The sequence below is a fragment of the Boleophthalmus pectinirostris genome, unplaced genomic scaffold (genome assembly GCF_026225935.1).
Source record: "Boleophthalmus pectinirostris isolate CB_2022bp ecotype Guang Dong unplaced genomic scaffold, ASM2622593v1 HiC_scaffold_1, whole genome shotgun sequence".
In the NCBI taxonomy this organism is placed as follows: domain Eukaryota; kingdom Metazoa; phylum Chordata; class Actinopteri; order Gobiiformes; family Gobiidae; genus Boleophthalmus; species Boleophthalmus pectinirostris.
Genome location: NW_026570970.1, coordinates 39,224,270 through 39,295,164, shown reverse-complemented (window position 1 = coordinate 39,295,164; position 70,895 = coordinate 39,224,270). Strand labels below are relative to the sequence as shown.

General features: G+C 42.7%; 4 protein-coding genes across 7 annotated transcripts in view; 2 read left to right on the top strand and 2 right to left on the bottom strand.

Annotated features, from left to right (window-relative positions):
• Positions 1-2,893, bottom strand: part of dnajc10 (DnaJ (Hsp40) homolog, subfamily C, member 10) — a 25,184-nt gene extending 22,291 nt beyond the window's left edge. Inside the window, exon 1 of the mRNA XM_020929065.2 lies at positions 2,628-2,893. The gene's annotated coding sequence lies outside the window, so the exon portion shown is untranslated. The remainder of the gene's footprint in view (positions 1-2,627) is intronic.
• Positions 2,894-6,965: 4,072 nt separating this feature from the next.
• LOC110164049 (ras-related protein M-Ras) lies at positions 6,966-16,426 on the bottom strand. Of its 2 annotated transcripts, XR_008633276.1 has the most exons (7): positions 16,187-16,426; positions 14,593-14,880; positions 14,210-14,363; positions 13,317-13,416; positions 12,112-12,191; positions 9,748-10,937; positions 6,966-8,357 (listed from the first exon to the last, which is right to left on the bottom strand). XR_008633276.1 is itself a non-coding variant. In XM_020929059.2 (6 exons), exons 2-6 carry the CDS (start codon positions 14,783-14,785, stop codon positions 10,832-10,834), a joined length of 633 nt encoding a protein of 210 aa, XP_020784718.1. In that variant the 5' UTR covers positions 14,786-14,880; positions 16,187-16,426; the 3' UTR covers positions 6,966-10,831. The 2 variants fall into 2 exon arrangements, 1 of the variants encoding a protein (XP_020784718.1); XM_020929059.2 differs by having other exon boundaries at positions 6,966-10,937.
• Positions 16,427-16,520: 94 nt separating this feature from the next.
• tmem177 (transmembrane protein 177) lies at positions 16,521-19,764 on the top strand. 3 transcript variants are annotated; one of them, XM_020929070.2, is made up of 4 exons: positions 16,521-17,081; positions 17,220-17,575; positions 18,500-18,717; positions 18,841-19,764. In XM_020929070.2, exons 2-4 carry the CDS (start codon positions 17,320-17,322, stop codon positions 19,570-19,572), a joined length of 1,206 nt encoding a protein of 401 aa, XP_020784729.1. In that variant the 5' UTR covers positions 16,521-17,081; positions 17,220-17,319; the 3' UTR covers positions 19,573-19,764. The 3 variants fall into 3 exon arrangements, with proteins under 3 accessions (XP_020784729.1, XP_055017900.1, XP_055017948.1); XM_055161925.1 differs by having other exon boundaries at positions 16,521-17,560; XM_055161973.1 differs by lacking the exon at positions 16,521-17,081 and having other exon boundaries at positions 17,433-17,571.
• A 1,636-nt stretch (positions 19,765-21,400) lies between these two features.
• ptpn4a (protein tyrosine phosphatase non-receptor type 4a) lies at positions 21,401-67,740 on the top strand. The gene is made up of 26 exons (XM_020929072.2): positions 21,401-21,799; positions 30,744-30,898; positions 36,473-36,580; positions 37,080-37,122; positions 37,474-37,552; positions 38,597-38,641; positions 38,728-38,780; positions 40,935-41,058; positions 41,981-42,157; positions 47,207-47,270; positions 47,556-47,728; positions 48,033-48,101; positions 49,157-49,285; positions 49,445-49,606; positions 50,907-51,060; positions 51,898-51,981; positions 52,218-52,274; positions 53,535-53,691; positions 55,068-55,228; positions 55,666-55,756; positions 56,659-56,720; positions 57,550-57,696; positions 57,894-58,022; positions 59,074-59,222; positions 60,507-60,642; positions 62,744-67,740. Exons 2-26 carry the CDS (start codon positions 30,761-30,763, stop codon positions 63,506-63,508), a joined length of 3,456 nt encoding a protein of 1,151 aa, XP_020784731.2. The 5' UTR covers positions 21,401-21,799; positions 30,744-30,760; the 3' UTR covers positions 63,509-67,740.
• The last annotated feature ends 3,155 nt before the right edge of the window (positions 67,741-70,895 follow it).

Genomic DNA, 70,895 nt, shown 5'->3' with positions numbered 1-70,895 from the left:
ACTTCAAGAATATGTATTGTGTTTGTGCCCGCTGTATAGTCATCATCTGAGACAATGTGGAGCATTGTGATAGTTTGCACAAAAAGACTTAATAAAAGAAACAAGTCCGCAGACTTGTTTCCATGATGCCATACTGTGGAAAATTCCTAGAACTTACATCTCCATGGAGACAGACAGGACAGAATCCCTCCATAACAAAAGTTACACAGTGCACCTTTAACACGACCTAATACCTAGATCAGTGTTGGTTTGTAACTGACCAGAGGGATTACGTAACGTAAAGACTTGAGATGCACTGACCTGATACTGGCAGAGGTGGGACCAAGCCGATGTTTTGTAAGTCTCAACTAAGTCTCAAGTCTTTGACTTCGAGTCTGAGTCAAGTCCCAAGTCAAATGCAGGCAAGTCAAAGTAGAGGTCTGCACGGGACAGAATTTTCAGTCCCACTCCTGCCCGCTCCTGCACTGTGCAGTCCCGCTCCCGCCCGCTCCCGCAAAGAATTGTAATTTTCAGTCCCACTCCCACCCACATCTGCAATATTTTGTCCCGCTCCCACCCGCAAGTTCCGCAGGATGGGAACCTTTGCTTTCTCTGGCAAACACGGAGAAGCGAAAGGAACTGGGCTGCGTATCGGGGGAGGGGTGGTCCGGCAGCATGGATAAATCCTGGCTAAAACCTGTTTTACTCCTGTTTCAGTTCTGGATTTAGACCTGTTTTTAGACCTGTTTTTTTTAGACCTGTTTTATAGACCTGTTTTTTAGACCTGTTTTTTAGACCTGGTTTAGTGGCACAGCCCACGTGACATACATGAGGAGGGACAGTCTGCGCTGCGTAAGGGACGGGGGACGGTCTGCTACTTAAAATGATTTTATTAATGCCAAATAAAATATCCAGCACAAATGATGCATGATATGTTTATATTCATCATTTGTATGTTTTACTTTACACTCATATTTAGTTTGTGGGAGTTTATCATCCCACTCGCCCGCTCCCGTATTGTATAATCCCGCTCCCTCCTGCGCCCGCAGTGAGCTTTCAAAATGTGTCCCGCGACGCACTGTTTTGGGTCGGGTCCCGCGGGATTGCAGGGCTCCAAGTCAAAGTCGAGTCTCAAGTCACTGGCCCATAAATTCAAATCAAGTCCAAGTCATTTGCTTTGAGCTTCAAGTCATTTCAAGTCTTTAAACCAAAATCCCAAATACAGCTTAGATTTTGGGAATTTATATGAATTTTAAGATAAATTCTACTTAAATGTCTTGACACGATCTTTGTGTGAATCACTATGGTCAGAACAGAAAGAATTCAGATTGAATTCTTTAACAGTTAATTTGTCAGATAGTCTGTACTGAAATGGAAGAGTTCTGTTCTTTGTAGTTCTTTCTGTTTTACTGTATTGTACTGTACTGTATATTACTGTATATTACTACATTACATTACATACACTACATTAGTACATTTGAAGATACTATCTCACAGTACGTCAGTTACAACCAAATCAACAAACAGAAGTGGGAGGGGCATGATCCAGTTTGTTCCTGTAAAATTAAGCACCACATTTATCAGCTGTAAAGAGAAAAGTATTTTCTAAAAACATATATTTTTTAGGAGAAGCATCAAGACTTCTCAAGTCACAGGCCTCAAGTCCCAAGTCACTGACCTTCAAGTCGAGTGCCAAGTCTTAGTCCATTTTGTCAAGTCAAGTCTCAAGTCCAGTCCATGTCACTATTTGCCAAGTTCCCATCTCTGGATACTGGTACTGGAAATCTGTGCTGATACTGACACATTTCCTAGATCGGATATTGGCTTCCAAATATCGGTTGAGGCGGTATCCTCTTTGAACATGCACACTGATGTAATAAGACTATTTATTGGTCATATTTGGCCCAGAAAGTCTCATAATGTTTGATTTTGATTTAGACAAAACTGTTCTGTCATTACTTGAGAGAGAAATAAACACATTTAGATATGTTTTGTCTTATTTGATTTTTGTTTTAAGGAAATAAATGCAGGTTTCAGTCTCTGGACGGTATCTGTTGATATCGGTACTGGAACTGAAAAAGCTGGATGGGTGCATCCCTTGTAAAGACCAGCACAGGTCACATCAAGAGCTGCACTTGTAGGCTGATCCCTCAGCCTTATGTTCCCTCATTACTAACTTTCTCTTTTTTTTTCCAAAATTAGGCCCTATGTTCCCACATTTCCTTAACATCAATTTGGATCAGATTTATCCCCATTTCTCCTAGTTTGGTAGTTACACCCGACCTATTATCCAGCAGTTGACTACAGATGTAATGTAGAGGTCATGGTGCAAAAAGACCCGAGGGTGAAATGACTCTGAATCGTCCCTTTAAATTACTTGACTTAGAGTTTCATTTTGAGAAAAATCTTAGAAAAAAAATCTTAGAAATGAGGGAACATAGGGCTGACCCCGCTGATCTTCTGCTACAAGTACACGTACACGCCACTGTCCCTTCCTATGGGCCTAATGAAATCCTAGAGGAGTTCTGGAGGAGTTCTGGAGGGCGTGCGTCTGTGTGAACAAAGTAGGTCAGAAGTAGGGCAAGGCAAGCCCAGGCAAAGGGACGCCAGAACCGCACAATCATGGCGCTTACAAAAGCCATTCTCACCTCACAGGTCAGGAGACTGTCGTGGGAAAGTGATGCGTTCCCTTAGGAGAAATCCGAGCGCGATACACCGGGTTTAGCGTCTGTTCTCCGGGGCATGAGCGCAGGAACAGCCCGCAGAGAGATCCGTCCGCTGCGCGTGTGGACGGGCAGAAGCAGAGTGCAGAGATGTCGGTGCTTTTCGGGTCTGGAGTGGCGCAAACAGCGGTGTTTTAGTGCGCGGCGCAGACAAACACCGGCAAAACGTCCATCACTGAAGTAATGCCAGTTCTTCCGCTGTGGCCAGAGCGCACGGTGCACGCATGCGCAGCTCCCCGCAGTGTGAAAGCGTGGCGCCCTCTGCTGGACCGGAACATGAAGTACAAGTTGAGATTTAAAAGAACATAAAACTGAGCCTTATATGGAAGATAAGTTGTTCCATCAGAATTAGAATTTTAAACGGCTCTGAATTTGTCTTTGTGAATTATTTTACTCTGAAAAAGAGCATCTGAATTTACACAGACACACACATCCACTGTTCTCATTCTCAGCACACTATATGCAGTCATGGGAAGAATTCTCTGAAAATGTAAGCCTATTTAGTGAATACTTTAAAGTATATTTGGTAACATTCTGATTCTGACACATAATCTAATCAGAGTACAGTTAGGATAAATAACTAGGCTTAGGTGGTGTAGAACTACTGCTATGATGTAACTGATGTGCTGCTGTACAGTTATTGATGTGCTGCTATATTTCATTATTGTACTATTAGAATTCACTATACAATGACCCAGAAAACAGGGACTAGATTACAGCTGAGGGATGCAGAGATAGGTTCAGTTCATGTACAAGATATTCTATTTCTATCTATATGTCTAATCAATTAACTAAACAGGGCAAGGACTTATTGATAGGGATATACTGACTCATGACTCATCACCCTGATCAGACCAGCGAGACTCCCGTGAGGGGAGTGAGATGAAGCCGGGGGATCCTTGTCACAATCAGATGAGACTGTGCAACGTGCCAAGAGGCCTGGCTGGTCTGTGCACCAACGAAGAGGCACTAAGTCTAAACCATGGTCGCCTCCCACTATAGTTTGCATATAAATGTCATTGTATAGGCGTAAATATTCAGTCTCTGCATGGGAATGTCAGCACAGACTCCTTGTACAAGTATGACTTTTCTAATATTGGAATAAGTCAATGATCTGGACTTTATTTCTGTTTCAAGTGTAATTTTTTGTCTAAGCAGAAACTAATGAACACACGAGGAAAGGGTTATTTTCCTCAACAGTGCTGTTTCTGAATACTTTTACATTGAGTTGAATTAAATTATAGTGTAAAAACTTACACTTTGACACACTTTATTGATCCACAAGGGAAATTATTTGGACATTTTCTGTCACTGCACTCACCACCAGCGCAGTGGTTTCACTGTTTTCACTAATATGGTGCAGTTTGAGTGCCTGACAGTGCCTTCCTAATTGCTAAATATCAATGCAGTGGAAGTCTGAGGGAGAAATCAGCCTGGGAAAAACTTTTTCCTGTTTAGGAAAGCTTCTTAAGAACTCTAAGCAATAGAACAACTTCCACCACAGAAAAATGGTCTAGTTTAGATTTTAGGTACACTAACAAATCAGTAGGTACACTAAGGAAATCTGCTCTCTGCATTTGACCCATTCTTCAGTACCACTGGGGCATTTCCAAGGCTTGGTCAGGGCTTCTTAGCTAAAGTAATACTGACCATGGATTTCACCTGGTGCATGTTTTGGAGAGAAACAGGAGTGCCCAGAGGAAACCCATCCAGACTCCAGGAGAAACATTCAGTCTCCACACAGAAAGGTCTAGGAGTTGAACCCAGAACCTTCTGGCTGTGCAGCATGAGTGTTAGTCACTCAGCCACCCACTGTGCCCCTCCTTTCTGGATACTTAGCATGTTAATGTTTGTGTTGGGATGCAGTCACAACTTGCACACACCATATCAAACCTGGGACTGAGTTAAGATAGCTAAGCTCCACCAGGACTAAACCAGGGCCAAACCAAGTCTCCATCTGGGCTGTGACTAAAAGTGAGCAGTGATACTGGAACAAAATAAACATTCATGTATCACTGACTAGTATTTATATGGAAACAAATATTTTCTTTAGTTTATTTCTTTTGTAAACTAAATGCTGCCTCTTCCTCGTGTGTTTGATCATGGTGATGACAGCTCACTGCTCTGGACAAAGCCGTTAAGAAAGCTGGAAAATGAATTGTTATTGTTAAAATTGTCATTGCTCATTGTCTTCTTGAAATAACATGACAAAATTACTTTTTAAAATGAATAAAATGTACACAATAATCTGAATTTAAATATATCTTTGAAAATAATCCACAATAAAGTCATATTTATGTAATGGTTTATCAAAATAAGGATTTGGGCCTAAATGCATTCAATGGTTCTGATCAACAACAATCCCTGTGCCTCTGTCAAGACTACAGGACAAATATCAACTCCTGTCAGGCTCTTTAGGTCCACAAGCCGAAGATTTCCCACCTCCCCAGGTCGATAGACCCTTGCAGTAGAACCTCTGTTCTGATTGGTCCTGACTGCATCAACCCAAGTTATGTGGAAACTCCAAGGCATGAGATATTTATCAATTAATATAAAATCAGTCATAGACAATACTGTCGTAATTACAGAAGACTTGAAATGGTGGTCAGATTTACCAGTATTATTATGGGAGATAGGAGCAATATTGAAGATGAATATGTTAACAAGACTGTCTTTTCTTTTTCAGTTCCATTCAATCCAAAATATTTATTGTCAATTTTCATATGAAACATATAAAGACTGAAAATATGTTCCTCACTCCCAATCTTCTAAATGAAAAAGTTGGAGATGGCTGTAAGAAGAAAGCCTCCCTCTGGTACAGCCCAGCCATTTCAGCCGGGATAAACCCCTCACAAATCACTCTGCTGTGGGAAGAATATTACTCGTTTGGGCCAAATTGTAAAGTATGGAAAGTGAATACAATTTCAGGGATTAAAATGTCCCACTTTCTTTGAATGCAGCAGACTGACTCTAGAGCAGATCCAAATACAAAACAAACAACAGACCAGTGGGCTGTTATACTTACATATAACTAAATAACTCCTCCAAATGTGTAAGATACAAAATGATTCAGTTTAAAATTCTGCATAGATTTGATATTACAGCTCACAAATGAAAGAAAATGCATTCTACACTCTTCTGTTGTCATGGACGTGGTATGCCTGGCTCCCTCTTACATCTGTTATGGTTTTGTTGAGAAGATTTGTATGTTGATGAAGTGACCTAGGGAACAAAATAGAAGATGTGAAATCAAAGGAATGACAATATTTGTTTCCTCTCGGGTTTCTCTGTATGAAGTGTCTTATTTGAATGAACTGGAAAGTCAAAAGGCCAAACAGACAACTAGGTATGGAATATATTATATGGACTTCATTTTAATGCAGCATGCTGCAGCTTTTAAATGTGATGTAGCGTACAAACCCACAGACTTTATGGACTTGATCAGATCAGCATTTACTGAATACGTCTGAAGTACATTTGCTTTAAATATGTGAGAAATGTAAAGCACACAGACATGCAGGCACTGGACTAGTGCTGCATGTCTGTGTGCAAACAGATAAATGATCATATCGTCTTAATCACGTGTACAGTTACAAGTGTGAAATTATTAGCCCTAGAGATGTGATACTTTCTGTGTCGTACAGGAAAACACCATATTTTCTATAATTCCTATAAGAAACTATTTAATTATACTTTTGACACACAATGATTTTAGATGTTATTGGTCAAACACTGCTGGCCTTGATTGCTCTGACTGCGCACTACTGCTTTATATCAATATCTGATGGGCTTCACATGGCAGAAAACAAAATACTTATCAGCTTTTGGGTTAACCTAATCCAAAGTGTGCAGGTCACGATATCACTGAAGCTCAGAAAAAAAATAATATACACACCAGTTTATTTATGGAACTTTTCAGAAATAACTGATAGCCCTTGTCACTTTGAGTGAAACCCACATTTTGTCTAACAGACAAAATCCATAGATTAGAGCAGCCCAGCCCAGTGTCTTTGTCATCTGTCCAGGTGAGAAGGTTGATGGAGAATGTTCATAAACAAGTCCCCTGGATCAGATCAAGTCCACCCCCGCGCTGTAGAGCTGACAGACCCGCTCCTCACAATCCTTTCCCAGCTACAGTCTGTTATAAAATGCTATGGGACATTTTGAGCCTTACCTGGTGGCGATTTTCTTCAAATGCAGATGCAAGCACGATGAGCTGATTTAAGGAAGAACATTCAAAAATAAATGACAAATTCAAAGGAGCATTTTAATGAGATTTATTTTAACCAAAGAGATAGAGACTAGATCTGAACCAGGACTAAACCAGGTCTGCACCAGGACTGTGCCTGGACTGACCAGAAGAGTAAAACATACAATAATAAATTACATTTTAAAAACACTTAAAGACTGAGAATAATTCCATAGAAAAGTATAAAGAGACGTGACATTCAGGGTAAGAGCACTTGTGCCGCGGCTCCATGTTCACCATAGACTCTATGTACAAGTCTATACACACACGCACACACACACACACACACACACACACACCCCCCCACACCCACACACACACACAGACTAGGGCTGTAGGCTTTTAGTCATTTAGTCGATTAATCAGCTGACGGAGTCTGAGTCGACCAAATGTGTATTAATCGATCGTCAGGGCGTCTAGAGGACACAGCAGAAAGGAGAAGAGAGTGAGTGAGCTGCAGATTTTGTATTTTTGGTATTTCTTTGTAAAAAGTCAGATTAAACTCATGATTTACAAGTTGAATCTGCATAAATAATAGTTTTTGCATGAACTCCCCCTGTAGGTGTCGTCTTGTGAGCAGAGGCGGAGCTACCTTTAGGCAAAAGTAGGCGGCTGCCTTGGGCCCTCAAACCTGGAGGGGCCCCCAACCAATTGCCCTCAGTGCCACTAATGGTTGAGGCCTCAGAGCAATTAGATTTTCTCTCAATATGACATTAAATGAGAGTAGTTTTACTTTTAAACAATAATCATAAGAAAAAAATAAAACTACTTTCAGCACTGGTTTTCTAGCCCGAACTAATAAGACAAGTTTCCAATCCACCATAATTCAAATAAACAGAGATGTGCATGTCTCAAGAACAATGGGGAGAAACAGACAATAAATATATTAAAAAACAAAACAAAAAAGGGTGCATATAAGTGAGGGCCCTAAACTCAAGTTTGCCTAGAGCCTCCAAATAGCAAACTCCACCACTGCCTGTGAGTGCAGTGGGTCAGATACAGAGAGATACAGTATGTCTTTAGTTAATTACAATCCTAACACATACACACACACATGCACACACACACGCACATGCACGCACACGCATGCACACACACATATAGAGTCTATGGTGCTGACAAACACTGGACATTTTCATTCTCACAATTGGACTAAAATGACTCCTTTGGTTTTGGAGCATTTTGAGTTTAAAGCCACGTCACCACATTCACCACCATGTTTCGAAAAAAGTGCACACCGCTGCCAGCGAGATGCAGGAGCAGGACTGTGGGGGCGCTGTGCACAGTAACAGTCTGAGCCGTGTATCCCTGTGAGTCAGATGCCCTCCCATCCTCCTGTATCCCTGTAGTGTTAGCTTGAAATGGGGACAGGTCAAATGTGTCTATCTGCAGATGTTCTGATGTATCTGATGAAAATCAAAGAGAAAGTGTCAGAACCACATTGAAGTGTCTAAAAACTCTAAATGATCATTGCTGCTTCCACAGAATTTAAAGTGCATTTTACAGATTCATATCATTTTCTAATACTGACTTTAGTTAAGTGGGAGTGTACCTGTGATCACTACTGATCATAGTTTTACATCAGTCATGTGACAGTGAGTTGAAAATACAGGAAGTAGCTCTGAGCTGTGAAACAGAATCCCTCTGCTGATGTCATCAACACTCCATCCAAAGTACAGAGACAATTTACACACAAGAAAGGACTTTTTCTGACACTTTAAACCTTCTTTTTACTAAATCAAGATGTTGACATGTATATTTATTAGTCTAATTAGATCTACAGTAGAAATTAGACTTTTTAGGTTTTGGCCCTTGTTTACAATGTGGTTGCTAGGTAACATATCACTACATACTGTATGTCATATCTGCTGCCCGTGTCCAACCACCAAGTCAGAAGTGGATAGTGACACCAAAATGACAAAACAGCTTTTCTTTTGTAAAATCTTAAATCTCTTCATGTTAAGTGTGTTTCAGAGAGTTGTCTGACCTGTCATATGCACCTGTCATATGCACTTTAAACATCATTCAGAGTCTTGTCACACACAGAACAGAAGAGGCCCGGATCAGCTCCTCACCCACTGCACATTACACACATACACTTTTAAAGAGGGGTTATTAAGTGTAACAGAACAGATTTAGATCACCATGTTAACTTTTGTAATTTAGAAAATACAATAAGTGGGAGGGAGTTAGCATTACCCATGCTAAGTCACTCCCCCTTCAGAGCGCTATCACAACACAATCACGTGCATCCTGCAAATGAAACTACTGCACTTCGCATCAGGTTTGTAAAGTTGTTCTGTAGAGTTTTGTATCATGTTTTTGTATATTTATGGGAAATTGTGACGTAGGCTTGTGGGCGGAGTCTTGTACAGGCTTGTACTGCTGCCCAGAAGAAGGGTTTGAACAGGGCTAAATTACTCAAGCATGCATGGATGATATCTAAAACCTCTTGAGGCATGTTTTTGATGAGGCAACAAAGTTAAAACAAAATATTAAATATTATTTTTGCGTGATATCCCCTCTTTAAAAAATTGTTACCTGCCTTCAGTTACATGTGTCTGATCTTTCTGTCTAATCAGAATCATTTCAGTTAGAATGAGTGAATAGTTTAATTGCACAGTGCAGAGTTACTGTGGAATAAACTTGACTTTAAATAATCCTCAGTTTCACAATTTAGCACTTTGTCAAAATCTCGATTATTAAAACCACCATTTGATTGGCCCCACTGTTTTACATTGATTTTAATAGCGTGTTTTTATTGGTAGAATACTACACTGACAAACAAATTCTTACTGTGAGCCGGGTCACCTCGCCTGCTTTTCTCCAAGGAGGGTTAGAAGTTAAATGCCATACTGTGGAATATTCCTGGCAAAAAATGACATCTCCATGGAGACCAGAAAAAAGGTAGACAGTGCAGCTTTAACATTTGAGCTTCAGGGTTGAACAGTGAACATGGATGACTCCTGTGGTTTACTGTTGTGCTGTTTCTTTATGAAGTGGTTCAAACCTCACAGACATGTTCTGAAATACATGGGATTCTAGGATGAGTTCAGATTTCAGTCTCTCATGTGAATGCTCTGGGTGGGTTTATGACACAGGTGAACAGGAGATCTTTCTAATCCAAAATCATGGCCCTGATCTCTGAGGATCTCAGAGTTTGAACCGTCTGCATGAACTTAAACCTGCTCCTCCCTTCTGCTTCACTGCATCTTTCTTTCACACTTTCATGTCCCTCTGTAAAAATTGTCTTTAAATAAAAGAAAATGAGATTTTCCTGAAAATTGTGATTGACAAAAAAGACAGTAGCACCACTGCATGAAATTCCTCCACGTGAACATCCTTTTGTGCTCTTAAACCTGTCTGTCAGCCAATCAGAGACTCTGAAAGAGGCGAGTCAGCCAGTCAGAGGCTATAACAGACGTCTCAGCCAATCAGAGGCTCTGATAGATATCTTAGCCAATCAGAGGCTCCGATAGACATCTCAGTCGATCACAGACATGATCTGTTCCTTGATGAAGAATCAGAAACACTGAGAGAGGCGTGGCATCCATTCACAGGAGAATTATTCCCTCTTGTCCAATCAGAATAAAGTCAGACCGAGCCCCTGCCCATTTCACCCAGTCAGAGCAAAGAATATCCCATCGACCAATCACAGAACATCACGGACATGTATCCAAGAGAAGAGAAGAGTGCAGCTCACTGTGGTCCACTCAAGGCGTCCGTCAAAGGACAAGCGTCCAATCAGAGTGCAGATCAATCAGACCACTCAGACCAATGAGAGCGCTGGGTCTGTGCTCCTGTAGTGTGCTGGGGACACTAGGGGACGCTGCTGACTGTGTGGGTGCAGGTGAGTGTGTGGGTGCAGTTCTATCTGTGGTCACAGGAGGGCGCAGGTGAGTCTTCTGTGGCGGTGGGCTGCGCTTCTCTCTGCTCGCCACTTCATCTTCTTTTTCTTCTTCAAGTGTCGCTCTGGGACCTGCTGCCTGTTAAAAAACAAGCAAACATAAAACATCAAATATTAATTTAAAGCTCATGTGACAGGTTAGATTCACTTCACGAAAGTATCTTTATTCACCTCATTAGACTTTAAATCAGATCTATTATTCACATTGGAACATGTTCTAGTGGTTTCTTCTCAATGATCCTCTCAATTTGTATTTGGAATGATTCATGCATGTCTGAGTCATCTATATTCTCCTTTGTTCAGGGCACCACTGCTCCAATCTACCTCCTTCTCCACTTTGACTTTCTTTAATCTGTGATACATGTAGGACTCAACAGCATTGTGTGGTCATTTTGTACAAAAGCCACAAACGCCACAGTTTTCTAATGCAAGTCAATTGTTTTACATCAATATTGTGATTTTAAATGTTCAAATTAAAAGTACTTTAGTCCTGTTTTATAGTTCTGGTTTATAGACCTGCTTTAGTCCTAGATTAGTCCTGATACAGTCCCGGTTTAGTCCCATTTGTTGTAGGTTGTTGTATGTAAATGTTATTCATCTGTTCTCATGCCTTGTGCTTCATGCACTTGTCCAGATTGCTGGTGCATTCTACAGTTTGACCACAGGAGGGTGCTCTTTGTCCTCTTCAGTGCATACAGCTGCAGTGTGACTCCTGTGCTCCTCATAACAGCATTATAACTGCATTATAACTGTGTTATAGAGGGGGTTTTCACTGTGGGGTATTGAGTGTAACACAGAATATATTTAGTTCACCATGTAAACTTTTATTGTTTTGAAAATGCTATATAAGTTGAAAACAATGTATTAACATGTTTCTTTAAGTTTCACTTTAATTTTTGATGCTCTAAGTTTCCCCTCTATTTGCTCTCGCCACTACGTCACTCCCCCTTCAGAGCGCTATCACAATACAGTCACTGTGCATCCCACTAATGAAACTCCTGCACAAAGCATCAGGTTTGTCAAGTTGTCATGTACAGTTTTTGTCATGTTTTTGTGTATTTATGGAGGATTGTCGTGTGGGAGCGTGGGCGATGTAGACTTGTGGGCGGAGCCTTGTACAGGCTTTTATAGCTAACCATAAGGAGGGTTTGAATACATGCACGACATAGACATGGATGACATGTAAAACGTCTTCAGGCGTGTTTGGGATGAAGGAACATGAACGTGATGGATGTGGTTGTAGTGTGATGTACCTGATGACCCTGACGAGCTCGTGAAACGCCTTGTCCACGTTCATGGGCGGGTCTTTGGCACTGGTCTCTATGTAAGTGATCTGCAACAGGAACAAACATACAAACGGAACAATACTTAAACTTGTGAAGATAAAAATCTTCCTTTGAGTCTTGCCCTCTGCCATCCCTAATGTGATAAAATGTTCCGCAGTGACGCTTTAACCCTGTTCTAAATGTCGTCTTATGTCCTCCTCAGAAATATCCCTGGAGTTCAGTACTAAAAGTATAAAATTAAAGCCACACTTCAGAACATTCTCCATGGAGATAAATCAGTTTAATGTCATACTGTGGAACATGTCGATGCAAACAAGCAGGAAGAGGCCCTCTGAAAGGCTAAACAAGAGTCAGGTTTGTGGAAATGCAAGCCCGCTGACAGTAAGGACATATTTTGTTTTGTTTGTCTATTTTTTGGCTAAAAACTGTGGCTTTAAGTATTTGTTTTTCAGACATAATTCAAATGAAAACAACAAAATGCAGCAGAATCAGGAGTTTAACGCATTCATTCATACATTTAAGAGAGAAACAGATCTTTTATTAGGCGAGACAGCCTAAGAAAATATCTAAATATAATTTTAAAACTAAAACTGTAGTTTACTCACATAAATGTAAGACAAAAATATACATATACGTTTTTCATCATGTAATGTTTTTATACAAAATAAGGCACTTATTGTGTGACACAATTGAGCATTTTGGGACATTTAAACCAGAGAAATGGAAAGAGCAAAGTTTAAATTCCTTGCTTATTTTTGTTGACATATTAGATACAGATAAATTTGAATAGATAAATTATACAAAGAGGGTTTTGGATGTCTTATTTAGTATTTGAGTAAACTAGATCTGACTGAAAATTTGCCTAAAAATTCTAAATTTGCCTAAGTTTGAAATTAAAACGTGAATAAATCAGACTTGAATAAAACATCCTTCTGTACTTTTTGTCAAAATCCAAACGTTTTGTGCGTGCAGGTGCTGCTTTAAGGGCTGATCCTGATGTCGCTGTAGGAGAAATGCATTTTGAGAAAACAACCTTTGAAGTTACAGTGTAATAATGTAAAATAGAACTCTATGGATGTGAGGTGATTAAATGAAATAAGCTTCTATGTTAAGAGACCAAGAGCAGCGCCAGCAATGTGTGGCCTTAAATAAAAGTGTAAAGTAAGACTGACGCTGTGCTTTGCTGCCATCTCCTGGCCCTGCTCAGAAGACACTTTCCTCAGATGAACCAGGTCCACTTTGTTTGCCACCAACACCATGGGGAACGCCTCCCTGAGAAACAGAGAGAGGTGGGGGAGGGAGGATGAGGAAGAGAGAGGAGGGAGGGAAAAGTAGAGGAAAGGATGGAGAGAAAAGAGAGGAGGTAGAGAGGGAGTACAGAGAGGGGGCAGAGGAGAAAAAGAGGAGAGAGAAAGGAGAGAATGGGGAAGGAAAGGCATGATGAGACAAAGAGAAAGGACAGGTGAGACAGACACATCTTAACCTGATTTTCTATTTTATGCATGGACTTGTTTATGTAACTACAACTTGTGCACAAATATTTTTTTCCACAGTTTTAGTGAATGAAATCATGTCAGATGTTTGTTTCATGTGAACAGACCCAAGAATTACAGATATTAAAAGTCCTATGACTTTTTTTTTTTTTTGGTTTAAAAGGTGCATTGTGTAAAGGACCCTCCACCAGGAAAGTTACACAATGCATCTTTAAAAAAAATGGTTGGAAATCGTGACATCACACTAAGGAATTCCAAAACTGTTACTTAGCAACCATATTGTACTCTGAGCTAAAACTCCTCTAATGTCCACAAAGATTATCTGACAAATAAACGTAAAACAAAACACTTTTATTTTGTTGAAATCATGTGTCTGAAAAATGTTTTTTTGTGTGTGTGTAAATTGTGCTGAACCTTTGGATAGAATTCTCCCTAGTGTGAGTTTTAGAACTTTGCAACATCCTGCCGTTTTCAACTAATTTTTCTACTTTTCATTCCAGTTTGCTTTGTGTTGTTGTAAAACTTTCGGCAAATGTCATATGCACTTGAATCAGGTCAAACATCTGCCTCACCTGTCCTTCACTCGTAGGATAAGCTGGTGAAATCTGTCCACATGCTCGAAACTGGCTTTGTCTGTGACGGAGAAAACGATGAGGAACCCATCCCCTGTCCTCATGTACTGCTCCCTCATCGCACTGAACTCCTCCTGACCAGCCGTGTCCAGGACTGCAACCAACAGACGTGTGTGAGGAGCCAGAGGAGCAGAGACAGAGGAGCAGAGACAGAGGAGCAGAGGAGCAGAGGAGCAGAGACAGAGGAGCAGAGGAGCAGAGACAGAGGAGCAGAGGAGCAGAGACAGAGGAGCAGAGACAGAGGAGCAGAGACAGAGGAGCAGAGGAGCAGAGACAGAGGAGCAGAGGAGCAGACACAGAGGAGCAGACAGGAGCACAGTTACCATCTAAAATGGCCCACTGCCCGTCGATCTCGGTGTGCTTGAGGTAGGAGTCTTCGATGGTCGGGTCGTAATCCGGGACAAAGATCTTCTGGAAGAACTGGATGGTGAGAGCGCTCTTCCCCACGCCCCCATCACCCACCACCACCAGCTTGTACGTGGGCAAGTCCTCACTGGGCACCGCGCTGGACGCCATGGCAGGGGGCAGAGGGGCGAGGGGCAAAGGGCAGGGAATCAGAGGAGCAGCGGGGGGAGGGGCAGAGGGCAGAGGGCAGGGGGCAGGGGGCCGTCCTGGGGGGTCAAGGTTATCAGCTTCATCAATAACTGTGATTATTCAGGGCACAATACAATCATAGCAGGTACAAAAAATCATCTAGGCACATCTGACACACAGAGGCACAGGAGGAGGGGAGGGCATCTGACACACAGAGACACAGGAGGACGGGAGGGCATCTGACACACAGAGACACAGGAGGACGGGAGGGCATCTGACACACAGAGACACAGGAGGACGGGAGGGCATCTGACACACAGAGACACAGGAGGACGGGAGGGCATCTGACACACAGGAGGAGGCTCTCGGGCCTCACCCTTGGAAACAATGGGGGGAAGAGGATGTTTCCTTCCTCTGACTCTGCTCTGATCCAAACACCCAGACTATAGCACAAGGTGGTCCTGCTTTAGTCCTGGTTCAGTCCTGGTTCTATTCTTTGCTCCGTTTTGGTTCTTTTCTCTTTAATCTCCATATGGTCATAGCATGACAGAATAATGAGTAACTAAATTAATAAGGCTATTATACAAAACACTGACTGAACCAGGACTAAACTTGGACTACACCAGGACTACACCAGGACTACACCAGGACTACACCCAGTCTAAACCGTGATTAAACCAGGACTAAACCACGACTAAAACGGGACTAAACAAGGACTTAAACGTGACAGAATAATGAGTAACTAAATTACAATAAGGCTATTATACAAAACACTGACTGAACCAGGACTGAACCAGGACCAAAACGGGACTAAAACGGGACTGAACCAGGACTAAAACAGGACTACACCCATTCTAAACCCAGATTAAACCGGGATTAAACCCGATCTAAACCCGATCTAAACGGACTCGGGTCACAGAGCCGCCGGTACCGTGAGCCGTTTCGCCGTTCCTGGAGTCAGTTTGCGCAGGAGGCGCGTGTGTCCGTGTCTCCCGTTATTCCCGGTCTCTTAAACGGGCCTCATATTCCCATTATAACGGTACAAGCACACACAGTCCCGTCCCCGGAGCTTCTGCTGCCGCGCCGGTGACAGCACAGCCCAGATCTCCCAAACCGAGGCCCGACCGTGGGTTCCGCCGCCAGTGTCCGCCCCTTTTTCATCTCCAGCCTCAAAAATGGATTTCCGCAAACGCTTCGGCTCCTCACGCGACTAAAACGGCTCTTTTCTCTGTTATGTGGCTCTGCTCCGGCTCTGAGCGGATCCGCTGCGCTGTCATCGCGTTTTGGGGCCAGAAAAGACTCAAACGGGTCTGATTCTGGTGTAGCCAGTGCACAGACGGTTCCGTTAGAGCCGCTCCGTGTAGATTTAAGAGAAATACTCACCCTATAGTCAGACGAAGGCGGGGGACTGGCCTCACATCTCACCGCTGCTCCGCTTCACATCTGTCCGAAAACAAGGCGCGCTGCTCGGCTCTGGCTGCCGCGGAGGACCGGAGAGGAGCGGGCTAACAGCGCGCCACCGGGGGGCTTCACGCGCTTTCAGAGCGGTTTAGGAGCGGTGTGCTGAGGGATCTGACGGAAGGGACGGTCCACTGTTGGACTGGACGCGGCCACTGCGGAACGGAACGCAGCAGAGACGCGGCTGCTGCGCTTCTGCTTTGCGCGGAATGGACGCTCCCATTACGCTGCGCTTTAAAGGGACCGCGCCGGAAACGGAACAGACGGAGAGGAGACACTTTAGACAGCATCTACTCCACACCTGGATTACACCTGGTTTAGACTTAGCCTGAACCTGATTTAGTCCTGGCTTAAACCTGATTTAGTCCTGGTTTAGTTCTGGTTTAGTCCTAGTTTAGTCCCGTTTTAGTCTAGTCCTGGTTTAATCCTGGTTTAGTTCTGGTTTAGTCCTGGTTTAGTCCAGGTTTAGTCCAGGTTTAGTCCTGGTTTAGTCCAGGTTTAGACCTGGTTTAGTCCTGGTGGTTTAGTCCTGGTTTAGTCCTGGTTTAGTCCTGGAGGTTCTTGCAGGTAGGTTACATAAATAGAAGTGGAGAGGCCGAACAGTCACATTTTGTAAATACGGCAGTAACAGTATAAGTGTAATTATGAACAGCCTGTTTGTAAAGTTCTAGTGTAAATCGGTGTTGGCTCGTGTAATATATTTTATTACGGTGTATTCTTTTCGTCTCCGTCTCCTGTCCGTGTTGCCAGGGAAACGACGTGATGCGCTTAAAGACGCAGAGCGCAACACATACGGACTGATGTGTGACCAGGGTTGAAGGTTCGAATCCCTCCTCACCCATTCATAAAAACATCTTTTTACAGTCATAATTTAAGAGCATTTTTCTTATTACAAAAGTGAATCTTGTACATTCACTTGTGACTTAAAAAATAAAGAACTATTTCTTTGTCTTTTCAGAGCCCGCATGAGAGAGCTGCTCTAAGTTCGAGGAAAAAAACTGAAACATACTTCCTTTTAATGCCCACTTTTAGTTCCTTGTTTTAGTATAAAAATAAAAATGAGGTCAGGAGGCTTTTGTGAGCCACGTGACTGTCGTAAACACTGTGCCTGTCCATACGGCAGTGCACGGACGGAGCGCGTTACGGCAGCGTCATGGATGTCCTTAGGAAAGTGTCCGGAGTGTGAGGACCAGAGAGCTACAGATCCACGCTCCACGGGAGGATCTGACCCCACAACAGCGCAGGTCTGCGTGTTTGTGTCACGGCGAGAGGAGCCTCGTGCGGAGAGCGCGCGTGCACGTGAGAGCTGTGTGGGTGAGATTCATGTCCGTTACATCACTGCTGTTACTGTGACAAGATGTGGCCTAAAATCAGACACGTGACGAGTCAGATCTGGTGTTTGGTGAAGTCTGGTGAAGTGGTGACGCACGTGGGGTATTTAATGGCAGAGAGGTTAGCACTAGTGCATCATAGTTAACAGTGTCTTCCGCTCCAGACGTGTCCAACCCCTCAGACACAGCTCCTCTGCCTCTGTTACGACTGAGTGACAGGTGGGTTTAACCAATCACAGACTAGTGTGGTCTGTCATGTCAGCTTTATGTGTCCCTTCAGTCCTGCTGTCCACTGTGCTCGAATTGGCAACATGGATCTATGATTGGCAACCATGGCAAAGGGGAAACATCAGTACTTCTTTCAAACAAAAGACACTCTGGTCCACCTTGTGATGTCATGTGGCAATACAGGAAGTGCTCCACTGCGTTTTTAAACTCCATATACGTCACTGGAATCATTTGCATTATTTCATCCCTGGAATTGCCAAATTTTACTGAAATAAAGGTAAAAGGGACTGTTAACGTGGAAGTTAAGTGAATTCAGTTCATGACATCACAAAGTGGAACATAGCATTTTGAGTTTTGGATATGTAGACAGAGTAATAACAAAGTGTTAGTCAAACACGTGTGAATGAAACAAAACACAACAGGTGTGTTTTTTAGGAGGTAAAAGGATTATAACATGATTTAAAGATCACCCAAGTCATGACGAGGAGAAAATTCAGTTTGTCGACTGGGCAAAACTCGCCATGGATTCTACCTGGACGACTGAGGGTTTCTTCACACTCACCAAAGTCAGTTTTGTGTAGTTGGACCTTTAAAATATGAACATCCTGAGATGATCCGCTGACAATAACACCATGTCTGTTTGTTTGTTTGTTTGTTTGTCTGTTTGTCTGTTTTGCAGTGTTGTGTCCTGTTGCCATGGCGTCGGGCTGGCTACGTGTCTCTGCTCTGATGCAGAAGTATCGCTCTCCTCTCCTCATCTCCACCTGCTCTGGACTCTTTGGACTCAACCTGGTCCAGCACCTAGTCCCAGACCAGACCTTCTGCTCCCTGTACCAGGCCTGGTCTAAAGGAGAGCCAGTCCAGCTGTCCCCAAAGCTGGAGAAACTTTTCCAACAGGTCTGGGTTTGGGTTTAGTCCTGGTTTAGTGCAGGTTTAGACCTGATACTATAACCTTTATAATATTTCATAATAATTTTACTGAGTCACTAATCGCTTCCTCCCTCCTGATCCCATCCCCAGGTTCTTCAAGACTATTGTGTCAGTTCTCCGCAGAAGTTCTTGGCATTCGCGTCGTTCGGGTTCCACCCTGTGGGAGCGGGGCTGCCTCTTCTGCCCTCTGGTGTGCATGTGGGGATCCCTGCCAACTTCAACAGCAGCGAAGAGGACACCACGGGCATCACCGACCGAACAATCTTCATCAACGGCCGCGCCGTGGACTGGAGCAGCGCCACAGGCACTGCCCTCAGACATGCCCTGGTGCTTTCTGAACCCGCTCAGAAGTTTGCGTTGGCTCGTGAGGTAGCACGGCTGGACGGTTGCCTCCCGGTGCTGAGTGCGGCGGTGGCGCCGGCGTGTGTGGGTGGAGTCTGGGTCTACAGCGTGCTCTTAAAGCAGGTCTTTGGTCTGCACAGTGGGCCTATGGTGTTCAGGGTGGCGGTGAACGCTCTCTCTCTCTGCCTCGGTGCTGTTTCATACTTCCTGTGCTCTGACGCTGTGGGGCAGTTTGTGGACTACAGCTCGGACCGCCGCGCAGCCGCTGTCTCCCCACTCTATGCTAACGGAGGTGTGGAGTTTTACGATAAAATCCTGTCCAGGAATAGAACGCTGCGGTCACTCATGGGTCAGAAAGGAGAAGAGATGTATGCCCCCAACGGTAACCTGTTTCCTGCAAACCTACTACAACTTAAGCATGCACCTTATACCGCCCGGAGGGACGGCATCCAGGCCATGATCACCCAGGAGAAGGCCTAACATCGTATTGCCCGGAGGGACCGCATCCAGGTCATGATCTGCACAGATCCTCTGCTCGTGTCCTCTGTTGTGGACACTTGCCTGGTTGTTTGTGGACTTGTATAAAAACTGCGCTTTTTGACAGAATCTATTTAACATGTAAATAATGTGTAACTGAGGTTTTGGAAGAAACAATAAACATGTTGAATTTTACTTTCACAGATTCATTCATCTCTTTGTCCGTTAGTGTGTAGCTCCCTCCTTCACGCTCTTGATGTCACACAGAAGGTGTTTCCCAGTTACCAGGACGCTTGGCCTCTCAACCACTTCAGTGAGATCCACATGCTCAGAGCTCTGCCCACTGGTGTTCCAAGTCACCCAAATCTCTCACGTCCTCCACACTCGACTCCTCTGTTTGGCTCATTTACCAAGGATACACGGGGGGATCCTTAACCGCCCTGGAGTGCTTGAAATTGCCCACAATGCACTGCAACTTCATTTTTAACAAACTTTATTTAATCAGTAAAATGCAAAATTCAAATCAGGACAAATGCAGCACATTGAGCAAAATCTTCTTAAGAACAGGATTGGGGGTCAAATCATCATCTGAACATGTATTAGGCTGTGCATTTATTGGTTTATTTATTTATTTTAACAGATGATTCACTTAGACTTCAAGATTCATATGTGGGCACATAAAGACACTTCTGAACATTTTTCATTTGTAGAACCTGGATGTTAATTAAAACTCTGGGCTTGTTTGTCGCACCCTCTGGAGCCATGTGCTCTCACAGACACTTGACTCTGCTTCAGAGGAGCCCACTCTGGAGGAGTGATACAAAGTGGTCTTAGGAAGAAGGATCCTGGGAATTGAGAATCACCCACAGCTTTGGTCCTCTGATCTGCAGCTCCCGGCTCCACCACACGAGGGCAGCACACACTCACCTTTATACACAGGACCAGGGACCCACTTTTCATTTAGGTCTTTTTGATTTCCATGAGCACACTATAGAATCTCACTGAAGCATCAAAATTATAAGTGACACATGTGCAATGTAGCAAACAAAAATTAAACTCAAAATAACTATAAACTTTTTTTAGGTTTTTAAAAAGAGCCTCTATCCTTTGCTTTGATCACTGCTTTGCACTTTTGTCATTTCTTGACCCTGACACAGCACAGCTGTGAAGTGAAAACCATTTCAGGAGACTTCATCATGAAGCTCATTGAGAGAAGGACAAGGGATTGCAGCTGTCCACAAAGCAAACAGTGGATACTCTGAGGAATTTGAGTTTAAAATATAAAAAATATTTTCTTAGTTATTTCACCTTTTTCTTTGCTACATAATATCTCATATCTCACGTGATTGATGTCTTCAGTTTGTATCTAAAATGTAGAAAGCAGAAAACATAAAGAAAAAGTGAAGTTTATAAACTGATTGGTCGTCTGTATTTATACTCTAAATTCTCTAAATGATAGATATTTCCAGCAGGAATCCCACTAAATTAGAGAATCATTAAAACGTGTCAGACGCATAGGGGACAAAATAGGAAACTATTTTTTTATTTAGGAAAAATATTTGAGAAAGTGCTATGTGTGGGAGTCCAGATGCTCCTCAGATTAGCCTCAGAAATGCGCAGCGTCAGAGTCCGCTGCACAAATGGATCTGAGGCTTATTTATTTACTCTTATAAACTAAACTTGTAGCTAAACTAACAGTTTCTTAGTTTAGCCTCAAATTTAACCTTTAATCTCCGAACCCGCGCGCCCTCTAGTGGACCGTGATCCCCCGTTTGAGAACGCCCCGCCCCTGTGCGTGCGTGCGTCTGTGCGTGAGTCTGTGCGTGCTGACGGAGCGCTGCTGAAGGCAAAGGCAGAGCAGCTGCACAACAACGACCCGAGCGAACCGGAGCGAACCCGGAGCGAACCCGGAGCGAACCGCAGCCGCGCCGCCTCTGTCCGCCGCCTTTCTCCGGATCCCAACGCCTCTCTGCAGCATGTACCGGAGGATCCCCCGCTTTGCCCGGATCTGAGCCCGGATCTAAAGGTTCGGAGGCGGCCGCTGTTCTAACTCATGCCCGGGGCCGAGGCCAGTGTGACGGAGGAGCCCGGAGGAGGCCCCGCGCTGGATGGATGTCTCTGTGGCCGCGGAGCTTCGGCCTGATCGTTCCGTGGATGTTTAGGCGTTTTGTTTCTGTCGCCGCTGAGCGCACACCGTGAAAGCTGGCCGCCCCTGGAGCTCTCTGTGACGGTAAGACCCGCGTCTCTCCTCGGCTGACGTCTGCAGGAGGCTCCGCTGTCAGAGCCGAGGCTCCGCGGAGGAACTCCTCCGTGGCGCGCGGCTTCAGTGCGTGCTGTCGCTGCTGTTTGGGTTCTGGTCTGGTTCTGGTGGAGCATGTGGGTCCATAAGGCTTTAGACCCGTGTATAATGTTGTAACAGTGTTTTGTGACGGTATGTGGTCGGCCTGTTAGCTAGCGCGGTTAGCTCATTCAAACCGGGGCTAAAGCGGTGTACGCAGCGCTCAGACCCCGGTGGCCCCCGCACGCGTTCATACACACGGCTGCACGGACCTGAGCCGTTCCGGTTCTGCTGCATGTGTTTCGTGGAACACTGCGTTGCGCTTTCGTTTTAGGAGAGCTGTTTGCACTCAAGCGTCAAAAATCCGCTACGTCTTCTTGATTATTAAACGTTTGTTCGCGTTTTCTCTGCGCTGCAGCTGCTAATCTCGCCTCTAAACCCTGGATCCTGTTATTATTGCTACCAAGGCGGATTAAAGCCGCTTTTAACGTGATTCGTGCTGAAATCGCATAATCGCCACACCGCCTGTTTCTGCGCGTGAGGCGGTGGAAGCGGCAGAAGCGGCAGAGCGCAGGCCCGGGGCTGCGCACACATTCCGCTCTGTTCTCTGCTGCTCTGCTGCCGCCTCTCCAGTGGGATGAGCGGTACGATGAGCGGTACAGGGTCGGTGTGGTGCTCGGGGAGACTCGGTGATGCTCGTGCGCGTGCCCCGGTTTCGGTGGCGGAGATGAGGCGCGCGCTGGAGCTTTGGTGGATGACGTAATGATTCTGCGCTCGCGGATTTTCGGTGACAGCAGCGCGTTCGCGTCACTCCGGAACACGCGACCAGGTGACGCGGAACCGTCGTGCACGTGAATGAGTTTAACATGAGTTTAAAGGGAGTCTTTAGTGAGATGTTTCTGCAGAAGCAGTGCAGCGACAATCACACCGTCTGTTTTTATTATTCGCTCTTTTAGAATCAATGTGATTAAAGGTCCTATATTAGACGACGTGGACTCGTGTGAGCTTTAGGACATGTTTTAATGCTGTTATCTCCTCACAAACAGACCTGGAGTTGTGCTTTGTAATCCTGCATTATTAGTCTGTGCCACCTTGTCATGATGTGATGTCATGTAGTAGTAGTTTTTGAGTTAACAGCTCCTTTCATAAGTTGAGTAGAGCTAGGCAATTTCAGGGTTAAAATGATCCAAATGCTTCTGTTAAAGGTGTGTGAAGTTTAAAAACACAGTGGAGCACTTCCTGCATTACCACATGACATCACAATGGTAATGTCATGTGGCAATACACAAGTGTTTTCTGGATGAGAGAAGAACTGAACCTAAATATGCAGGGTTTGTGTGTTGTGAATGAAACATTTGTGTGTGTGATGAGGAAACAGTGTTATAACATAGATCAGAAAAGAGTCCAAAATGTCCCTTTAATGAATCCTCAAAGGAGATTTTAGTTCCTACAGCTTCAGTAACTCCAGCCCAAAATATAAGGTTAGATTTAGCTATAGTCTGATGTGTGAGGGACACATCACCAGTGCTATGGCAAAGAGGTAGCACAGAAGAGTACTTATTATTAATATTACATAAATAATATTAAAAAGTATTTTACCATGTATGGAATTATTTTATAATTTGTGGAACATGAAATAATATAAAGTATCTGAAAAGTAAAGACTGAGTTTTATTTAATTTCTTTGGGAAATGTTTACCAGCAGTAATGTAGTAGCAGCAGCAGTAGTAGTAGTGGCAGTAGTAGTAGCAGTAGTAGCAGTAGTAGTGGCAGTAGGATGATAGTTGTGAGCAAAGCCACAAAAACATATTTGACCTTAATTCCTCCGTTTCCTTGGCTCCTTTGGGATTTAGACCTAATTGATGTAGGACACGTAGTACTCTCCTGCAGTACTGCCCTGTGTACTCCTCTTATGTACTCCTGTGTTTCTGTAGTTCAGGATTACTGTAGTAGTGGTAGTACCGTATACTGCTGTACCTGTGGGTGTGTTGGAGCCTAATCGTGTCCTGGGGCGTCTCTTTTTGCCTCTTTGTGGTACACTGTTACTGTGTAAGAACTCAAAGTGCAGGAATGTTCTCAGACTGTTGAAGTATTTTTAATCACTCTGTCTCCATAGAGACAGGTGCGGCACCAGGCCATGTACCAGGTCAGGTCTGTGGAGACGAGCTCACTGTCAGAATGCATGTTTGGGTTCTTCTGAACGGGTGTGAGGGAACAGCTACTACAGAACCATCAGTATGTCCTGGGACTACCACAGTGTTGTGGTATTAATACTCAGTGTAATAACAGTAGCACTAGTACACAGTCTATAGCAGTAGTAGTACTGTAGAAGTATGAGCCCCTGTGCTGCTGTGTGGCTCAGAGTGAAGCTTAAACCTGTTCAGACGTGTCACATTCCTCTGAAGAGACTAAAAGAACCAGGCCTGAACCGGGATCCTCGTTCAGAACATGGACACTTTAGAGACGTGGACTAAGTGAGTGTGATGTCACCCACAACATTTGGCTCAAAATGAAGCTAGTCGAGGTTAGCAGTTATAACGGCTAATCTGGAACCCAGTTCCGTATTTGGAATTCCAACTGTGTATCATAGCAACCAAAGAGCCAATCAGGAGTGAGGCTGTTGAAGGTCACACCCCTTCCTGTCCACAGGTATAGCAGGGAGTGGGCACTTAGCAAAACTGTCAATCAAACCTGTTGCTAACGCTAGTTGGAGTGACCTCGAAAAAAAGGTGCCTGATTGGACGAAATAGTGAAATAAAAACCCCGGGATCATGTAGAGCAACATTTTAAGACCAAAATGAGGAGTCTGACAGCAGCAGTTACAGAGAGGGGCCATGCTTGTTTGGAGCGCAGCGGCTAGTACGTTAGCTGTATAAAGGTAGCACAGTGTAAGGTCAGGATCCAGGTCTGAGCTGGGATTCTGGTCTGGACTCCCTCACCTGCAGGAGCCTTAAAGATGTAGATGTTTTAGGCTGAGGCGTCTCATAAAACTAAAGGCACACTTCCTCAGTCCTGGTCTGAGCCGTAGTCTCTGTATGTACTTTCTACAGTCTGTGGTCTGAACTCAGATCTGCTCCAGCCTCACGTCGAAAACCACAAAGGGAAGAAGAAATCACAGACTGAAGCACTAATGTAAGAGAGATGCTAGCATGTTGTGTTAGCATGTGTCAGTGGAACAGCTGAGAACCCTGAATACAGAGGTCAAAGTTCAACACAGTTCATCTGTTGCTGGAGGATCCAGGACTGAACCGGGGACTGGACGAGGGATGCACCAGTCCAGCCTTTTCTGTTTCAGTAACACTGTTGATACTTGACTTTATGGATCTGCGATACCCGATATCAGTCGATACTAGAGCAGAGATTGAGTTTTTTGTCCTTTTTTAATAAACAGCAGAAGAGCTTTGTAAAAACACGTTTAATGTTATGATACGTTGTGGACCAACATTGGCAGTAAATTATCTTATTACACTAATTTATAGACCTAAGTGGGACATCAGCTGAAACGATATCTTGGAACTGATATTCGATCAACCAAACTTTTCTGTATCAGCGCTGATATCAGTAGTCACACCCAATCAGAAATGGAGCAAAAATTCCCCCTTTCTTCTCCTTCCTCTTTCTTCATTCTCCCTTAACCTCTGAGAGTTACATCATGAGATTGACCAAGAAGGAGTAAGGAGCAATGAAGAGAAGCACGTACGCCTCGCGCACAGCACACGTATGCCCCGCACACGTATGCCCCGCACACGTATGCCCCGCACACGTATGCCCCGCACACGTATGCCCCGCACACGTATGCCCCGCACACGTATGCCCCCCTGCCCCCCTGTAAAACGTAAACAAATGTGCGCAAAGCTGCATTAAACACATTATAATCTCAGACGGGTTGATGTGGCTCTAGAGTCATTCTGGTTTATATGTTGTAGACTTGCACAATGTTTCCTTTCCTTACTCCTTCCTAACTTCACTGATTATTTGGATTGTCCTTGTCTTGGCTGACGATGACGCACGTCCGGGTCAGTGAGAAGGACTGAATTGGGCTGAACCAGGGATGTCTGTATGTGACATGTTAAGTGGCTTATTGAGCTCATAAAATGCAACAGGGCAACAAATCTCATTTAAATCCAGATGAGTTGTGTCTATTGGTCAGTGGCAGTTTGGGTCTTTTTAATGCACCCAATTGTCTGTCAGGACGAGAGAGCTCTACAGCCAATCGTCTGTCAGGACGAGAGAGCTCTACAGCCAGTCGTCTGTCAGGACGAGAGAGCTCTACAGCCAATCGTCTGTCAGGACGAGAGAGCTCTACAGCCAGTCGTCTGTCAGGACGAGAGAGCTCTACAGCCAATCGTCTGTCAGGACGAGAGAGCTCTACAGCCAGTCGTCTGTCAGGACGAGAGAGCTCTACAGCCAATCGTCTGTCAGGACGAGAGAGCTCTACAGCCAGTCGTCTGTCAGGACGAGAGAGCTCTACAGCCAATCGTCTGTCAGGACGAGAGAGCTCTACAGCCAGTCGTCTGATTGTGGTTTGGGGCAGACTGGCTACAGTCCTTAAAATCAAATATCTCTTCTCACTTCCTTCTCTCATGTCTCCCCTCTCTCTCTCTCTCTTCTTCTCTCTCTCTCTCTCCTTTCCTCTCCCCCTCTCCCTCTCTCTCCTTCTTTTGTCCACCCCCTCTCTCTCCCTCTCCTTCCCACCCGTCTCTCTCTGCAGCAGGTGTGTACAGATGAATGGATGTCTGTTCTCGTTCATTGACATTGAGCTACTCTCTCTGTTTCTCCTCAGAAGACACAATTTATTTTAAAATTGTTTGTGCTCTTTTCAAAAATGTTTTAATTTGAACCAGTTTTGAACTTTGCTTTGTTCTGGTCACATGACTCCACAAAAGGAAGAGTGTAACTACATTACTACTACTACTACTCATACTACTTCAAATTCTGATACTACTACTACTGTTGCTACTGGGTACTTGATGTGGTTCCCATTTTCAGCATCAATACATTAAATGACTTTCTAAATAACATTTCATCCTCCAAAATTCATCTTAATCATGCATAACATGTATTCCATAAAATCCATATAGTTTTAGAATGAAGTTGTTACATGTCTTTGATCTAAACAAGTGCTCTGACTTATGTGTTAGAAAACTGTGGGACCAGTGGGAGCTGACGTTGGGGTAAATTTCATGACAACGAAGTGTCGCATGTTGTGGTCCACTCCTCTGGATAACTGCACATCACGCCAGAGCAGAGCATTTTATTTTCATTTGTACCAAAATGATCCTACATGTATCACAGTTGAAGAAAATAAAACTGCAGGAGGAAGTGCGTGGGTCACAGTGAGCCATAGGCTGTAAATGGACAAAGTTAGTGCCCTAGCCAAGTAGGAAGTGAGCATGGGGGCGCTTCCGGCTCCTTCTGACTCTGGCTCCCATTGACTTGGAAAATTGTCGCCCCTCTCTCTGTGACTGCCGCTGAGAGCCTCGTCATTTTGGTGTTCGTATTAAAGGGACAGTCCAGAATTTTGGACAGAGGACCTCATTTCCTAGTGAGCCAGAGTGTTGGAGACGTGTGGAGACACTTTTTGAAATATTCCATCCAGTCCTTGTATTTGCAGAGGTCACTGGTGCTAGACTAGTGCACGTCAATGGTCATAGTTCTCCTGCCACTAAAAACAGTCTTACCCACTCCACAAAACACCTGAAACAAATCTATTATTACACCAGACTGTCCATGTGAATGTCTGTGTTGATAGAATCATGTTTGAAATAAAACTAACCTTACATCGCATAAATCGTCACATGTTGAGGAACTTTTTTCTCATATATCAGTCCGCTGCTGCCGAGCTTTCTCTCAGGAAGTACAACTCACTGCTGCTGCTCACACAGAAATCCTTCAAATGCAAGATTGGTTTTATATCAGACATTATTCTATCAACACAGACATTCACATGGACAGTCTGGTGTAATAATAGATTTGTTTCAGGTGTTTTGTGGAGCAGGTAAGACTGTTTTTAGTGGCAGGAGAACTATGACCATTGACATGCACTAGTCTAACACCAGTGACCTCTGCAAAAACAAGGACTGGATGGAATATTTCAAAAAGTGTCTCCACACGTCTCTAACACTCTGGCTCACGAGGAAATGAGGAAATGAGGTCCTATGTCCAAAATTCTGGACTGTCCCTTTAATGCACTCCAAGTGATCCTGGGGTTGTTGTGTTGCCATTTTGTTCGATAATCTATTCCTAATATGAAACTGGCTCCAAATTCACTCCTGTAACCGCCAGCACCTCAAGCTTCATGTGTGTGGAGCTGAACGCTGTGGGTAACATCACACTGCCTTGGTCCATGTCTTTATACGGCCTATGCAGCCGGCGTGTACCGGTGGAGCTGGAAACGGGGGCAGATCGGAGCAGTGACGTTCTGAATCCAGGAGAATAAAAATGACTCAAACATGAAACACAAATCACTCCAAATCCAACTTCACAGGGTCAGTGAGAAGAAAAACTCTGAAAAGTCCAGTTTGCAGAATAGGTCAGATTCAGACTCTAAATATATAATCCAAATGTTTGTATGTGTTTGTCACGTGAAGTCGTATCGTGTGAGTCGTGTTAAAGACCCAGAGGAGGAAGTCATAAAGAACAGAGCATCCGGAACCTTCTCTGGGGGAGAGAGGGACGGTATGGGAAGGAGGGAGACGGGGAGAGACACAGGGAGATGGAGTTTGGGGGGGGGGGGGGGGAGACTCAGGAGGAGGGAGATGAAGAGAGAAGACAGGAGAGAAAGCGGGGCCATTGAGACATTCTTTGAGTTCAGGCTCAGACCTGCACCAGGCTCTTCTCTGTCATTATCACACCTCCCTCACCCCCCAGCCCCCCTCCCCTTAACTCTTCTCTGTCTCCCCTCTTCTCTCCATTCCCTCTTCCCCTTTTTCTCACCCCTCCTCTCTTCACTCTCATTGTCTCTCTCTCTCTCTCTCTCTCTCTCTCTCTCTCCGTCGCTCTCTCTCTCAAGATCAGAAAAAAACAAATCCTGTATAAATATGTATTTGTTCATATGTTGCAGACGTATGGAAGCATAAGCGCAGATAGAGTTGTGTTTTCAGATGTAGGCCTGTGTTCTTTTGCTCATTAAGTAATTTAGTGGATTTAATTGGTCTATGAAGTCTTAGTCGAATAAAACTTGTATTAGACATCACAAGGTGGGACAGAGTGTTTTCTGTCTGTGACGAAAGCTCAGCCTAAATGTGCAGGTTTGTGTGTTAAACATGTGTGAACTAGAAAAGCACTCAGAGAGCGCAGACCTCCGCCAAGGACTACCCCCATTTTTTATATAAATTGCGATAAAATCAGTCTTCTGGATCAGATCCGGATCAGCCTTTGGAATATGAAAGAGGATCCCATTGTCCATCCCTGAGTCAAATTTCATGGGGTTTGGTCAATAATTAACCAAGATATTGAGAAACAAAATTTTTGGCCCCATTTACCACAATGTTAACTAAAATTTCAAAGTGATCCAGGATTTCTTCCGGATCACCCCCAAAATCAGTTCTTCCTTTTCACATTTCCAACAAATCCTGAAAATTTCATCAAAATCCGTCCATAACTTTTTGAGTTATGTTGCTAACAGACAAACAAACAAACAAACAGACAAACAAACAAACAAACGCCGGCAAAAACATAACCTCCTTGGCGGAGGTAATGAAACAACACACAACTCCAGGTCTGTTTGTGATGAGAAAGCTTGTGTGATACGGGCCCTTTAACAGTCCTGTACACACAGTCATCCTGCTGTAGGCAGTTTATGGGGTATATTTTCTTCAGCTGTACACATGTGTCATGGTGTCAGACCTCGTGTTTATGATGGTTGATCCATTTGTGTGTGTGACCTTTATAATCGTGTGTGTGTTTCAGACGTGGGCATAAACCATGATGCCGTGTACTTTCCTTTACCTGTCTAACCACACGACTAGTGAAACTACACACACTTTGTTTCTTTATTTCCATGATTATTACCTCCGCCAAGGAGGTTATGTTTTTGCCGGCGTTTGTCTGTTTGTCTGTTTGTTTGTTTGTTTGTTTGTTTGTTTGTCTGTTAGCAACATAACTCAAAAAGTTATGGACCGATTTTGATGAAATTTTCAGGATTTGTTGGAAATGTGAAAAAGAAGAACTGATTTCATTTTGGGGGTGATCCGGAAGAAATCCTGGGTTCTGGATCACTTTGAAATTTTAGTTAACATTGTGGTAAATGAGGCCAAAAATTTTGTTTCTCAATATCTCGGTTAATTATTGACCAAACCCCATGAAATTTGACTCAGGGATGGACAATGGGATCCTCTTTCATATTCCAAAGGCTGATCCAGATCTGATCCAGAAGACTGATTTTATCGCAATTTATATAAAAAATGGGGGTAGTCCTTGGCGGAGGTCTGCGCTCTCTGAGTGCTTTTCTAGTTTACACTGTCAATTCTCATTGAAGGCATTGAAACTATAAATGACACGTGTGCAATGTAGCAAAGACAAAATACACTCAAAATAACTTAATTTAGTTTTTAAAAATGGGCTTTTACCCTTTGCTTTGATCACTGCTTTGGACTTTTGTCATTTCTTGCCCCTGATGTGGCACTGCTCTGAAGTGGAAGTCATTTCAGGAGACTTCATCATGAAGCTCACTGAGAGAAGGACAGGAGTTTGCAGCTCTGTGCACAGCTGCTCTTATGCTTCAACATTTCACATGGAAATGATACATTTGTATGTTCATATGTGCATATTGCGTGCGAGCGTGATGGGCGCGAGCGTGATGGGCGCGAGCGTGATGGGCGCGCTTTCCTTTACCTGTGTGTTGGATATTTCATTGGTATGATGGTTGACATATATATTTGTCTGTATGTTTCAGACGTGGGCGAGAGCGTGATGAGCGCGCGCTTTCGTTTACCTTCGGCCAAATCCTACAATGTGCGAGCAAGCGAGCTGGAGAGAGAGAGGAGCCACGCCCAGGCCGTGTGCAACGTGCTGCTACTGGACAACTCTGTGCACGCCTTCAAAGTCAACGTGAGTACTACTGATACTGCAAATACTACGGCGGCTACTACTACTTAGGGCTGGGCGATATGGATCAAAAAATATATCTCGATATATTTTGCTATATCTCGATATACGATATATATCTCGATATCTGTACAGGAAAAAATAACCCCCTAAAATGGAAAACTGCAAAAACAAATATGCCAAATTCTACAAGGTCCTTTTTTAAAAAATTTAAGTGTAAGAGGTCGGCAGTTCATATAGGAACATTTAAGATTACAAAAAACCCTAATTACATAAATAATAATTTCACTGTAAAATAAAAGAAATAAAACATATTTCCTTTGTTTCATTCATAAATAAAACAACTCAGCTCAAGCTCAGCTTTGCATTAACTCTGTTATCCAGACCATAATCATAACCATGAACTGTTTTAACAGAAGAAGCTCAGGATGTTCCTTATTTTAACAGATCCATGTTCCAGCAGTAAGGAGCTGTGAGGTTTCCCACAATCCACTCCAAACACTTTTGTACAAGTGACACTGCAACAGATTATTAATTAAAATCTTCTGCATAAATAAAATTTACATTACTAAACTTTACAAGATATATAGCATAACGACTCAAGAGCCACATCAGCCCGTTTGAGATTATAGTGTTAATTATTTTATTTTATGTTATTTATTATTTATTTATTTTTTGCAGCTTTGGGCAGACTTGTTTACGTTTTACAAAAATGAAACTTAAAAAGCGCATGGCTAATTTGCATAAACGGCGCACTCCACGTGCCGCTCTTGCGGTTCAACTTCTTTTGGACTAAAGGACTTGACTGGTGGAATATGAGGATGTGCTGCTGATGGCCTTGTCTGTAAATGCTTTTCACTGGCAGCAGCTTTCGGCGATCACAGCGATAGTGAGGAGTGAAGGAGACAGGAGCGAACAAAATCAGGGAGGCGGGGGCGCGCGGGCGGTGACAGAGAAGACAAACAAGCAAAGCAGCGAAATCAAAATTTAATATAAGCATTATATCGATTTATACGATATGTCAAAATTCATATCGAGTTTTAAAAAATCTCTATATATTAAAAATATCGAGATATCGCCCACCTCTTCCACTACTACTGCTACTACTGCTACTACTACCGCTGCTACTACTACTGCAGGCTGCTCTCACATGGTCCTGACTCTACACCTCCAGGACTCTCTTAATAAAGGATATACACTGGTTAAATAAATACATGCAAAATAAGAGAGTGCAGTTCAGATGTTTGTGACAGTGGTCTCTGGTCTCTGGTCTCTGGTCTCTGGTCTCTGGTCTCTGGTCTCTGGTCTCTGGTCTCTGGTGCTGCCTGATTCGTTTCTCTCTGCTTCAGTCCTCTCACTTCCTCTGCACATTTGTTGAGGTTTTGTTTTGCTTGTTTGGGGATTTCCGGCATGTGACATCACTTCCTGTTTTTCACTGTCCTCAGAGCAATCAAACCCTCAACCTGCTTTAAGCCCCGGCCCTCAGAATGAGTCAGAGTCTGTGTAGTCCAAATAATAGACAATGTAGACAATTATTCAGTGCTAAAAGGGAATATACTTTATACTTAATTGATACATTGTGGTGATTTCATGCTGGGGTGTTCTACATGTTTCTCTACGGTGGAATGTTGAGTAGTTACCATGGAGACACAATGCACACATTAGCAAACAAGACAAGTTTTCAGAGTGTCTGGATTTATAGAGGACATTTTGAAGAGTCTGTGATCAGTGTGAGCGTTCATGGACCTGCTTAGAGTTTTTCAACAAAAAGGTGACGGGGACTCACTGAAAAAAAAAACTGAAAAAAAAAATAAAAATGCTAGCTAATAATAATAATAATAATAATAATTATAATACATCGTACTTATATAGCGCTTTTTTGGACACTCAAAGACGCTTTACAAACAAATTAAAGTAACACTGTAGAAAACGGGTTTGAACAGGTGAGTTTTTAGGTGTGATTTGAAGTGCTGCAGTGAGTCCGAGATCCTGATGGATTGTGGGAGTGAGTTCCAGAGGGAGGGGGCGGGGGCGGCGGCGGCGAAGGCCCGCGGAGGTTGGTGTCGGCTGATCTGAGGAGGCGGGTGGGACAGTGCAGACGGAGGAGGTCAGGGAAAAGGGGAGGGGCAAGGTTATGGAGGGACTTGTAGGTGATGAGGAGAACCTGGTATTGTACAAGGAGCCAGTGGAGTTGCCTGAGGAAAGGGGTGATGTGGTCTCTGGAGCGGGTGTGGGTGAGGAGGCGAGCGGCAGAGTGTTGAATGTATTTCAGTTTTTGGGGGTTTGTGGAGGGGAGAGTGTACAGGAGGCTGTTGCAGTAGTCGAGTCTGGAGGAGAGATCGTGAAGCGTTGACACCTCAGTCGCAATATTGTCTCAAATGGTTCGACGTGTCTGAGGCCTCGGAGAAACACTGACCTCTAGTGGACAAATTTAACCATTGGCACGCAGGTTTCTCAGTATCGATGAAATGTTGTTAGTGTAAGACAATAGTTGTGTGCAGAGCGTACACAACAACAACAACAACAACACAATACTCCTCACTACCCAACATTTTTAACAAATATTGGTGCATCTTTTATATACTGTAGCAGTTCAGCGCTCGTCAAACCACGGAAGTGCACTGAACACTCTGAAGCACTCTGAAGCACTCTGAACCAATCGCAGAGTGGAACATTCGCCGAGCCAATGAAACGCTTCGATACACTGAAGCGATTGACACGCAGAGAGAAGCAGTAGGGAGAGGGACCGACACTTTCACACTGTGGTCATGTGAGCGGCTGCTGCGAGACGAGCTCTGAGGCAGTGCTTCAGAGTGATTTGTTTCAGAAAGAACGAGACGTGCTCCGCAGCTCCGACTCATTTGCCCATCATTATGTTTTAGTCATGTGACTAATATGGGCTCTGAATGAAAAGGTAGGGTCCTCGATGATGCCAAGGTGGCGTACTGAGGGAGAGGGGGTAATGACGTGGCCATCGATGAAGAGGGAGATGTTCTGAGCAGTGGGGAGGAGAGCTTCTGACTGTAATGTTATTTGAAACGGACATGTTTAAGAGGACAAATCAGCCCATGTGTTGTAGTTCCAACTAGGTCAGCTCTTTCTGGTCACATTGGGTTAAAACAAAGCTCAGATTAAAATCTAATTTGAGTAACGAGAGTTTCAGACAGAGCAGTGCCTACAGTTAGCTTCACACCCCAGAGAAAGTTTCAATACGTATCAATATAGATTCCAGCACTCTTTCTGTAGACCATGGAATGTGATTTTCAACATTAAATGGTAGTACCGTATTTCCCGCACTATTAGGCGCACTCTTAAGCCTCCAACCCCATCAAACAACGACTGCATGCCCACGCCCCACAATCCAGAGCGCCCTATACATGAATCCACTCAGGTGTCCCAGCACCACTTCAGTAAACTACAAAGCCGCAACACCCACAGAACACACAAACACACATGGAGCAGACAGCGACCGCACAGAGAAAAACACCCACAGACACACTCATCACTCCACACCGACAAGGAACGGAACGGAGGAACGAACTGAAAAAGCGAGTGCAATGTGCCACTTCTAGACACGACTGAACAACTGAGTCACTGCGAACACGCCGACAATCCGTTGGTCCAGACAGCCCCCTCCCTACACGCCACAACTGAACAAAGCCCAGAGTCACCGTGAACGCCACAAACAAACAAAACCACTCACCCATCACACTGTTGGGTTTCCTTTAAAGTCCAGTTCGGTTTATTTGTGAAAAAAAGTTAGAAAATAGACCATTTAATGACAGTGCGTTTTATCATCCAGAGCACCTAATAGCCCGAAAAATACGGTATTTTCTTCCATGTGTGTTATCTGTGTGTAATCCTCAGTGGTGCAGTAGGTTCATGTTGGTCCATGTGTTTGTACTAGTCTATGTGTCTTCTACTTGTTCTCATACACCTCGACATCATTCTAAACACATTCAGGAAAGGCTCTGCTCTGTCCTGTCAGTGGGACTTTTTTTTAGAAGATTTAGTTTCCATACTAGTTTTCATATCTGGTTTTCCATACTTTTGACGGCCCTGCTCACGATTCTTGGGACTAATCGTTGTGGCTGTAATCGTGTTTTAGAGAAAAGAGACGTGTAACCTGTGGTCTGTTTGTGAAATGTAAAAGCATCTAAAAAGGGGCCAGTCTCTTGTATGTGAGGGATTCTGGAATTGAACCCTCGTTCTGACACGCGACCTCTGACCCCTGCACAAAGGGAGGTCACGTGATGCCTTTGTTCAGGGTCATGTGACTGAGGGAGGGTCTCCATGGAAACTACACAAGCATGCAGCGGGGGCGAGCGAGAAAGGGACGAAGAGGAGAGAGCGGGGAGAGGGCAAGGCAAAACTGAAAGATGGACAGAGCAGAGAGAGAGAGAGAGAGAGAGACGGAGAGAGAGAGAGAGAGAGACGGAGAGAGAGAGAGAGAGAGAGAGAAGGGTGGATGAGAGAAAAGAGGGTAAGAGGAAATGAATGAAAGAGGAGGAGGAAAATATTTCCCTTTGACACGACTAGAGCCAAGAGGAGGTCCGTGTGTAACTTTACAGGACCAAACTGGAACAAGCCCATCTCCTCTTCGGTTTTGTGATGCACCGATCCAGCTTTTTTAGTTTTGATATTTGATGATTTCAATACCACACACTGCTATTGGTTTATATTGGCAGATACTTACAGCATTTATTTTTTTTAAACCAAAATAAAGTCAAAACAAAACTAAACCTAACTGATCCACATGTGTAATTTAGCTGTTATTTATCCCACAAGTAACACAGAGCAACTTAAAAAGTTCAAACATTCTGAGACTTTCTGGGTGACTGGTTAACTGGTTGAACTGATATTACAAAGCCGATATCCGATCCAACTATTTTTTTCTCTATGTGCACCGATATGCAGTACCAGTGTGGGATCAGTGCCTCACTATTACAAATCATATATCTTGCAAAAAGCTATATATAATGACTATATTCACTTATTGTTCAATACATAACAGATGGAACAGTATTTTTGAGGGTCAGTATTCATGTTGGGGACTTGGGTGAGAGTGAGACATTTTTGTTTATATTATTTGTAATAAACAGAAACAGAAAATATTGTGGAGCCTAAATGTTTAACTCAATTCTGCACAATAGTAATTGTATTTCTTTATAAAAAAGCATTAAATGTTTGGCATTGTTTGACGAGCTGATCAGACTGGGAAGAGTTTGTTATGATGACGTAATGAAAAAGTGAGACTGCTGAACAAAAAGTCATTTTAAAAAACATCTCTAAAATAAAAGCCATGCAGCTTTAGTCCATGCATGAGGTCAAATTATAAAATACATTTACTTTGTAATTCCAAATTGGCTTAAATGGTCCAGGAGCTGTACAATGCCCAGGACTATATTACACTTGAGAATGTGTTCTTGAAACATGAATATCTGAAGCTCAAACTTGGGACTTCAAAAACAAGAAAAAGTAAAGAATAAGTAAAACCAAAACCTGACCAGGACCCTAACCAGATCTGACTCTTTGTGGTAGCCTGGGAGGGCATCTTACGGTTTTGTGTGTGTGCAGAAAGCGGACCCTGGGCAGGTGCTGTTGGACCTGGTGTTTAAACATCTGGAACTGACAGAGAGGGACTACTTTGGACTGCACCTGAGTGACGAGTCGTCCGACGCCCCGGTAACCCTGTTAAATATCTCACTAAATATGCACATCATGAATATATGCATGATTAAATGGAATCATTTCACTACAACTTTACACCTTTCAAATAAAAACATTTCACACATCAGAATTATTCAATTAGTCAGTCTTGGGTTAGTCCTTTTTTAGAACTACTCTAGTCCTGGTTCAAATCTTTGGTTTAAACTTTGGTTTAGACCTGGTTTAGTACTGCTGACAGGAATATTTCTAGGTGGTGTCTTTTTTCTGAAATGTTTAAGGACAATTTTATAATTTCCAATTTCATTCTAAATCCTAATAATAAATATTAAAGTGAAAATGTGATGTGAAAACAAGCGAAAGTGAAAAATATGTTAATAGTTGTTTTGGGTGAATACAGCATTTTCAAAACAACAAAAGGGAACATGGTGATCTAAATGTTATGTTTTAGCAGTTAATGTACCTTACAAGTAAAAGAGTCCCTCTTTAATGTAAGTTCATGTTGTCTCTGTTCCAGCGATGGCTCGACCCAAACAAACCAATCAGGAAGCAGCTCAAGAGTGAGTCGCGCACACACACACGCGCACACACACACACACGCACACACACACACACACACACACACACACTTTGGGGGTATTTTCTGGTATTTCTCTGTAAAAAGTCACACAAGTCAAGTCTATCTTTATATAAATCCATGGTTTCTGTATGAATAGTATTTTTTAGCTTGAGCTCCCCCTGCAGGTGGAGTCTTGTGAGTGCAGTTTGTGTCATACTCATACAGAAGAGTTTTCAGAGCTTTTGCCACGCCCTCTTTTTAGCCAACTACAGGCTTAGTACTTGGACACATCTGTGCAGATGTTTTAATACATTTGTTTGAAATCTGTTCTCGTTGTTCTGTTGTGTGTCAGGAGGTTCCCCTCACAGCCTCAGCTTCAGAGTCAAGTTCTTTGTGAGTGATCCGAGCAAACTGCAGGAGGAGTACACGAGGTAAAGTATTAGAAGTTTACATCTCATAACTAGAACTAATCAGGGATGCAGCAATCCAACTTGGATACTATAGCCTCAAGTACCTGCCTATCCCCTGATATCAACCGATACCAGACTGAAAACAGCTTTTATTTCCTTAAAATAAATATAAGATCCAACCACATGTGTGATGGAGCTCTTAAGTAACCGCAGATCAGCTTTGTGTAAATAAAAGTTCAAACTGAGACTTTCTTATTATATCAGTTTACATGTCTGACCAGGATAACTGAACCAATATTTGTAAACCGATATCTGATCCAGCTGATTTTTCAGTATCAGCAGTAATATCTGATTCCAGTATTAGACCAGTGCATCCCTAATAAGAGTATACTGGCTTAGAGAGTTTGGCCTAAGTGATCAGACAAACTGCAAGATGAATATGTGTGTTATTATTAGAGCTGCACAATAAATCACAAACACATTGATATTTCAAGAAAATAACCATCTAAAATGACAATACAAAGTTCTCCAATTTACAGAAATGTACTGCTGTTTGCTGGTAAAATGCACAAAAGGCAGCTTTACTTCATGATTCTCTTTATTTGTTCCAGTCTTATTTTAGTCTCTGTTCTGTCTGTTTATACCTTCATGTAGTCTGATTTGAATGAAGGCATGCACATTTTTGTTATTGTACCAAAAAGTAAATTAGAACTAGAGGTGTGAAAATGGTCCTGTATTATGCAGAATTTACTTTTGTGAGCTTTAGGTCATGTTCTAATGCTGTTACCGCCTCTTAAAAAAAAAAGATGTTTGAGTAAGTCATTATTATCTACATTTCCCATTTTCCACAATATGTACCCTGTAAAATGTGCAGCTTTAATTATTCTGTTGGTAGTATCCTCTCTGTGAAGGGGACCGTTTGTAATATGTCATGTTCCTGGGGGAATGACTTGAGTGTGACACTTGTGCTTCATAAACAGAACAGGATGAAATGTCTCCACTTAAGTTGAATGTTGCTGATAATAAAAGTTCATTTCTAATAGTTTATTTGTCCTTGTTTTTCAGGTACCAGTACTTCCTTCAGATAAAGCAGGACATCCTCACTGGACGGTTGGTTTCTATTAACACATTTATTATCAATAATATGAAGAGTTTTAATAATGTCATTGTGTTTTAATATATATGTTTTGTTTCAGTCTGCCCTGTCCACACAATACGGCTGCTCTGCTGGCCTCCTACGCTGTTCAATGTGAGTTAGAATATGATCAAAGGTCCTATATCGCACAAAACTGACTCCTGTCAGATTTAATTGGTGTTCAAATGTTGTTCCCTCCTCAAAAACACACCTGGAGTTGTTTTGTTTCATTCACACATGTTTGAGTAAACCTTTATTATTAGCCTGTCTACATCTCCAAAATGCGCTGTTCCACCTTGTGATGTCACGAAGCAGAGGTTTTCAAGTTAACAGCTCCAGAACTCAGCCTAAAAATGCAGGGTTTGTGTGTTCAACATGTGTGAATGAAACGACACAAGTCCAGGTCTGTTTGTGATGAGGAAACGACATTATGACATCAGAAAACAGCATAATATGGAGCCTTTAAAAGCTCCTAGATTATGATTTGACAGAATATTTCTCCCTTTAAATGTTTAAACGGTATTCCCCTCATCATATCATCAATATGCCAAGAGGGTTATTTGGAGTGATCCTGTACTGTCCTGTATTTTTTATTTATTTTTTATTTTTTTATTTAATTCATAAAGCATAAAAAGACATTAACAGTGTCACAACCTCAAACATACAAGAAGTGAAAAAAGGATCAGAAAGAAGAGTCATCTTATGCTATGTGCCCCTCTCCCTTTTCCAGACAAAACATCAACACCCATAGTCAATTAAACATTTCAAATCAGTACATTTCAGTTCAGTCGCAATGAATTAGTATATAATTAATCAATAATTAATCAATTGCAAACAGAAATCTTCGCTATTATGCACAACAACTTTTCATACATACACATTGCACTGGATTTGATGTGTTTTTTTTAAAATGCCATCACTGATCTTGATTCTTTGATTTCTTTGTCAAGACTTTTCCATAAATGAACTCCTTTCACAGCGACGCTTTGCTCCATAACCTTGGTTCTGAATCTGGGTTTTTTAAACATGTAGGTTCTTTTTAAATTGTAGTGGCTTGTTCTCATCTCAAAAAGTCTTTGAATATTTACAGGTGATACATTACACTTTGCTTTATACTGGACTTTGAGGAGACTTAAATCAACAGTATCATACATTTTCAACACTTTAAGTCTCTATAATGAATGTAGGTGATATTTCTCAAGGGCCTTTTCTGTAAAATACCGTATTTCCGCACTATAGGGCACGCTTAAAAGCCTTTGATGTCATCCAAAAACGATTGCGCGCCTTATAATCCAGAGCACCTTATATGAATTTATTCGAGTGTTAGTGCGAGTTATCAATGAAGAGGTTATGGGGCAGTGACACGCGCTTGGCTCAAGGCGCAATGATACGGCCAAGCAGAGAAACTACAAAAAACTGGATTGTGTGACAATTTGGACATTTTTGTGAATGGACAGGAGCAGGAGACATTCATTACCTGTTGCTAAAGACCAGGGCGCACGAGAACACGCTGTGAAGCTCAGCGCGTTGCGAGAGTGAAGCGTAGTCAGACAGCGACACTAAAAGGATCAATGATTTAGGAATTTGGATATTTTCATGAATAATTGCTAAAGGATTGGAATTTTACCTGGTCATGGAGGACAGAGCGGCTTACACAGGGACCCAGAAATGTGTGGGTCTCTTATAAACTCATAAAAGTTTATAAAGAGGCGGCTGCAGAGCTCATTCTCCTCGTACGTGCACGTAAAGATGCAGACTTTTACGCACTCGTTAACCTGGCATGTCCACCGCGCTCTTACCTGCAGGGAGGTCAGGCGTATGCGGCCCCTCTCGTGCCAACAGAGCAGCGTGCATAAAGCTCTCGGCCGCCAAGAGGGAGCCAAGGACAATTATGAGTTACTGTGAATATTCTAACAATTTAGCGGTCTCACACAGTATTTTTTTTTAAGCGTTGCAATTGATCAAAGTTGAGTTATTGTGAAAACGTTAAATAAAGTTTGACTGACTTATCTAACTGTTGTGTTTGGTTTAATGCGCCTTATAGTGCGGTGTGGTTTATATGTGAAAAAAGTTCAAAAATAGACCATTTAATGACAGTGCTCCTTATAATCCAGAGCGCCCTATAGTGTGGAAAATACGGTAATAATGGCTGTAGATATTGACCTTGATGTTGACCTCCAGATTTCCACGCAGATTTATTTGAGGCTTGAGGGTTTAGAGTCTGTGTGTTTGGCTCTGACCGACGCGTACGTGTGTTTTTGTTGTTAGCTGAACTGGGGGACTACAGTGAGCAGGAGCACCCGATCGGGGAGTACCTCTCAGACTTCAGCTTCATCCCCAATCCCCCTCAAGACTTCCACCGTGAGGTCTGCAAGCACCACCAGCAGCACAGGTACAACAAATACTACTACTACTACTACTACTACTACTACTACAAGCACCACCAGCAGCACAGGTACAACAAATACTACTACTACTACTACAAGCACCACCAGCAGCACAGGTACAACAAATACTACTACTACTACTACAAGCACCACCAGCAGCACAGGTACAACAATACTACTACTACTACTACTACTACTACTACTACTACTACTACTACTACTACTACTACTACTACTACAAGCACCACCAACAGCACAGGTACAACAAATACTACTACTACTACTACAAGCACCACCAACAGCACAGGTACAACAAATACTACTACTACTACTACTACTAAAAGCACCAGCAGCAGCACAGGTACAACAAATACTACAAATACTACTACTACTACAAGCACCACCAACAGCACAGGTACAACAAATACTACAAATACTACTACTACTACAAGCACCACCAACAGCACAGGTACAACAAATACTACTACTACTACTACAAGCACCACCAACAGCACAGGTACAACAAATACTACTACTACTACTACTACTACAAGCACCAGCAGCAGCACAGGTACTACAAATACTACAAATACTACTGCTACTACTACTACTGCAAGCACCACCAGTAGCACAGGTACTACAAATACTACAAATACTAATACTACTGCTACTAATACTACAAGCACCATCAGCAGCACAGGTACTACAAATACTATGAATAGTAATACTACTGCTACTACAGCACAGGTACATTCCATAATTAGTCCTGGTTCAGTCCTGGTTCAGTCTTGGTTCAGTCTTGGTTCAGTCTTGGTTCAGTCTTGGTTCAGTCTGGTTCAGTCTGGTTCAGTCCTGGTTCAGTCCTGGTTCAGTCCTGGTTCAGTCCTGGTTCAGTCCTGGTTCAGTCCTGGTTCTGTCTGCCCACAGCGGTCTGACCCCGGCGCAGGCTGAGTTCCAGTACCTAAACACAGCTCGGACTCTGGATCTTTATGGGGTGGAGCTGCACTGGGCTCGAGACCAGAGCCAGACAGAGATCCTGCTCGGGGTCCAGTCAGGAGGCATTCTGGTCTACAAGAACCGCGTCCGGATCAACTACTTCCCCTGGTGAGTACTACTGTTAGTACTACCTCTATTAGTGCTGTTAGTACTGCTGCTACTACTACTACTACTACTACTACTACTACAAGTACTAATATTACTTCTGCTGTTACTAACTACTGTGAAGACAAACCAGGGACTAGACTTTGGCATAAACAGAATCTCACTTTGTTGCTTCTTGTGTCATTCACATAAAAAGTAACTAAACTGTTTAGAAATCGTGTTTTAAATATGAAAGAAAGGCACTAGGTGACATTTAAGGGACAAGCTTTGGGAAACACTGATGGTTTATGTCATTATTTTTAGCTGCAGCCATGACAACATGTACTTGATTAAAGCCCCTGTGTGGGCTTTAATCTCTCCCAGTGGAACAAGACACTAGAGATAAAGTCTCACACTGAAACCTTTGTCATAAAAAGACACTTGGGCCATAGTTGGAAAAACACGTTTAATCATTTAAAGGAACAATGTTCACAGTCACAGTGTCCAGAGGAACAACCGGAGCTTTGTCCAGAAGGACGAGCAACACTTCATTTGTTTGGGAACTGAAACGATGCAGCGTCTCCTGGTCCTGTCCCTCTGGAGAGGACGTTTTTAGAACTAGGAATAACGATCAGTTTTTATATTTTATGTTTTTGTAACTATGACTATTCGATTTCAGTACTAAGGAACAGACTCAGTAGTCAATACAGATTCTGATTCCACGATGATAATAAAAATCCCTCTTTTTTACACAATAAATAATAGAACTTTTCTATTCCCCGTGTCCTTATATGTGTGTGATGCTCAAGGGTCCAGTAGGTTCATGTTGGTCTATGTGTGTGTACTAGTCTATGTGTGTTCTACTTGTTTTGTTAGAGCTCAGGATCATTCTAAAGACATTCAGGAAAAGTTCAGTTCTGTCCTGTCAATGACTTTTTTTAATATGGATACATGTGAAAAATGAGGATCTAATTCCAATACTAGTTTTAGTATCAGTTAGTGTCTGATTTTTAATACTTCTGACAACCCTAAAATAAACATAGTCATTTGATTAGTTTAGTCATAATATTTTTATTGAACCAAAAACAGAGCACAATTCAAATTGTACAGGATCAACAGCACTCAATACTTTTTGGTATATAAAAGTTAAAATAAAAATTAATTTTGCAAACTGAGAATAAACATAATAATGGCCTGCGCAGGTACATATATCTGTGAATTTTGAGATGTTTTTCACATAGTTTCAGATTATAAAAAATCAAGAGGTTGCCACACTTTCTTAAATGATATTAGTTTATCCTTTAACATATTGATTCGTTGACTATTGAAAAAGAAAAGCTGGATGGTGTGTCCCTTCTGCCTGATCATCTCCTCAAACAGCTGCAGCTGTAAAACAGATTTGACTTCCCACAGTGTAAGAAACACAGAAGCAGTTACTTTAGTCTGTGCACACTAGTTTCCACCATTGGGCCTAACTTCCTTGTAGTTCTTGACCACCTGTGCGATCCTGACCACCCTGATGTCAGCAGGATGACCCTGTTCGTAGTCTGACCACAGGTATTCTGGAGACAGCACTTTGGTGGGTTTGTTGTACAGGAAATATCTGTAAAATAACACAGTAAACGTAAAGACATTCACTCTAGTCATTTACATTTTTGTTTAAAGTTCTTATATCACACTAAACTGTGTCACTTTTCGGTTTTGGGTTCGTCACCTTCTTGTTTGTGTGGATGTCATTGCTCTGCTTAGAATGTTCCACAGTGTGACATTAAACAGATCGACCTTCATTTCTTAAATTCAGTGGTGGTTTTATTGCTCAAAAATACCTAGAAAAACAGGCATTCCTCTCCACAGATCTGAGCTGTAACTTGGTCTGGTTATAATATAAATATAATAAGACAGATGACAGAACAGACAGTACAGAAGTGGACCAAGTGAGTGTGACGTCACCCACAGCGTCAGCTCCAGTCAAACAAGCTCATGATGCTACAGCTACAGGGGGAGTGAGGAATTTATTAATGGACAAAACAACCAAATAAAAAGCCCAGGATCATGTGTCGTGGGTCATTACCAACATTTTAAGACCAAAATGACGAGGCAGGTACAGAGAGAGGAGCAACACATTTTCAATGTATAGTGGATTAGATCCAGAGTGGCTGGAGCCAGAAGCTCCCCCATGCTCACTTCCTAATTAGAACACTGTGGTTAGCGGGTTAACTATGTCCATTTATACATACAGTCTGTTGTGTGTGCGCGTGTGTGCGCGTGTGTGTGTGTGTACGTGGGTGTGTTTCTGTGCTTTAACTCTTCACTATTTTCTACTGTGGGCTTGATTTTCTTGTTTTAGATCATGAACAAACTCAATATTGAGCCGAGTTGTAGACTTTCCTATTAAACTGTAGCAGCTCTTTCACATTTGACGTGTGTCACAGTGTAACTTTAAAAGGGACTTACTTGTTGAGATGACTTTCTTCCTGCCACGCTGCTTCCACTCCGATTTTAGCATCCTCTTGTGATTTCTCATCACAGTGTCTATGAGTAACACAAATAACATCCAACAGATTTTAATCAAAACTCATGCGACAGGTTTTCATGTGTTTCTCATTCTGACTGGGTTTGGTGGATTGACCTGTGGTTAATGTTGATCAGAGTTTTACAGAATCCCTCTTTGTCATTAACAGGAAATCTCCACCCAAATGAACATTTGTGCAAATTGATTCATCACAAAATTCTTATTGTAACTCTGAATTTGATTTGTTTTGCCTATTATTTACGTTATGGTTGCTTAGTAACAGTTATGAATGACCTCTATGTATGTCACATGTGCTGCCCCTCGTGCCACTGGTTTAGCAGGGTGTGTTTAGCTGTCAATCAAACCTGTTGCTAAAGCCAGTGCGGCCTTGGGGAAAGAAGGCACCTGATTGGTCTGTTATTAATGATTTACAGACAAAATAGTGAAATAAAAGCTTTAGGATCATGTAGAGTGAGTTAATACAAACATTTTAAGACTAAAATGACAGAAGCAGTCAGAGAGAGAGAGGTGACACTTTTCAATACAAAGTGAATTGGAAGCCAGAGTGGATGGAGCTGGAAGCACATGTGCTCACCTCCTGTTTGGAACACTCTCGCTCACGGTTTAACTATGTCCATGTATACAGTGTTTGATCTAACATCATGCATTAAAAAAACAAGGTCAAAGGTCGTACTTGACCAGCCTGTACATGTCGTCCAGGAGCCCTCCCCACACGGCTGCAGTGTAGTAATAGTCTCCCTCTGTCGGCGGGATGTACGCCTGTGACTTAGGACGCCGCTCATAAGGGAAGTCCTCACGCTTTGTTGTCTGGAAACGACAAGTGCAGTCATGTATTGTAATGTATTCACTCAACCTGAGAGGATATTTACAACACAAAGAAAGGCCACAGCCAGGTGCAAAAGTCAACAGAGGTGAAAGATGACGTCTAAATACAAGAGTTTGGACTTTTTTGTCTCTGGAAATCAGGAAGGATTTGCTGAAGGCTGAAGGACAGTGTGAAACCTGCACTCAGTTTTAAAAAAGTGACTCTGATCACCAGAGTCTTCACCTGCAGACAGAGACACATCTGCATTTGACTCATTCTCAGTTTATGTTCAGGTTTCATGTGAAGCTCAGAACCTCCAGAATTCCCCCCCTGAGCTGCAGAGGCTGCACTAGCACTGACTCATGATGCTGCAGGTGCTGAGGTTTAGGGAGTCACCGTTCAGATCAGAGAGAGACAGAACAAAACCCCAGATGATTAATTATAACATGAACAACTCGTCCATCATGTCCAGTGTTTTTGTCATTAAGAATAAATCTGCATTTCAATAGTTCTCAGTATTGTTATATTTAAACATGTTTCGCTGCTGTTTGGGGACACATGAGTCATGTTTGTGACAGTTCAGACACAAAAGAGTAAGTTGAAATAATCTGCTTGACTTTTGCACAGTCTGTACTAAACACAGTTGTGACCTGAAACAGACCCTGTAGTATCCTCGGTGGAGCGTGCCAACCAGCCGACTCAAGGCCTCTGCTCCAACACGGCCACGAAAAACACTGTCCACGTCCATCATGAACAGATAGTCAGCCTCTCTGTGGAGCTGAAACAACACACTGTAAATCTACATACACACATGTATCTGTGTGTGTGTGAAAATATAGACTAAAATAAAAGCATGTATATTTTTATGGTTGTGTTTATTGTACTGAAAGTCGTCCTCACTGTGACTGGGCTTGCATCTCCATAAACCTGACCTTCTTTGGCTATATAACTTCCAATCCACAGTATGGCATTAAACAGATCTGTCTGTATGGAGAATGTTCAGAAGTATAGATTTAACTTTCTGTTTCCATCACCAGAAAGTTACATACTGTAGCTTTAATTTCATAATTAATGACAGCAGTCAGTATTACTGTGAGACAATACGAGTGTCACTGTCTGGTTTTGTTTCTGCAAAGCTGCTATGGTTTAATAGTATTTTATGAATGAATGAGTGCAGTGTCTGTGTGTGTCTGTGTGTGTCTGTGTGTGTCTGTGTGTGTCTGTGTGTGTCTGTGTGTCTGTGTGTGTCTGTGTGTTGCACAAACAGAAACATGAGGAGTATTTTAGACCACAGCAGTGTCCCCAACAGCTGACACCACAACTGACCAATGAGAAGAGGGAGGGGGGAGAGAGGAGGAGAAGGGGGCATGAAAGATAAAAAGGGTGGGGTGGGCCTCTAAAGTTGTAAATGTGAATATGAGGAGTAACCATTGCAACTGCTGCCTCGCTCCTACTCTTTTTCTCTCTATCACTCTTCACTCACTCTTCTCTGCTCTTCCACTTTCCCTCCACCCCCTTCCTCTCCCTCCCCCTCTCTCTGTTGTGGTCATGTGACTCTGTTGAAATATATTTAGTAAAAGCTTCATGAGTCAGAACTGAACCACAGCTCCAAAGGGACTCTCTCTCTTTCTCTTTCTCTCTCTCTGTCTCTCTCTCTGACCTAGCTCTGTGTAGTTAAAATGCTCTGAGTATAAAATAGCTCTTTGTCTCTCTAACCTCTTCTTCTCTCTTTCAGGTTAAAAATCGTGAAGATCTCATTCAAATGTAAACAGTTTTTCATCCAGCTGCGCCGAGAAGTGGTGCGTACCATGACTTTTCACTTTTGTCACACTAAATACTATATTGATCTGTCAGATCTATTCAGTTTCTGATGTTATGAGTCAAAAATTGGTGTTGGCAGATATGGGTTATCGGGTATTGGTTTCTAACAAAAAATGTAAATAGGAGGAGAGGTGCAGAGGAGAGGCTCAGAGGGTGCAGAGGAGAGGCTCAGAGGGTGCAGAGGAGAGGCTCAGAGGGTGCAGAGGAGAGGCTCAGAGGGTGCAGATGATTCACTGTTCCCATGTGCGTTCTGGTGTTTCCAGTCGGAGTCACGGGAGACGTTGCTCGGGTTCCATATGGGGAACTATCGCTCCTGTAAGAACCTGTGGAAGGCCTGTGTGGAGCACCACACCTTCTTCAGACTAGAGCGCCCCCTACCCCCTCACAAGAACTTCTTCAGCCACTACTTCACCCTGGGGTCAAAGTTCAGATACTGGTGAGAACCAAAACACTGAAAGCTCTTAAAGTAAGATTAGTATTAACGTCTTTAACTCTCCATTGATTTAAATGGGGTTAACTGAGGATTGGATGAGGATTTAAGTTACATAGTGCAGCTTTAGCCATTAAAGGATTTAATTCAAAGTTGTATTTTTATTTTAGTTTTTGTTTCGATTACACCTTTTACATATATATGCATGGTTTGTGTACTCTGATCTTTGTGCTTCTGTAGAGATCTATGAATGATGTATAATATATGTATCTATATATAATATATATATAATATACATGTGTTTGTGCAGTGGTCGGACGGAGGTGCAGTCGGTGCAGTACGGCAAAGAGAAGGGCATCAAAGACCGAGTGTTCGCCAGGTTTGTTACTTGTCTAACTCGCTTGTCTAACTCGCCTGTCTAACTCGCCTGTCTAACTCGCCTGTCTAACTCGCCTGTCTCTCACCTGTCTCTCTCGCCTGTCTCTCGCCTGTCTCTCACCTGTCTCTCACCTGTCTCTCGCCTGTCTCTCACCTGTCTCTCGCCTGTCTCTCACCTGTCTCTCACCTGTCTCTCGCCTGTCTCTCGCCTGTCTCTCGCCTGTCTCTCGCCTGTCTCTCGCCTGTCTCTCGCCTGTCTCTCGCCTGTCTCTCACCTGTCTCTCGCCTGTCTCTCGCCTGTCTCTCACCTGTCTCTCGCCTGTCTCTCACCTGTCTCTCACCTGTCTCTCACCTGTCTCTCGCCTGTCTCTCTGCCTGTCTCTCACCTGTCTCTCGCCTGTCTCTCGCCTGTCTCTCGCCTGTCTCTCGCCTGTCTCTCGCCTGTCTCTTACCTGTCTCTTACCTGTCTCTTACCTGTCTCTTGTCTATCTAATTCTATGGGAGATTCACTGTTTTGAAAGAAATGTCCAAAGTTCTGAACCACAAATGCTGAACCTTCTCATTATTTGTTTGGGATTGGCTTCACAAACTTGTCATTTTAGTCTTGTCTCTCTCTTTTGAACTGGTCCACCTTATGATGTCATGTGGTAATACAAAACGTGCTGTACTATCTATTTTTAATTCTAAACATTTGGTATAGGCCATGAAAAACACACAAAAAACAGTTGATCTCTAATATAGAGCTCCGTCAGTTTACATTCTGGCGCTTTCATATAATCCACTCATGATGTCATTTTGGTACAAAAAGTCTGAGTCACTAATGTGCAGCTATCCATGGGAGGGGCCAACAGCATGTGGTGCTTTGTTGAGATGAAGTTTATGGTGTTTGCTCCCATTGGGCACCACCGTTTTGTAACGCAGAAGTCATTTTAGATCACTACTGTGATTTAAAATGTGCAAATTCTTCATAAATTCTACAAAATATAATGAGCCACGGTGCTTTACATGTGTTTGTTGAATATGTTCGTTGTAATATTAGCTGTACTTGTTCCTCAGGTCTCCGTCGAAGCCGCTGTGCAGGAAGCTGGTCTCAGACTGGGACTCAGTCAGCAGGAACTCTCTGTCAGAGGAACGCCTGGAAACACAGAGCCTCCCCAACAGATCCCCCCCCGGAACCCCCAACAAGTACTGAACCAGGGACTGAACCAGGGACTGTACCCGGGACCGACTGAACCCGGGACTCACTGAACCAGGATTTTACCAGAAACTGAACCGAGGACCGACCCGAGGACTATAGACTATTAGTTGCTGTCCGTTGTTTTTTAATCTATTGTCTTGTTTCAGAAACTCCCTGTTCGTGTCGGAAGGCACCCGCGTACGCCCCTCCTCCGTGGGTCACCTGGTTGATCATGTGATCCACTCCTCGCCCTCACTTCCTGTTTTCTCGTCAAATCACAAGTCTGCATCGTCCACACAGGCCAACAGCATCTCACTGGACTCCACGCCGTAAGAAAAATTCTCTGAAGGGAGACTGAAGCGGGACTGAACTGGGTCTAAAAAGGGCTTAGCCATGTTGTTTATATATGAGTTATTTTAGATGGAACATTGTGGGTAACTGCAGGTTTTGCTCAGACACTCTTGTTCATGTTTGCTGCGGGACCTCTCTTGTTTTCAGATCATAAAAAACATCACACTTTGAGTCCATGATGCTGTTGCTCCATGGCTCCAGGTCTCCCGGTGACCTTCCACGGTCAGAGAGCACAAAGCGCAGTTTAAACTTCAGGCCTGAGTTAGTTTTGGTCAGACTCAAGCCTCACGTCTGTACATGACAGAAATAAACCTGAGCTGGAGTTGGAGCTAGTTTCAAATCAGGATTTCAGGATAAGCCTGGACTTGTTGAGATAGAATAGAATGCCCCCAAGGTGAGGTTGGAAAGGGCTGTGGCAAAAATTATAAGATCAGTAGATTGTGATCTCTACTTTGGCTGATCTTTGATAAGACAGGTGCATTTGAATCAACAGGTCTACAGCCAGTCGTGTGGCAGTAAGAGTGTGTGGTCCTGACGAGGACTTAACACAGTCTCGTTTAATACAGCGTGTCTCTGTTTCCTCACAGGTCCTCACGTTTCACAAGTTTTGACTTAAATCTGCATAATTTGACGGAGTCGTCTCCCCCGCTCCCCCTCCCTCTCTGATCCAGCTCCTCACCTTTTCTCCTCTTACTCTCCTCTTCTGCTTCTTATCATTATGATTCAATACAGAAAGTTACATATTAACTCACAGTTTATGAGTGAAACTTAAGTCTTGATTTAGCTCACGGACTTCACACGTGTTTCTGTTGATGGCGGTAATGCACGTGCACATTTATTATTTATGTTTAGTCCTCTAACGATAATGCTTTTAGTCTTAATACATTGTACAAACTCATTCTAAACTTTAAATGTGAATTTCTCAGAGATTTTTGGTCCAATCAACACAAAATAAAAACTGTAGTGATTTTAATGCCCTGCTCTTTTCTATAAGACGAAAGAAGATTGAATTGAAAATTTAGACCATTATGGGAAAGAATTATTTTTATTCTTTTTTTTTTTTTTTTTCCTCGTATCACCCAGTCCTATCGGAAAGCATCACTTGGTTGGAGAAAACATGGTGGTTCGACTGAACTCAGTGCCTCAGTCCTGGTTCAGTTCTCAAAGGTTTAAACAGAACATATTTTCAATAGCCTGTATCATCTCAAATCTCCAGTATTCTGCTAAATGTATGGTGTGTAAATGATATGTAAATGACATTTATGCCTTTGTGCCCAGGTCTCCGGAGGGTGTAGATGGGCAGCCTCCCGCTCTGCCGCCCAAACAGTTGAGCCGAAAAACCCTGAGTCAGATCATCCAGGCCCACTCCCAACAGAGCCTGGACAATCACCTGAACGAACTGTACGACGAGCCGGGAGCCGACAGCGCCACCGTGAGTCCAGGGAGCCCAAACTTCTGCTGGCACACAGCTAAAACTGCAAACTCGATTTTGATACTAAGCAACAGATTTGGTACTCAATACAGATTCCAATACCACAATGGCAGTAGAATGTGATTTTCAACATGAAATGGTGTTACTTTCTTTTCTTATATGTGTATAATCGTCAGTGGTGCAGTAGGTTCATAATGGTCCGTGTGTGTGTATAATGATCTATGTGCTCTTGTTCTGATACAGCTCAGGATCATTCTAAAGACATTCAGGAAAGGTTCTGTCCTGTCAATGGGACTTTTTTAGTATGGATACCTGCTCTAATCAGCATCTTGTTTGTGTTTAATATTGAGTAGTATCTCATTCTTGATACTGTTGACACAGTCACGCAGCCTTTAGACCCTCCACAGTGAGGCCACCGTAGCCTGTACATTCTCTGGACATAGCTAACCTACTAGCTGCCACGTTCCATACAGGAAGTGAGCATGAGCATGACTGGGCTCCATCGAATCTGGCTCCAACTCACTTGTTTTGAAAAAACATTGCCCCTCTCTCTTTAACTGCAGCTGTCACTTGTCATTTTGATCTTTTCATATGTCATATTTGGTTTTAACCCACTCTACATGATCATGGGTTTATTTCACTGGATTCTGCCTCAGCTCTGTAATTTACAGTAGTTTGTCGTGGTTTACTGTGGTTTACTGTGGTTTACTGTAGTTTACGGTAGTTTTTGATCTACGGTGGTTTACAATAGTTTACAGTGGGTGGTTATAGTAGTTTACAGTGGGTTACTGTAGGTTACTGTAGTTTATTGTGGTTTCTTGTCTTATGATCTTGCAGTTGAATGGAGTGGTGCCTCATGATAACCTGGTGCTGATCAAAATGAGACCTGACGAACACGGACGCTTTGGATTCAACGTCAAGGTACAAATTTGTACTGGACTCGTCCACATACTCATGTTCTGCCAATGGAAGAATCAAGTGTATTTAAGTGTATCATTTTTCTCTGTGTCTCTCCTGCCCTTCCTCTCTCTCTCTATCTCACACCTCTTTCTTTCCCTCTCTCTATCTCCCTCTCTCCCTCTCTCTCTGTCTTTCTCTGTCTCTCTCTCTGTCTCTCTCTCTCTCTGTTTCTGTACCTCTCCCTCTCTTTCTTTCAGGGAGGGGCGGATCAGAAGATGCCCATCATCGTGTCCAGAGTGGCTCCTGGGACCTCGGTGAGTGAAACTGAAACATCCATCCCATAATATCTGCACAAAATGGAGATAAACTGACTCAGATTTGACGTGTTGGTGCTGTGGGTTCGGTGCTCGCCCTCCCTCCAGAGGGTCAATGGGTCTAACCTCACTGGGGACCTAACTTCTTGACAGGGCTTAGTGTTCCATGTCAGTCAAAGGAAACTCACTGCTGTGTGCTCCCGTAGAGAGAGAGTTCATTTCATAATCAGCAGATGTGATTACAGCAAATCTTAAAGTTCAGAGACATTGACAGTATTTTTGTGATCTGTTAAATACAGTTAACTAATACTTTTATTTTTTTTTATCTTTTGTCTAAACTTGCAGCTCCGTTTTTCCAAGACCCAAATTTATTTGTTCCCAAACCTAATCCTGACCCTAACCTGACTGTGAAAAAATATATTGTCAAAATAGGAAAACATAGGAAAACACATTTTAAGTCCCGCCCATGGACGAAATGCCAATGTCTCACACGTGCAGCGGACAGGACTGAGATCTGGAAGTTCTTTTCTTACATTAAAGCTACACTGTGTCACTTTTACCATCATGGAGATGTTATTCTAATATCACTTTAAAATTATTGCCACACCAGGCCAAGTTACAAGTCAGATCTGTGCAAAGAGTGCATATTTTTCTATGCATTTTTGAGTAATAATAGCAATTATAATATAATTGAATAATATATAAGAGGAAGAAAAGTTTATTGTCCTACTGTGGAACATTCCTGGCAAAGTAGTGACAATCTCCATGGAGACAAGCAGGTAGAGGACCCCAAACCGTAACAGTTACATAGTACAGCTTTGGCTTATGATCCTGATATTGTCTTGTTTATTTTTAATGCTATTTCTATTAGTATATCATAGACTGTATGTATCAATGGACATATCTAACAACAGTGACTGTACTGTTAAGTTGGACATGTGAGTGATCCTAGTATCTTCTTGCCATGTGTAGCAGAATTCTCTGCTTATACAGTTTGTAAAGATGGACCCATGTGTGATCCTGGTATTAACTTGCCTTGTTCATTTATCGTTTTTAAGGTGAACCCGTGTTTGACCCTGTTTATATTTTTGCTGTGTTTACTCATGATAACCAAATAGTTTTAAGGCAGACCTGTGTGTGTCTGTTTATTTGCCTTCGTTACAGTGGTGATCTTTTGTTTTGAGGCAGTCCTCCCTGGTGTGATCCTGCTTGTTTACTATGCATCTGTATTGGGTTTTTTTTGTGTTTTTTTGTCTTAAGGCGGACCTGTGTGTGCCGCGTCTGAATGAGGGAGACCAGGTGCTGCTAATAAACGGCAGAGACATCTCAGACCACACCCACGACCAAGTGGTCATGTTCATCAAGGCGAGCTGTGAGAGTCACTCGGGGGAGCTGATACTGCTGGTGCGGCCAAACGGTGAGATGCCCCCCATTCATGTACTCTTTACTGATACTTGACAGTGACATCACGTCACCTCGGCTGGAAATGATCAATACACTTTATCACTTAATACTATGTTAAAAGATACTTATCCTGCTCATGCAGAGCAGTGAGCAAATGTACCCTACTGATTGATTAATTGATTGATAGCATTTATATAGCACCTTTCAAGATACCCAAAGCTCTTTACAGTTCATTATTCAGTCACTCCACACTCAGTGGTGGTAAGCTACTACTGTAGCCACAGCTGCCCTGGGGCAGACTGACGGAAGCGAGGCTGCCAATCTGCGCCATCGGCCCCTCCGACCACCACCATCACTCACGCTCACACCACTTTCATACTAGCCAATGTGGGTGAAGTGCCTAAGGACACAACAACAGTTTTTGCCACTGGCGTTTTTTAAGATTCTAAAATGTGATGATGTCACGCTCTGGTCAGATGGGCTGAGAAATGTTTTCCCTTTAGATTACACCATTCTTTAGCATGAAATCTTCAAACCGTAAATTCACAAATGTTCACCTGACCATTACTATTAGTGAGTAGGACTCACTGTATTACAACACAGATCTGCATTTGCACAAGACTGATTTGAGCTCCTCCATCTGTATGAAATATGTTTGTTGTGATGTGAAACACAGCCGTAGAACCTTTTACATTTATACAACATGACAATTCTTAACTGATTCTCTCCACTGATTGGGTATAACTGTATAAGATTACACGGGCTGATTGTCAGATGGTCATCTGTCATTAACTTACTTCTGTTCACTTAACATGCTTTTAGGAAAAAAATAAAATTCTAAACTCTGACAGGGAGTCCACGGAGCCTGATTAAAACTGAGTGCAGCTCCAGTGTTTTGAGCATGTGACTATTCTCTGGTAAAGTCTGATCTCTGATCATAGCAAACGAAAAATTCAATTAGCACCCAAGCTGCTTCTTCAGAGTCCTAGTCTTCAGACTTTGGTGGACACTGCCTTATATCTGCCTGAATGGAGGAGCTAACTACACTGAAACTACTCTATTTGTTAGTGCAGTTCTATAGACCTAGCTAAGTGTGAACTGTCTCTATTAGCAGAATGGTTCAGGCCCCTGATGGGTGCTTTCACACCTCTGAGCATACAGGCAGTCACTACTGTTTTGTTTTAATTTAGGTTTGAGAATGGAGTTGTAAATAGGAGAGAAAGATTATGTCTGAGCCCCTCATTCCCTCATCCCCTCAACAGCCCCCCTGTTCAAAGATGGATTGTGTTTTCAAACAAAAATAACCTCGTTTGCTCCCCTCTTAAACCACTAAGACCTGTACCTCAGTGTGTCTGACAGCTGTAACCTGTGTTGAATGTGTGTTTTCAGCAATCTACGACGTGGTGGAGGAGAAGGACTCTGAGCCGGAGTTTCAGTACATCCCAGAGAAGAGTCCAGTGGACTCGAGTTTGGACCAAAACGCCCTGAGAGAGTCCATGAGCACACTGAGGGAGGGGCTTCGACAGGGGGCGCTGCTGCAGCAGTTTGATGTGAGGCACACTCTCAGTGCATGTGGTTTAGATTAGTTTATGTTCCAAGTGCATAAGACGGGGACAAACCTTGTCTAAATTACACAATAGTTGTGATTAGACTAATAAAACAATATAAAATAATTGAATATAGTTTAATGAAGCTTTAAAACACTCTCAGAAGAAATGCCTTTCTTAGGGGTAAATTGTCTGCATTTTAGATGGAGTTTTTCGTGTTGATGACATGGGTAAAGGGATTCTGTTTTACAGTTCAGAGCTACTTCCTTTTCCTTCTCAGCTTTTTTCCCACATACTGCCACTTAACTGATGCAAAACTAAGATACATATTGACCACAGGTACTATCCACCAAACCAAGTCAGGATGAGAAAAACATTACAACCATGTGTATTTAAATATGTTTAAATGTCTGTGTGTGTGCTCTGTGCTGCCCTCACAGGCCCTGTACCGGAAGCGCCCGGGGATGACCATGCTTTGTGCCAAATTACCTCAGAACGTCTCCAAGAACCGCTACAGAGACATCTCTCCCTGTACGCGGGTTTAACACTACACAATTTTTTTTTCTTTTATAAACAGATTTAATATTAAACTAAATGGCATTGTAAGCAGCAGCATCATTAAAGGAACTGTCTGTGTCCTGCTTTGTGTTAAAAAGTTACTACACTCACTGAACCTGTGCTGCCACAGCCTGATATGTACACAGAGGACAAGTTTTTCCTCATTCTCATTATATGGACAGACCAGGCCTCATGTGAAGCTCTGAACCTCCAGGATTCCCTCCCTGAGCTGCAGATGCTGCACTAGCACTGACTCATGATGGTGCAGGTGCTGGGTTTAGGGAGAGACCGTTCAGATCAGAGAGAGACATTTTAGGTTTAAACACACTGGAGGAAAAAAAGAGAGATCAGCCCCAGACTGTGCTCCTATCAGGGCATAGTATGGTAGAATGCACACAAAAAACACCTCAGCCACATCAGCACATAGTCCAAACACAGCAGGAACATTTCACAGGACTAGCAACAGGGTCAGGGAGGGGTGTGGAGTTAACCCAACGTAGGCAGCAGCCATCACACAGCTGTGAGGGGAGCCTGACAATTCCATCACTGAAAGCATTGAAATGATTCTAGTGAGAGTGAATGGAGTTTGAAACACAGTGGAGCACAGCTTGTGTTGCCACATGACATCACAAGGTGGAACAGTGTTTTCTCTCGCCTGAATATGGAGGGTTTGTGTGAATGAAACACGATAACATAGATGAGAAAATAGTGCAATATGGGACCTGTAAGAATAAATTTGCATTACAATTGTACCTATAGGGGCACAGATAGGTCAAGTTGATGAAACTGAAAATGTAAATCTTATATGCACTTTATTTTAAACAAAATCAAACATTTGAGTGTGATGTTTGAAACACACGTCTCTCTCTGTGCAGATGATGCGACTCGAGTGATCCTGAAAAGCACCGATGATTACATCAACGCAAACTACATCAACGTAAGTCTGAGCATGTTTCTGTTCATTATACTAAAGATACAGAGCAAGAGTTTACTGTGGTTCATGTGAGAAGATCCAGGAGTTTACTGTGGTCCATGTGAGAAGATCCAGGAGTTTACTGTGGTCCATGTGAGAAGATCCAGGAGTTTACTGTGGTCCATGTGAGAAGATCCAGGAGTTTACTGTGGTCCATGTGAGAAGATCCAGGAGTTTACTGTGGTCCATGAGAAGATCCAGGAGTTTACTGTGGTCCATGAGAAGATCCAGGAGTTTACTGTGGTCCATGTGAGAAGATTCAAGAGTTTACTGTGGTCCATGAGAAGATCCAGGAGTTCACTGTGGTTCTTGTGAGAAGATCCAGGTTCTCCACACTGTTGAGCCATATAAAATTCCAGTTTGGGCCTGACAGTCCTCTGACACGGGGTGGATGTTTAGAGTCACTTAGGTTGTTTACGTGACTACATATAATTTATCTTTCTCTTCTGCCCCCTCTCTTTGTTCCTTTCTCTCCCCTTTTTCTCTCCCCTCTTTTTCTCCCCCTTCTTGCTCTCCTTCCTTTACCTCTTTCCACCTCTGTCCTTACCCTCCCCTCTTCCATCTTCCCTCTCTTCTCTGCCTCTCTCTTCATTTCACCCTGTCTTTCACTCCTTTTCTCTCTGTCTCTCTTTTCTCTCTCCTCTCTCTCCTGTCTCTCTGTCCCTCTCTCTTCTTTTCTCTTTCTCTCTCCGTCTCTCCGTCTCTCCGTCTCTCTGCCTCTCTGCCTCTCTGCCTCTCTGCCTCTCCGCCTCTCTGCCTCTCTGCCTCTCTGCCTCTCTGCTCTGTCTGTCAGATGGAGATTCCAGCCTGGAGTTTGATAAACCGGTACATCGCTTGTCAGGGCCCGCTCCCTCACACGTGCCCAGACTTCTGGCAAATGACGTGGGAGCAGGGCTCGTCTCTGGTGGTCATGTTGACCACACAGGTGGAGAGAGGACGGGTAAGTGTGCCAGATGCCCTCCCACATTTAGCATAGATAATATCCCATCAAACTAAGGCCAAATTAGAAAACTGTGAAACCCATGTGCACTTTAAAAACACAAAGGATTCCCACCTGGTGATGTCACCAGGTGAACTTGAGTGTTTTGAGTGGTTGTACGTGTTAGTGAAGCGTTTCGATGTCGTCTATGTGCACAGGTGAAGTGTCATCAGTACTGGCCCAACCCCGAGAGCAGCGCGGCGTACGGAGACTTCAGCGTCACCTGCCATAACGAAGAGGGCGGTGCCGCCTTCCTCGTTCGAGAGATGACGCTCACACACAAACCGGTGAGAGGGAGGGAGAGGAGGGAAGGAGGAGGGAGAGGAGGGAAGGAGGAGGGAGGAGAGAGAGATGGGGAGGGAGAGGTGGTCACGCACAAACCAGTGACAGAGAGTAGAGGGAAAGAGGGGAGGAGGAGGAGAGAGAGAGAGAGAGAGAGAGAGAGAGGAGGGAGAGAGAAAGGTGGAAATGTGAAGGGAAGGGGGAGTGGGACAGAGGGAGAGGGGGGAGGGAGGGAGGAGAGAAGGGGGAAGGGAAGAGAAAGAGAGGGTGGTGATGCTCACCAAAAAAGTGAGACAAAGTGAGAGAGAGGGGGAAAGGAGGGAGGGAGGAGGGAGAGGGGTGTGACGCCCATGCAAAAATCAGTTAGAAAGAAGAGAGGGGGAGAGAGGAGAGAGGGACATGACCCTCATGCACAAAACAGTGAGGAGGGAGAGAGGGAGGAAGGAGAAGAGGAGAGCAGCATGAGAGCTAGAACATAATGAAAAGCTTCAACATATTGAATAGAATATAGTTTTATTATTGACCATTTATTTGGATGTACAAGTAAAAAACAAAACAACCAAATGGAGGAAGAGAGGAGGAGAGAGAGAGAGAGAGGAGGGACACAGGAGAGAGAGATAAAAGAGCAGGGCTGAGGATGGTGGGATGTTGAGTCTCCATGGCGACAGTGTGGGATGTGGTCCTGATGCTGTGGGAACTGTCTCCATGACGACGCATCCGAATCATTCACGGGGATGGAGAGAATATAGGACAACAAACAAAGAGCAGAGTGAGGGAAGAGCGAGTGTTTAAATATAAAACAGGAAAGACGGGTAGGGCATCTGACACACGGGAGACGGAGGGAGGGCATCTGACACACGGGAGACGGAGGGAGGGCATCTGACACACGGGAGACGGAGGGAGGGCATCTGACACACAGGGAAAGTACATGATGCTCAGGGATACAGGAGGTTTAGGGGATGTCTGACACACAGGAGTGTGGGAGGGCATCTGACACACAGGAGGGAGGGAGGGCATGTGGATAGTGACGTGCATGTTTGTGGTGCACCTCCTCAGAGCGGGCAGCAGAGGGAGCTGACACAGATCCAGTACTTAGCGTGGCCGGATCACGGCGTTCCCGATGATTCCACAGACTTCCTGGATTTTGTGACTCTGGTGCGGTCCAAGCGCTCGGGGCAGGACCAGCCCGTGGTGGTGCACTGCAGGTTAGCACTGAACCCACAGCACAAGAGCCATCTATTGATATTTTGCAATGACCTCACACTGTGTCTTTAATTTGAAATGTTCAGCTGTTATCTCCGAGGCACAGAGCACACATGTCACACTGCTGAATAAGTTTTAAGATTGTCTGAAAACACAAGAAAAAAAAATCCTAAATGCATTTAAAGAGCACATTTTCAGGAACCTGTAATCACTCCGAGCGTTCATGGTCGTGTTTAGGAGTTTGATTTCCAACTAAAAGGTAAAAAACTGTTGGCTGATGTTATTTGAGAGTTATTTGTGATGTTATTTGAGAGAGACTTGTTCAACAGCACAGATCGACTCATCTGTTGTAGTTCAGATAAGTCAGTCCTTTATGGTCAGACTGTTCAAATGAAGTTCTGATTCAAGTCGAACTTGAGTAACAGAGCTTCAGACAGAGCCGAGCCTACACCCCCAGGGACACAGGTGGACTGTGTACTGAAAAATTGTAATTAAGGAAAACTATCTTTACTTTGCTTAATTCCTACTCAAGTAATCCGGCACAAGTTTTTTGAATCAAAAGGTGATACAGACAAACTTTGTTCAGTGCAAACAACTGATCTTAACACTGACTCACACTAACCCTGAGCTCCTCCTTCTTTTTATACAACTTTATAGAACTTAGAACTTTAACTGTATAACATTTAATAAATAAAAATAAAAAATAAAAATTTGACAAATTCTGAATTATATGGTCACAACAACTCACTACAATAAAAAAGAAAGAGAATTAAACCAAAATCAAAGTATGTAAAATGAAAATGTTGCACACATAACACACCATATAGGAGTATAAGATACAAGAAATGAAAAATTGCCATGACGACCTCGATCTGTAGCTCTGTGGCTCCAGCATCATCAAGTTGGTCTGAGACAGACCGGTTCTGTTCACTGACTCTTGACTGAAACCTGCAATGTTTACTTTTACTTACTGCAGATTTTTTTCATTTTTTTCTCTATCAATCTGATTTTACTCAGTAACGAGGGCGAGTTCCAATGTATTGAAGTAAAATACTTGGGTTAAAATGTACTCGAGTAAAAGTAAAATTACCTGTTTCAAAAACTATTTAAATTAAAAAATTACTCATAAAAACTACTCAATTTCAGTAATGTGAGTAAATGTAGTTAGCTACTTTCTACACTTGCCCAGGGATATTGACGACATCAGCCACAAATGTCCGTCAGTTGTCTCATCACTATGACGACGGCTCTGTTTGTGATTGGGTGATTGTGTTGTGTTGTTGCAGCGCTGGGATTGGCCGCACAGGCGTCCTCATCACCATGGAGACGGCCCTGTGTCTGATGGAGTGTGGTCAGCCAGTGTTTCCTCTGGACATCGTGAGGACCATGAGAGACCAGAGAGCCATGATGATCCAGACCCCGGTGAAGACATTTTACAACTACTTTAAATAATCGACATGTTTTTAGTGTTTAAGAGTATTTACCAGCAGAGGGCGCACAGACCCAAACCAGTATCTCTGCTTTTCAAGACCAACAGAAATCTCACTTTTAACCTCTTAATGATTCATTTGTTGATTTTATAAGAAAAATACATGGAAATCAACACAATATAGAATCTCTCTAGTTTAAAGCACCCATCTCATACAAAATAACTCTTTTCACATTGTATCTCTTGCACATAAACAAGCACAGTTTGGGTTTTGGAACATCCATTCCACAATAGTTCTTAAATCTTACTGATTTCTTGGAGACAGTCACAGACCAGGAACTATGAAAGTCCGACTATTGCTCCTCCCCTCGCCCGTCCTGAGAAAGCACAGGCTCCGAAGCGTGAAGCGTTTTCTGATACATTGAACACATCATAAGTGTAGCTGCCACGTCATCGTTGTAGCAGCTTTAGTTGGTTGTCACATGGGAGGGTGGCAGAAATACACTGCAATTTGTTAAAAAAAAAAAAAAGCAGAATCAATCTAAAAACCACTTCAGCAACAAATACAAGCCCACACATCACTCTTAGAAGGTAGAAAGATCTGAAAAGTTGATTTAGCGTGAGATGGACCCTTTAACAAAAGCCAGGCCCAACTGGGATAATTTAAATCAAACTGAACAGAACAAAACTAACCCACCAGACAATAAACAGGACTGTTTAAATACATGAGGGCCAACAAAAACTCAACATAAGAGGAGAGAATCACACGAAATCATTAACTAAAACTACTAACTTAATCAAAGTAACAAGAAGGCAAATAAGGCTAATACAGAAAGTAATAAGTGATAATAAAGTCACCTTAAAGGGACAGTCTGGAATTTTGGACAGAGGACCTCATTTCCTAGTGATCCAGAGTGTTGGAGACGTGTGGAGACACTTTTTGAAATATTCCATCCAGTCCTTGTATTTGCAGAGGTCACTGGTGCTAGACTAGTACATGTCAATGGCCATAGTTCTCCTGCCACTAAAAACAGTCTTACCCACTCCACAAAACACCTGAAACAAATCTATTATTACACCAGACTGTCCATGTGAATGTTTGTGTCAGAAGAATAATGTTTGAAATAAAACTAACCTTGCATCACATGATTTGTTGCATGTTGAGGAACTATTTTTTCATATATCAGTCCGCCGCTGCCAAACTTTCTATCAGGAAGTACAACTCACTGCTGCTGCTCACACAGAAATCCTTCAAATGCAAGGCTGGTTTTACTTCTAAAATTATTCTATCAACACAGACATTCACATGGACAGTCTGGTGTAATAATAGATTTGTTTCGAGTGTTTTGTGGAGTAGGTAAGACTGTTTTTAGTGACAGGTTGTGCTAGCCTTGCACCAGCAAATGGACTTGTCTGCACCAACAAATACAAGGACTGGATGGAATATTTAAAAAAGTGTCTCCACACGTTTCTGGCTCACGAGGAAATGAAGTCCTGTGTCCAAAATCCTGAACTGTCCTTTTAAGCCTTCCATTTACTCATGTGCCCAGAAAACCAATGCTTAAATAACAGTGTTTTTGGGTTTGAGAGAAGAACTCTTTGTGTGTTAAACATGTGTGAATGAAACAAAACACAACTGCAGGTCTGTTTGTGACAAGGAAACTACATTAGAACAGAGATCAGAAAACGGCATAATATCGGACCATTAACTGTCAGAGTACAGAAAGTGTTGACCTGGTTCATGGTTCATATTTCTGTCATTTTTGGGCCTATCCACATGAAACAAAAACTGGCACAAATTTCAGCATCTTCTCTGTCAGGAGAAATAAACTAAAGTCAAATTATTATTTTTTTTTTTACAATCGCCTCAGGAAGTGGAGCCATTAAGACATAAGTTTCATATGACAAGTTTGTGGAGCTGATCCCGAACAAAGAACGAGGAGGAGAAACATTTGTGGAGCAGAGGTTTGGAGATTCCTTTAGAAAAAGTGAATCTCCCATAGAATTATATTGGCCCCAGTTCCATCTAAAGTTATGAAGTAAAATGTATTTTTTAATCAAACGTGTTTCCTCTCTGTGTCTCTGTCTCCTCAGAGTCAGTACCGCTTCGTGTGTGAGGCTATTCTGAAAGTTTACGACGAGGGGCTGGTCAAACCTGTGCACCGGCCTGTCCAGCAGAGGGAGCCAGAGCGACCCAGCGACCAATCACAGAGCGCCACATCATCAGCGGCGTGCGCGGAAGTGGAGGGGCCGGGGGAGCGCCACCTGCTGGAGCTGGAGGAGGACGACGAGGGCGACGTGGAGGTCCTGGATATCACAGAGGAGACAGAGGGAGAGACCGAAGACGAATGCATCAGCGTGGGCAGCATCGGGAGTCGAACCAGCAACCAAGAGACCAGCAAAAGACCCCAGACGAGTCCAGAACCAGGCTTGGACTCAGACCAGACCACGGAGGACCCCAGCGAAACCGGTTATGATCCAGAGAAAAACAGGGAGGATTTGAACGAAAGCATTTCAAACCACAAGGACGCAGTGGAGACCAGCAGGGCACTAGAGACCAGTCTAGAATCCAGTCCGGACTTGGATGCGAGTAAGGATCATGAGGAAAACAGGGAGGATCCCAGCAAATCCGGCTACGATCCAGGTAGAACCAGCCAGGACTCGAGCAGAAGCAGTTCCGATCTCGACAAATCCAGTTCCGAACCAGCTAAGACCAGCGTAGACCCAGACAAAACCAGTCCAGAGACGGAAGAGTCCAGTTTAGACCCCAGAAATCCCAGTCCAGACCCGGAAAAACCCGACCAGGATCTGAACAGAACCAGCGGTGAGTCGGAATCCCGGACAGTAGAGCCACAATGAGCCCACGGAAAAGAGGAGGCGGAAAAATATAAGACAAACAGGAAGTATGATTTTCTTCATTGGCTCCAAATAAATTTTTAATTTGTTCTTTTTTTTATTTTTATTTAATTGTAGAAGAAAGTCCCTTAAATTCCCTGTACCTGATTTTTTTTATCTTAAAAACAGGAAAATCCAAGCAAGTTCATTTTGGTTATGACAAGTTTAGAAGCACTTTTCACAACTCAAATAAACAAATAAAACACTTTCTAATTTAATGCACACAACTTTGTACACAACCACTGCCATGCTAATCGGCACTTCCTGATTCTCGGCTAAAATGCCGACAGTCCTGTTCTACTGTACAAGACACATTTTGCTCAAAACATCAAAGAAAAATCAGGTAGAGGCCTTTTAAAGTTACAAACCACTTTTGGCTTATCATAATATTCAATAGTTTTTGTATTTTTTGTAAATTGTCTTCTGGAGTTGCCCCACAGATTTCAGAGGTTTGTTAATGAGGAAAATGATCCTAATCGGATAATGGAGTAAATCTTCAGTAATAATCTAAAACCTCTGAGCTTCAGTTCACTTTGATTAGTTGTGACCCACAGGTTTGAAAACTTCTGTATCTCACCTGAAATTCTGAATCCAGCTCTTCTTTCAGTTCAGGCTTTGATAGACTTTGATTTGTCAGGATCTCTGGACGTATGGGCTGGCCCTGCTTATGTCTGAATCTAATTTTTATGCAAATGTTGATTTTAATTTTAGTTTTATTGATGTGAAATGATGAAACTGCTTTAAACACGTGCCATAAGAAAAAGGACAGAAGTTTTTTGTAAAAAAGTGGGTAACAAAATGATCAGAAGGTATTTCGAAAATTCAAACAGGAATTTAAAGGAACTGTATGTAAGATTTTGATTGAAATTAATCCATAAACGTGACCTATCTGTGTCCAGAGAGGTCTTGTTATTCTTGTTATTCTCCAATCAGAAAGCAAAATGAGCCTCACATGACTCTCTCATTCGAGTTGCCAGTTTCAATGGTGAAATCCAGTGTTTAAATCTAAAATGTCTCTGGTCCGAACGGTTGCTCCCTAAACCCCAGCACCTGCGCCAGTCATGAGTCAGTGCTAGTGCAACCTCTGCAGTTCAGGGAGGGAACTGTGAAGGTTCTGAGCTTCACATGAGGCCTGGTCTGTCCATGTACTGATCTATCTGCAGGTTCATTTGAGTTTGTAGTCACTTTTTACAAGTGTAAGAGGCAGGATACATACAGCTCCTTTAAATATCTGCTGATGATTCCTGAAATGGTGACTCTTCCTGTTTTCCGCCTCCTCGTGGTTTTCCGGTCAGGCAGAATGCACTGATGCACTTTACGCGACAGACTCGGACATGGGACAGGTTTGGACGTGTTCTCGGACATGTTTGGAGCGCGTTTACGGAGGAGCGCGTCTACGGAGCGGCTGCATCCTCGCCGTGCCATACCCGAAGGACCTGATTTTCCAAACTTCCTTTAGCTGAAAAAAACAACAACAAAAGTATTTATTCTTGTGTTCTCCCTGTGTCGCCCCCTGGTGTTCGTACGGAGCCCTGCCTCTCGCTGTCGTGTTTTGGTGCTTTTTTTTTTTTTTTTTTATTTGTTTTGAATTCTTCCATCTGTTTAAAAACTGCACTTTGGTCTGACATTTGGACCACACGGGCCTGAAGGATCTAGTACTGTCTGTAGATGTGTCAGATGCCCTCCCATTCTCCTGTATCCCTGCGTGTCAAATGCCCTCCTTTTTTTTCTTAAGATGCGATGTGTGTATATTTTATTTAATCTTTTAATTGGTTGTTTTATCATAAGAATATTAATGAACTACCACTGATGTAATTCAACTTTTATATAATTATCGTATTAATGAACCATCCTCAAAGAAAGGGCATTATTCACTTCAATTCAAATTACAGATTCATTTTATGTTTGGTAGTTTCCCTTTTTCTTGTAGTCCTGGATAATCCTGTTTCAATCCTGATTTTATTATAATTTACACTTCAGATTAATGACGTGGTCTAGTAGATGTGGTTCTCAAACTGTGGTACACGACCCCCATTTAAAAATATATATTTATTCGATTTTCAAAATACTTTTGTAAAAGTTATTTATATTTTATTTATATTTATATGTTTCAGGTACTTTATCATTACAGTATATTATCTTTACTCATCTCACCTGTCTGGGTTTGGTCCTGGTTTTGTTCGGGTCTAGTCTAGTCTGGGTTTAGTTCTGGTTTGATCCAGATTTGGCCCTGGTTTGAGCATTGGTATAGCTGGCCCTGATGTAGTTTGATTCTGTTTTAGTCCTGGTTTACTTCTGGTCCTGGTTTAGAACCTGGTTTAGTCCTAGATTAGATCTTTTAAATCCTGGTTTAGTTCTTGCTTAGTCCTGGTTTAAGTGAATGCAACTCATTGTTCTTTTCTTATGAGTAATTATCTTTTGACTATAAAACATCTACAGACCGTCCTTCAGTCCGTGTGATCCAAACACTCATTTAATTTCATTTTTAATTTTCTAACAGGAGGGACTTGTGAATTAACCCAGATGCCCTGTCACCTCTCCTCGTTTTAGCTCATTGTTTTTAGTTCAAAACAAATGGTTTCTTATGGGTTTTGCTGGAGAATCCTACTGCTGTGTCAAACCTGCTATAACTGGAGCATATCAGAAAGAATGGTTTTAAAATAGTACTTTAAACTGGTACTTTAAACTGGTCATTTAAACTGGTACTTTAAACTGGTACTTACAGTTACTGCACAGGTTTGTGTTTTTCAAGGTACAATGATGAAATGTTGAACAAATGAAATGAAAAATGCCACTGAACTTTGAGGGGAGTTAGAAATGTGTAGGTATGAATTTGAAAGGTCCACTAGTCCTGGCTTAGTTCTGGTTTTGTCCTGGTTTAGTCCTAGTTTTGTCCTGGTTTATACCCATTTTATATCTGAATTTGCCATGGACCTGTTCAGAACTTTGCAAATGTTTGAACCACATTAACACTCGAGTTAGACCTGGTTTAGATCTGGTTTAGTCTTGAAGTAGTTCTGGTTAAACTATTTAAACTGTTTCATCACAAAAAGAATGACCGTGCCAAATGTAATGTATTTTTTTTCTAGCTAAATCTTTTTCAGTCTAAACCAGGTGTGGACCAGGTCTGGACTAGTGGACCTTAGCTCTGCTCTTGGGTGCTCTGGTGCAGTACGTTGTTGTGAATAGTGATAATGATAGTGTACAGACCATAGACTGTATGAGGACATGGTACAGACCATAAACCAGGGGTCTCCAGCCTTCTACCCCTGAGCTCTGACGACAAATCTGATTTAATTTCTACAGCGTCATATGGAGAACACCTAAGAACTCTGAGGAGACACTTGGAAAGAGTCTGAGAGCTACTGGGAGCTCACGAGCTACAGGTTGGAGACCCCTGCCACAGACTGTGCGTGCGTGCGTGTGCTTGCGCACTACAGACTGTGCTTGCGCACTACAGACTGTGCGTGCGTGCGTGCGTGTGCTTGCGCACTACAGACTGTGTGTGCGTGTGTGTGCGTGTGCGTGTGTGTGTGTGTGTGTGTGCGACAGACTGGGCTGTTTAAAGTCAGGTCCAGTTTAAAAGGGTCACGTGAGACTCAAACGGCTCTGGGACGTTTACACTCGAGATGTTACAAAAATATGAGGATCAAATGTAAGACCATGGTTATTCTGACTGAAAAATATTTAAGTATGAAAAGTGTTGTTTTTAGTTCGGTTTAGACCTGGTTTAGTCCCAGTTTTTGGGCCTTGGGCAGAACTGTTTTAGTTGTTAGGGATTACTAGTTCACACCCCATTTTAGTCCTAGTTTAGTCTCTACTTTAGTCCTTACCCTAGACCCTGGTTCAGACCTGGTTTAGATCCTGGTTCAGACCTGGTTCAGACCTGGCTTAGACCTGGTTTGGTCTTAGTTCCTCAGTATAAACAGCCCAGAGTCGAGTTTAGCAGCGTCTCTTATTGTGAAGTGCAGGTTGGAGCGCTCTTATTGTGAAGGCCGGTGGAAGTGGTGCTGCTGACCTGGAAACGGACGAACACTTTAATTTATGCTGATTTGATTTGTATTGATTTGTATTGATTTTTGCTCTGAGAGAATTTGTACGTCACAGCGCCACCTGTTGATTTGTGTAAATATGGCAGACTGTAAATACATTGTTGTACATGACAAATCTTTAAATAAAAGGGAATTCAGTCGTGACCTGACCTGCGCTACACTCTGCTCATTTAACTCTTATGGGGTTTAGACCAGGTGCCCTTCCTACACTCATAATAGCACAAGTATCAAAAGTAGCACAAGTAGGCTTCTAGTAATTTGTCTCATTAGATTATATGAAATGAGAATGTATTTCACAATGGCCTGGTCCTGGTTTGAGTTCATTGTGCTGAACACATTGTTACTACACATATATAAGCATGTATATGTGTGTATATATATGTGTGTGTGTGTGTATGTATATATATATATATATATGTGTGTATATATATACATATGTATGTATGTATATATGTATATGGTAAATGGTCACATTTTTCTATAGCGCTTTTCCACCTTCAAGGCACTCAAAGCGCTTTACAACAAGGAACCACTCACCCATTCACACACAAGGACACAACGGCAGCATTCATCTGTGGGAGCTGGAATCACACCAGCCAACCTGTGGGTCAGTGGATCTGACCACTCAATCTGTGATGTTTATGTTGAGAGCTGGAATCGAACCACCAACCTTCAGATCAGTGGGCGAATGCTCTACCAACTGAGCTACTGCCGCATATATATTATATATATATATATATATACACACACACACACATATATATATATATATACACACACATATATATATATATACATACATACACACACACACATATATATATACACACACACATATATATACATATATATATATACACATGCATATATATATATATATATATATACACACATGCATATATATATACATATACGCATATATATATACATATATATACATACACACAATAAAGAGCACATTTTCAGGAGCCTGTGGTCAGTGTGAGTGTTCATGGGGAGTTAGATTTTGTACAAAAAGGTGAGTGACTCACTGAAAACCTGTGGCCTGATGTTAGTTCACTGTAATGTTATTCATGAGGGACTTGTTAAACAGCACAGATCATCTCACCTGTTGCAGTTCCAACTACAGTCCCTGACAAAAGTCTTGTCGCTTATCCATTTTGTAGAAACAAAAGCTTATAACTTGACTTTAAATTAATCGATTGGTTTTAGAAATGTCTCATATGAAAGCTAAAACCCTCCCAAATTATGCTCAATATATTAAAATAAATTTGCTTCACTGAAAAAAGATTGATCATTTAATGAACACAGAAAGGTCAGATTTTGGCAAGACAAAAGTCTTGTCGCCTACAGAAAATTGAACAAATAATTTACTTCAAATACAAAAATATGTTGCATAACGTCAGTGAATGAAGTAGTGGTGCTGTGAGATCCATATTTAATATCTTGTATGACTCCATGAGCTTGAAGGACTACATCCATGCGGTTCCACAATGATTCATACAATTTGTTGATGAAGTCATCAGGAATAGCAAAGAAAGCGTCTTACATGCCTCCCAGAGTTCATCAAGATTCTTTGGTTTTGCCTTCCATGCTTCCTCTTTCATTCTACCCCAGACATGCTCAATGATGTTCATGTCTGGTGACTGGGCTGGCCAGTCCTGGAGCACCTTGATCTGCTTCGCCTTGAGAAACTTTGATGTAGAGATAGAAGTATGTGATGGAGCACCATCCTGCTGCAAAATTTGACCCCTTTTATGGTTGGGAATGTAAGAGGAGCTAATACTTCTTGATATTTTAGGATATTGATATTGCCTTCCACCCTGCAAATGTCTCGCACACCCCCAGACTGGATGTAACCCCAGACCATGATTTTTCCACCACCAAACTTAACTGTTTTCTGGGTGAATCTTGGATCCATGCGGCTCCAGTAGGTCTCCTGCAATATTTGCGGTGGCTGTGATGTAATTCAACTGAGGATTCATCTGAGAAATCCACCTTCTGCCACTTTTCCAGTGTCCATCCTTTTAGCAGGCTGTGGGCCTTGGCAAATGCCACACATTTTTTTAATTGCCTTTTGTTTAGTGCTGGTTTCTGTGCACTGATTCGACCATGGAGGCCATTTCGAGATAGAATTCTACAAACTGTTGTGGTTGACACAGGGACTTGAGGTGACCAGGCCTGGTGGAGTCTGCTGCAGTGGAAAAGGGGCCTTGGATTTTTCGAATCAACAAACGGTCCTCCCGAGCAGTTGTCTTGCGGGGTCTGCTGGACCCGGGCTTGTCAAAAACATCTCCAGTCATTTCAGATCTTTTTCTTATTCTTTGTACTTGACGCTGAGACACATTGAAGGTGTCACCACCTCAGCAGTGGATCTGGTCTTCAGCCTCTTGATAATTAACGATTTGGTCTCAGGGTGGATCTTAGGCATGTTGTCAGAGGTCAAGTTGCAGTTGATGTGAAGGTCTGGTGTGCTGGGTTCTTTTTATACACACCCACTAATTGATTGATCAGTAACTGATCACAGGTGAGGCTGTAATCTAGGATTGGGTGCATCATATGACAAGACGACAAGACTTTTGTCTTGCCAAAATCTGACCTTTCTGTGTTCATTAAATGATCAATCTTTTTTCAGTGAAGCAAATTTTTTTTAGTATATTGAGCATAATTTGGGAGGGTTTTAGCTTCATATGAGACATTTCTAAAACCAATCGATTAATTTAAAGTCAAGTTAAAAGCTTTTGTTTCTACAAAATGGATAAGCGACAAGACTTTTGTCAGGGACTGTAAGTCAATTCTTTCTGGTCAGATTGTGTCAAAACAAAACCCACACTAAAGTCTAAAAATCTGCACAGAATGTCTGACATTTTATGAACTAAAAATGAATGTACTATGAATAAAATGATTAACCCAACACATGTTAATGACGTTAATGATTCATAAATACAGTAGTTATTTCCCCACACTACGTATTTAAGTGTTATCTTTTTTACAGTGTATAATCCACTTTGTGATGTCACGTACTGGTAGTTTTCACGTTAACGTCTACCTTTAGCTCATTAGGGCTGAAATAATTCAAATAAAATAAAACAGTGGACCACATGACGTCACAAGGTGGAACAGAGTGAAGAGAAGGACTCAACCTCCAGGTTTGTGTGTTCAACACGTGTAAATGAAACAAAACACAACTCCAGGTCTGTTTATGATGAGGAAACTACATTATAGATCAGAAAATAGCGTAATAATATATACCCTTTAAAGTCCCGCCGTGTGTCTTTAAAAACGATAATACCGTCTTT

Coding starts and splice junctions, on each gene's coding strand:
- tmem177 (XM_020929070.2), top strand. CDS start 17,320: ATGAGGTCAGGAGGCTTTTGTGAGCCACGTGACTGTCGTAAACACTGT. Junction 17,576..18,499: donor TGCACGTGAGAGCTGTGTGG/GTGAGATTCATG, acceptor TCTGTTTTGCAG/TGTTGTGTCCTGTTGCCATG. Junction 18,718..18,840: donor TGGAGAAACTTTTCCAACAG/GTCTGGGTTTGG, acceptor TCCCATCCCCAG/GTTCTTCAAGACTATTGTGT.
- ptpn4a (XM_020929072.2), top strand. CDS start 30,761: ATGAGCGCGCGCTTTCGTTTACCTTCGGCCAAATCCTACAATGTGCGA. Junction 37,553..38,596: donor CTGCAGGAGGAGTACACGAG/GTAAAGTATTAG, acceptor CTTGTTTTTCAG/GTACCAGTACTTCCTTCAGA. Junction 42,158..47,206: donor CGGATCAACTACTTCCCCTG/GTGAGTACTACT, acceptor TCTCTCTTTCAG/GTTAAAAATCGTGAAGATCT.
- LOC110164049 (XM_020929059.2), bottom strand. CDS start 14,785: ATGGCGTCCAGCGCGGTGCCCAGTGAGGACTTGCCCACGTACAAGCTG. Junction 14,364..14,592: donor GCAGTGGGCCATTTTAGATG/GTAACTGTGCTC, acceptor TGTTGGTTGCAG/TCCTGGACACGGCTGGTCAG. Junction 13,417..14,209: donor ATCCTACGAGTGAAGGACAG/GTGAGGCAGATG, acceptor TCTGTTTCTCAG/GGAGGCGTTCCCCATGGTGT.